This window comes from Manacus candei, unplaced genomic scaffold (assembly GCF_025592945.1).
Source record: "Manacus candei isolate 608988 ecotype Guabito, Panama unplaced genomic scaffold, ASM2559294v1 h1tg000143l, whole genome shotgun sequence".
NCBI classification, from domain to species: domain Eukaryota; kingdom Metazoa; phylum Chordata; class Aves; order Passeriformes; family Pipridae; genus Manacus; species Manacus candei.
The window spans coordinates 79,936-152,024 of NW_026138191.1; the positions used below are offsets into that span (position 1 = coordinate 79,936).

A 72,089-nucleotide genomic window follows, 5' to 3' on the forward strand; every position below is an offset into this window, starting at 1 on the left:
GTTTGATTCCTACTTTTCTAAAATTAGGAAATGAGAGGATTGGTATACCTCTATGTTTACTTTATCATAGTAACCCTTTTGGATTCAGGCACATTTCCTTGAGTGTCTTAGGTAGGGGGGTAGGCCTGCATAGGAGATAGGAAGGCTCGTATGCCATAGGCATAAGGCTAATGTTAGGGGTAAGAAGTTTTTTCAAAGCAAATGTATGAGTTGATCATATCGGAATCGAGGGTAAGAGGCGCGGATTCATAAGAATCCTGCGGAAAGGAGGAGGGTTTTTGTAGCTAAAGTAGGGGGAATGAGTTCTTGAGGGAGATTAAGTGAGCTGGGGTTTAGGAATAGAATGGTTGTGAGTGCATTTATTAGTATAATATTAGCATATTCGGCAAGAAAAAACAAGGCGAATGGTCCTGCAGCATATTCCACGTTGAACCCTGAGACTAGTTCAGATTCTCCGTCAGGTCAAATGGAGCGCGGTTTGTTTCGGCAAGAGTGGAGATATATCATATTATTGCTAAGGGCCAGGAGGAGAAAATGAGGTAGAGAGGTTCTTGAGTTGTAGCTAGGGTATTGAGGGTGTAGTTACCACTAAGGATAATTACGGATAGGAGAATAATGGCTAGGGTAACTTCGTAAGAGATAGTTTGTGCGACTGCTTGGAGGGCGCCGATTAAGGCATATTTTGAGTTAGAGGCTCACCCTGATCATAGAATTGAGTAGACTGCCAAGCTAGATAGAGCTAGAAGGAAGAGTATGCCAAGGTTTAGGTCAGTAAGGGGAAAGGGTAGGGGAAGTGGTGTTCAGATTGTAATTGCTAGGAGAAGGGCTAAGATAGGAGTAGATATAAATAAGTAAGGGGATGAAGTTGATGGACAAATTGGTTCTTTAATGAATAGCTTTACTCCATCTGCTATAGGTTGTAAGAGGCCAAATGGTCCTACAATATTAGACCCTTTTTGGGCTTGCATATAACTTAGAATCTTACGTTCAACTAGGGTAAGAAATGCTACGGCGATGAGGATGGAGAGAGCATAGGATATTGATATAATAAAGTAAGTGAGGGTTAAGTGAATTGTCATGTGGTTTGTGTTGGAGCTAGGGAGAGGATTTGAACCTCTGGGTAAAGGGCTTAAGCCTTCTGCATTTGCCAAGCTCTGCCACGCTAGCGGTCCTTTTCTAGGAGGGGGTTATGGTGGAGCTCTTAGTAATTTAGTTGGGTTCATTACTGGGTGCGAAGGCGTGCTTGTGGCATAGGCCTTACTTCTTCGATCCTTTCGTACTAGAAGGAGTTGTAACATAGATAGAAACCGACCTGGATTACTCCGGTCTGAACTAAGATCACGTAGGACGGTTAATCGTTGAACAAACGAACCCTTGGTAGCGGTTGCACCACTAGGATGTCCTGATCCAACATCGAGGTCGTAAACCTCCTTGTCGATGTGGGCTCTTGAAGGAGATTGCGCTGTTATCTCTGGGGTAGCTAGGTTCATTAATCAATGATATTGGGTCTGGTTACTATTAGCACGTTGATGGGTAGTTCTTGGTTAAGATGGATTGTCTGATATTTGGAGGTTAAGTTTGTCTCCAAGGTCGCCCCAACCAAAAAATGCACACTAGCAAAATCCCGGGGGAGTAGGCCCTGTGGGTGAGTATTGTTTATGGGAGTGGTAGCAGATTTCAAAGTTCCACAGGGTCTTCTTGTCTTATGGGGTTATTCCTGCTTTTGCATGGGAAGATCAATTTCACTGATTATCTGTAGGAGACAGCTAAGACCCCGTTAAGCCATTCATACAAGTGCCGATTTATGGGACAATTGATTGCGCTACCTTTGCACGGTTAGGATACCGCGACCGTTGAACGAATTGTCACTGGGCAGACTTCACCTTTAATACTTGGTTTGCTAAAGGCTATGTTTTTGGTAAACAGTCGGGCCTTGGATTTGCCTAGTTCCTTTTACAGATTTTAATCGTCTTTGGGGGCGCTCCATAGGTGGGTTAACAGAGTTTTGGGTATAAGGTCTTGTTAAGGTTAAAAAATATCCTGTGGATTGTTAATAATGTTGTAATGTAAGCTTACGCCATAGAGGGGATCCCTAGTTACTTATTTTAGCATAAATTCTCTTATTTAATATAAGTTGGCCTATTGGGGAAGAGAGAGTCATGAGGAAGTTTAGATTTTTTTAGGTGAGGAGCTTTGAGGCATTCTTTAATGGTGGCTGCTTGAAGGCCCACAATTAAGCTGTAATTAAATTTATCCGCTAGGGGAGAGTGTATTCTTTTTTAAAGGAGCTGTACCTCCTTTAAATAGCCCTTAATTCGCTTCATGTGGGTTGAGTGTAGTCCTGGGAGGTGAATTAAGAGGGAACTAAGATTCATTTCATAGGCAACCAGCTATCACCCAGCTCGATTGGCTTTTCGCCACTACTAACGAGTCTTCCCACTCTTTTGCAACAGAGACGGGTTTGCTCAGTAGATAGCTGCTCGTAAGTAGCTCGCTTGGGTTTCGGGGAAGCAAGTTTAAATTGGCGTTTTGCTTGGGTAGTTCTCGCTAAATCATGATGCAAAAGGTACAAGGGTTGGTCTTTGCTATTTATTGCTTGGTTTGTCATTACTATTTCATTCTTCCCTTACGGTACATGATCTCTATTGCGTCTTGAGTTTACCTTTCTATCGCCTAGACTAGGTTGAGTGAGAGAATGTTTTGATTTAATGGGTAGTATTAACTTAGTTTCTATGTAATCTGGTAGAAGAGCTAGAGTTAGGCTTCAAGGCGATCTGATATGGAACAGATATCTTTCAGGTGTAAGCTGAATGCTTTAGTTATAGCTACGTCTTGGTAGACTAAGTGCACCTTCTGGGACACTTACCTTGTTACGACCTGCCTCATCTCTAGCTTAGGGGTTTATTATAAATAAAATTAATCCTAGCTTGTGAGGAGGGTGACGGGCAGTATGTACGTGCTTCAGATCCAGCTTAAAGGAGGCATTATTATCCTGCTTTACTGCTAAATCCACCTTTTAGGAGTGATTTCACACTCCTTGTCGTGAGGTATTCTATGCTAGAAAATGTAGCCCATTTCTACCATCTCATGAGCTATACCTTGACCTGTCTTATTAGTGGGATGTTGCTGTTGTGCCCACTGTTAAACCCTCAGTTTAGGGGTGGGCTGACGACGGCAGTATATAGGCTGATTTGGCAAGGGATGGTTGGGTGTATCGTGGGTTCTCGGTTATAGAACAGGTTCCTCTAGGTGGGTTTGGAGCACCGCCAAGTCCTTAGACTTTTAAGCGTTTGTGGTCGTAGTTCTCAGGCGGATGCTTAAGTGGTGAAAGCATCGGGATTTAGGGCCAGGCATAGTGGGGTATCTAATCCCAGTTTGTGTCCTGGCTTTTGTTGATCATGAAGCTAAGATCATTTCTATGGGTGTATTGGATGCATCTTGTGCTTATAACAGCTTGGTTACATTTCAGTCTTAGTTGAAGTGATAATGAAAAACCACTCTTTACGCCGTATAAAGTTAATTTGGGTTTCTTGTGTGACCGCGGTGGCTGGCACAAGATTTACTAACCCTGGTAAGTTGCTTTAACTAAGTCAAGTTTACACTTATTGCTTAATATTAATTACTGCTGAAAACCTGTGGGGGTGTGGCTAGGCAAGGCGTTTTGGGCTACAATTGGAGTGGTGTGCCTGATGCCTGCTCCTGCTGTCTTTTTAAGGTGCTGAGGGCATTTTCACTGGGATGCGGATACTTGCATGTATATATTTGGCAAGAACTAACTGTAAGGTTAGGACTAAGTCTTTTTTGTCCTTGGGTATGTGTAATAGCCGTCTTAACATCTTCAGTGTTATGCTTTATTGTAAGCTACAAGGACTAAGGCTGTTATAGGCATAGTGATTATTATTGGGGCTTGTTTTAGTTGTAGTAATAGTTGCTATTGATTTAGGATTTGTTTAGTGGTTGGAGAAGTAGTTCTAGTGGATAACAAAAATGTGTTGTTGAGAAGTTAGAAGAGTAGAAAGGGGCAGGATTGTAGTGTTGTGGGCGGGTTTGTTAAGGTTTATGTTCTTGTAGTTGAAATTACAACGATGGTTTTTCAGGTCAAAGGTCTTGGATAGAGGCCAAGCAGGGATTGTTATGACCTACTTTATAATATTTTTAAGTGTTAGTTTTATTTTGGGAGGACTAGCAGTTGCTTCCAATCCTTCTCCATACTATGCAGTAGTGGGGTTAGTGTTGGCGTCTATTGTAGGGTGTGGATGGTTAATGAGTTTGGGGGTGTCTTTTGTATCACTAGTGTTATTTCTGGTATATTTAGGTGGGATGTTAGTGGGTTTTGTGTATTCGGTTTCATTGGCAGTAGATCCATTTCCTGAGACCTGAGGGGACTGGCAGGTTGTTGGGTATGGTGCTGGGTTAGTTTTAGTGTTGGGGGGTGGGGTGTTTATTATAGGGCTATCTGAGTTAGAGTGGTTAGGGATAAACACAGTGGATAGTGGGGGTGTTTTATCTATTCGGTTGGATTTTGAGGGAGCGGCTATGTTTTATTCTTGGGGGGTGGGACAATTTTTAATTGCGGGCTGGGGTCTGTTGCTGACGTTGTTTGTTGTGCTAGAACTTGTACGAGGGTTGTCTCGTGGGGCAATTCGGGCGGTTTAAGGAGGTGTGGTTCAGAGAATAGTTTAATGAAAATGCCAGCTTTGGGAGTTGGTGATAAAGGTTTGATTCCTTTTTTTCTGAAGGGTTGGAAAAAAGTTTGGGACCAACTGTTAAAGGTGTATGTGGGTGGAATATTAGTTAGAGTAGTGGGGGCGATTAATTGGGGAGGTAAGAGGGTGAAAGGAAATGATGGGGTAGATTAAAGTGTAAACAAACAAATGAACAAATGAATGATGAAAGGAAATGATGGGGTAGATTAAAGTGTAAACAAACAAATGAACAAATGAATGATGAAAGGAAATGATGGGGTAGATTAAAGTGTAAACAAACATGAACAAATGAATGATGAAAGGAAATGATGGGGTAGATTAAAGTGTAAACAAACAAATGAACAAATGAATGATGAAAGGAAATGATGGGGTAGATTAAAGTGTGTTAAAAAAATTTAACAAATTGATGATGCAAATGTCTGAATTGGAAAATTAGGGGAATGGAAAGTTTGTAAAATTTGAAATTTTTGTTAAAAAATTTAAAAACAAAAATTAATGATGAATAGAGGTAGAGTCCCTAGATCATTGCAAAAAATGACAAAATTTTTGTCATTTTTTGTGAAATTGACGACGAAAAATATGTCTGGCGTACATTAATTAAATTGCAACTTGATGAGAGACGTAATGGAAAAACCAAGCCAACAGCACGTGACAGTGCATCAGTGCAACAGTATGAGACCGAATAACACTTGAAACCATATCATTAATTTTCACGCGAAAGTGAGAAAACTGCTCGCCGACCATAAGGGGTCCATGTCAACCATATATGGGAGCCCCCTGGCGGAGCACTCTGAAGGGCTTATTGAGATCTACCCCAAAAAAAAAACCCCAAAAGTTTAGAAGAGAGAAAATGCCGCGATCACGAGGTCCAGGTTGGCTGAACATCCCCAACCATTAGTAACGGAGCGCAAGTTTAAGAAAATTAAGCAAGTTATGGCCCTGACCGAGGAACCAGAGGCGACAAAGAGCAAGTTATGAGAGTGGGTTATTGGTGGAAAGGGAAAGAATACACCTGAAGCTGGACATGATAAACATTACTAACGCCGGGTTGCTGGTTTCTCGTGAGAAGTACGACTAATAAATAACCCAGCACTTCTTGTTTGGTACATAGAGCAAGGTTAAGTGGTGAGTGGTCCATGGACCATGGAGTTTAGGTTCTGTGACGTTCCTCGTATTGAGAAGGATTTTATGTGAAAATTAGCAGCCTTAGGTTTTAGTTCGTTTGGCGGGATTATTCCTAGAACATGACATGTTATGTCCTTGTGTGGGAATGTGCCTAGATCTGTGAATGACAAGTTTTGGATTGTATGGGAGATAGTATGGAAATTTGGATGGTTTTTGCAATAATAGTATGTCAGATTTTCCTACATGCATGTTATGTCTAATGTGGTGGAGGATGCTATGCAAAGTAATACATACCGTAGGGTATGGGGGGAGGGGGGGGCCCCTCCCCTTGATGTACGTGTTGATTGGAAAGTTGGGGGGTGCTTGGATATTTTTTGGAAAACTCTAAGAAGGGGCAGCCTTCAGTCTTTGGTTTACAAGTCCAACGTTTTTTATAAACTATTAGAGTGGTTAGAGGTTGAGTATCTTATTTTCTAGGAGACTAGTAATGGGGAATAAGATGAGAATGATTGTGAAGTAGGTAGTTGAGGCGAGTTGTCCGATGATAATAAATGGATGTTCGACTGGTTGGCTACCGATTCATGTAAGGATTAAAAGATTTGTTACTAGGATTCAGAATAGAAGTTGGGAGAGAGGTCGGAAGGTTATAGTTCGTTGCTTTGATATGTGGAGGAATGGGGCTAGAAATAGAATTAAGACGGAGGCGGCTAGGGCTAGGACTCCTCCTAATTTGTTGGGGATTGATCGTAGGATGGCATATGCAAATAGGAAGTACTACTCAGGTTTAATGTGGGGAGGTGTTACTAATGGGTTTGCAGGTGTAAAATTTTCTGGATCTCCTAAGAGGTTGGGTGAGAATATGGCAAGTGTTATTAGAGGAATGAGGAGGAACAAAAGGCCTAGAATATCTTTTATTGAGAAATAGGGGTGAAATGGGATTTTGTCGCAGTCTGAATAAATACCTAGGGGGTTGTTTGAGCCTGTTTTGTGTAAGAAAGTTAAGTGGATGAGGGTGAGACCTGCAATTAAGAATGGGAGGAGGAAGTGGAGGGCAAAGAACCAGGTAAGTGTAGGGTTGTCAACTGAGAATCCTCCTCAAGCTCATTCTACAAGTGTTTGGCCAATGTAAGGAATTGCTGAGAATAGGTTAGTAATTACTGTAGCGCCTCAGAATGATATTTGGCCTCATGGGAGGACATATCCTACGAAGGCAGTTGCTATTAGAGTTAAGAGGAGAATAACTCCTGTGTTTCAGGTTTCTTTATATAGGTAGGAACCATAGTAGAATCCTTGTCCAATGTGTAGGTAAATGCATATGAAGAAGAAGGAGGCGCCGTTTGCATGGAGGTTTCGGATTAGTCAGCCGAATTGAACATTTCGACATGTATGGGCGACGGACGTGAATGCCAGGGTGATATCCGCTGTATAATGTATTGCTAGTAGGAGGCCAGTGGTGATTTGGATTGTTAGACAGATGCCAAGAAGAGTTCCAAAGTTTCATCAGGCGGAAATGTTTGGTGGTGTTGGGAGGTCAATTAAAGAATTGTTGATTATTTTTAGAAGGGGGTGATGTTTTCGTAAGTTAGGGGCCATTAATTCTTAGTTCTGTGTAAATAAGATTATAATTAAGATAGATAGAGCGAAGGATCCTAGATAGGTTTTGATTAGTCTGGAGTGTAGAGTAGTTGAGATTTTGGATACTTTGAGTTGAAGGGTCGCTAGTCCTTCTGGGCCTATTTTTTTATATCAGGATAGGTCGATTAAATGGGATGCAATGTTCTGGCCGTTGTTTAGGAGTTTAGTAGAGCTGAGGCGGTGTATAAGGGGGTTAAAATATCCTAGAGTGCTGGAGAAGTTTATAGTGATATTTTGTTTGGGGACAGAGAAGGTATGTGTGAGTTTTGATAGTTCTAATGCCAGAATGATGCCTAATGTTGTAATAATGATAGCAGTGGTTTTTGTGACCAGTGGTATGGTTATAGGAGGGGTTTTTGTAGGGGAGATATAAGAGGTAATTAATAGACCAGCTATAATACTTCCGAGAGCGAGACGAGTAATTGGGTTTGTGACTGCTGGGTTGTTTTCATTGATGGGAGTAATGGAGGGAATCCGGGTGTAGTCAGTTTGTACTAGTAGGGCTATAGGTAGGCTGTAAGTTGCAGTAAAAGCTGTAGCTACGAGGGTTAGGAGGAGTGCTCAGGTGTTTAGATAGGAGGTGTTAAGACTTTGGATAATGAGATCTTTTGAGTAAAACCCTGCTAAAAATGGTGTTCCTATGAGAGCTAAATTTCCGATTGTCAGGCATGAGGGAGTTGTAGGGAGTAGTTTCTGTAATCCTCCTATTTTTCGAATGTCTTGTTCACCGTTAAGGCTGTGAATGATAGACCCAGAGCAAAGGAAGAGTATGGCTTTAAAGAATGCATGCGTAGAGATGTGTAGGAAGGCTAGTTGAGGTAGATTTAGGCCAATAGTGACTATTATTAGTCCTAGTTGGCTGGATGTAGAGAAAGCAATAATTTTTTTGATGTCGTTTTGGGTAAGAGCGCATGTAGCGGCAAATAGGGTGGATAGGGCACCTATACAAAGGCACATAGTTAGGGCAATTTGGTTGTTACATAATATGTGGTGAGTGCAAATAAGTAGAAAGATTCCGGCAACTACTATTGTGCTGGAATGGAGTAGGGCAGATACAGGGGTTGGCCCTTCTATAGCTGCTGGGAGTCATGGATGCAGGCCAAATTGGGCAGATTTACCTGTGGCGGCTAGGATGAGCCCTAAGAGAGGGAGAAGGGATATTTGGGTTGGGGAGGATTGCTGTTGAATTTCTCAAGTGTTTATTGAGGATGCTAGTCATGCTATGCAGAGGATATCCCCAATATCCCCAATACGGTTGTAAAGTACGGCTTGAAGTGCAGCGGTGTTGGCTTCTGCTCGACCGTGTCACCATCCAATCAGGAGGAAGGATATAATTCCGACTCCCTCTCAGCCGATAAATAAGAGGAATATGTTATTAGCGATGATTAAGATGAGTATTGCAATGAGAAAGATTAGAAGGTAAAGAGAGAATTTTGTGGTGTGGGGTTCTGAGGCTATATATCATGTTGTAAATTGAAGAATAGATCATGTTACAAATAGTGCAATAGGAAAAAACGTTAAGGAGTATTGGTCTATTTTAAGGCTAAAAGGGATTTTGAAGTTCGCAATAAATTTTCATTCTCAATAGAAAGTGGTATTTTCCATATTTAAGTAGATGGAGAGGATTATGGGAATTAAACTAACTATGAAGGAAGTTTTAACAGTGTGTATGATGGTTGTTGGAGAGTTTAGGTAGTTTTTGGATAGGAGGGGGAGTAGGATGGGTATAGAGAGGGTAGCCAGGGTCAAGAATATAGAGGTGTTGAGGATTAATGGGAAGTCCATTACTTTTACTTGGACTTGCACCAAGATGAATGGCTCCTAAGACCAGTGGATTGCTATTATCCTTTAAAAGTAAGGGGGCTGAGGTCTTAGGCTCAGATGCAAGAGTTAGCAGTTCTTGTTGGTTAAACCTCCCCTCGGCAGGCAAGAAGAGTTTAACTTCTATTTTTAGGATCACAGTCTAATGTTTGGTTTAAAACTATGCTTGCATGTGGGAATTCCTGAGATTAGTTCTGGTTTTAGGATGAGGAGGAGGGAGGGTAGGATATGAAGTGTTATAAGGAGATGTTCTCGTGTATTTGAATTTTGGGTGGTTGTAATATAGGTTGGAGTTGGACCTTGTTGGGTTATAAGGAGTATGTAGAGGGTATAGGCTGCAGTTAGTAGAGTTGCGGCTCCGGTTAGGATAATGGTGAAGGTGGATCAGTTGAAGAGTGCAATTATGATAGTTAATTCAGCTATCAGGTTAGTGGTAGGAGGAAGGGCTATGTTTGTTAGGTTGGCTAGGAGCCATCAGATTCCTGTTAGAGGTAAAAGGGGTTGTAGGCCTCGTGTTAGAAGGAGAGTACGACTATGTATGCGTTCCTAGTTTGTATTAGCTAGGCAAAATAGTATGGAAGAGGTGAGTCCATGTGAAATCATTAGGATTGTGGCCCCTGAAAAGGATCAGTGGGTTTGGATTATTGTTGCGGCAATGACTAGACCTATGTGGCTTACTGAGGAGTAGGCGATTAATGACTTAAGGTCGATTTGGCGTAGGCAGATGGAGCTTGTCATTAGTGCCCCTCATAAGGCTAGGGTTAAAAATGGGTAGTAGAGGTAGTCTAATAGGGAGTTTGTAATTATTGAGGTACGCATAATGCCGTATCCCCCAAGTTTGAGGAGGAGCGCAGCTAGGAGTATGGATCCTGCGATTGGTGCCTCTACGTGGGCTTTTGGGAGTCATAGGTGTAGTCCGTAAAGGGGAGCTTTCACTATGAAAGCGAGCAATAGGGCTAGACTTGATATGAGGCCTGTTCAGGAGTTTGTAAGAGATGAGTGTGAAAGTTTTATTATAGTGATGTGTATAGTTCCTGTTTGGGTGTGAAGATAGAGGATCACTACTAATAGGGGAAGAGAACTAATTAGTGTATAAAATAAGAGGTAGATTCCAGCACTTAAACGTTCTGGTTGGCTACCCCATTGTGTGATTAGAATTAGGGTAGGGATTAGGGTAGCTTCAAATGCGATATAAAATAATATCAGTTCTAAGGCTGAGAAGGCCAAGATAATGAATGGTTGGGTGAGGATTATGGTTATGGTAAAAATATATTTTGGTGTGGGAGGTTCTTGTTGAAGGTGATTTTGACTTGCCAGGATTATAAGAGGTAGAAGTCAACAAGATAGAACTAATAAGGGGGATAAAATTTGATCAGTTCCAAGTCATGGTGATAGGTTTTTGCTAGGGTAATAGGTTGAAGGAAGTCATTGTAAGCTAGCGGTTGCAATTAAGAGGCTGTGCGAGGTGACATTGAGTCATAGGAATTTTGGAGGAGATAGGAGGGTTATGGGGTGTAATATGACTGTGGGGAGAATAATTTTTAACATTGTAGAAGGTTTAGATTGTGTAAATGATCCGATCCATGAGTTCGGGTGGAAGCTACTAGGACTGCTAGACCGGCACCTGCTTCACAGGCTGAGAATGCTAACATAAGAATGGGCATTAAGGTGGGGGATGTTGTTTGGGTTTGAATAGGTCATATGGAGAGGGCAATGTATATTGATAGTATTATACTTTCAAAGCATAACAGGGCAGAAATTAGGTGTATTCGGTGAAAGGCTAGTCCTAGACTACTTAGGGTGAAGGCAGAGTAGAAGCTTAAATGCAGAAAGGTCATTGAGAAAGTCACGGAGTAGGACTGTGGTTTGTTGAGCCGAAATCAACTGTCTTTGCTAGACTAACTTTCTGAAGTTATTCTGCTCATTCTAAGCCCCCTTGAATTCATTCATAAATTAGCCCTAGTGCGAGGAGGAGAATGACTGTGGAGGTTCATGTTAAGGTAGTGAGGGGGGAGAGGAGTTGAGTAGCCCATGGGAGGGGCAGTAGGAGGGCAATTTCTAGGTCGAACAAGAGGAATAAGATTGCGACAAGGAAGAATCGGATTGAAAATGGGAGGCGGGCAGAACCCAGTGGGTCAAAGCCACATTCGTATGGGGATAATTTTTCTGAATCTGGATTTATTTGAGCTAATCAAAGGTTTAGTGAAGTTAAGATAATACATAGTGATAGAGAAATTGTGAATATAAAGAGGATGATGTTAATTGCCTTTCTCTGGTTTTGATCCAGATTTTAGAGATTGGAAGTCAATTGTAATTAATATACTAGAAGGGCAAGATCCTCATCAATAGATTGTTATGTAGAGGAACAGTCAGATAATGTCAACAAAATGTCAGTATCAGGCCGTTGCTTCAAAGCCAAAGTGGTGGTTGGATGTGAAGTGAAATTTTACGAGGCGGAGGAGGCAAATCAAGAGGAAGGAGGATCCAATGATTACGTGAAGACCATGAAATCCTGTGGCGACGAAAAAGGTTGATCCATAGACTCCGTCGGCAATTGAGAATGGAGCTTCATAATATTCTATTGCTTGAAGTGCTGTAAAGTAGAATCCTAATAGGACGGTTATAAGTAGGGTTTGGGTAGCTTGGTTCCGATTGCCCTCTGTAATGCTGTGATGTGCTCATGTGACAGTGACTCCTGAGGCTAGGAGGATAGCAGTGTTTAGTAGGGGGACTTCTATTGGATTGAGAGGTTTGATTCCTATAGGAGGTCATTGTCCTCCGAGTTCTGGAGTGGGGACTAAGCTGGAGTGGAAGAATGCTCAGAAGAATCCTAGGAAGAAGAATGCTTCGGATGTAATAAATAAAATTATTCCGTAACGTAAACCCTTTTGGACTGTAGGGGTATGGTAGCCTTGGAATGTGCTTTCTCGTACGATGTCACGTCATCATTGGAGTATCACTAGGATTATAGAGAGTAGGCCTAGGAGTAAGAGTTGGATAGAGTTGTGGTGAAATCATATGGCTAACCCAGAGGTAGTGAGGAGGGCGGCTGCTGCTCCAAAAATGGGTCAAGGGCTTGGGTCTACTATGTGAAATGAGTGGGCTTGGTGTGTCATTAAGGGTTAAATGTTTTCTTGTAAGTAAAGGCTTAGAAGAACTACAAAGACATACGCTTGGATTATTGCCACGGCCACTTCTAGAATTGTTAAGAGGAGTAGAATTGTTCTAGTTAGAAGGGACACGGTAGGTATAATGGGAAGGAGGACGGTAGTGGCTGTTGAAATGAGTTGGATGAGCAGGTGTCCTGCTGTGAGGTTGGCTGTGAGGCGAACTCCTAAGGCTAAAGGGCGAATGAGAAGGCTTGTTGTTTCAATTATGATGAGGGCAGGAATTAGAGGTGTTGGGGTGCCTTCTGGTAGGAGGTGTCCAAGGGAAGCTGAAGGTTGGTTTTGTAGGCCTGTTAGCAGGGTGGCAAGTCATAGAGGGAAGGCGAGGGCTAGGTTTATTGATAGTTGGGTAGTAGGTGTCAATGTGTAAGGTAGGAGGCCTAATAGGTTAATTGTTAGAAGTATAATTATGAGTGATGATAGGATTAGGGCTCATTTATGGCCTTTTTTGTTTAATGGGGTTATTAGTTGTTTTGTGATTAAATGGAGAAATCAGAGTTGAAGAGTTGAAAGATGATTTGTAACTCATCGATTGCCAGGAGAAGGAAGTAATAGGGTTGGGAATAACAGTGAGATGAGGATAAGGGGGATTCCGAGGAGGGTTGGGCTTATGAATTGATCAAAGAAGCTTAGGTTCATGGTCAGTTTCAGGAATGGGTTTTTATAGTGGGTAGTGTTTTGTTGGAGGGTGAGTTAGTTGGGGTAAATAGTAAGAGTTTAGGTTGAAGGATAAGAGAAAAAGTGAATCATGAAGTTAGTATGATAAAAAGTCAAGGTGCAGGGTTTAGTTGGGGCATGTCATTAAGGAGGGTGAATAATCCTCTTTGTCTAGCTTAAAAGGCTAGTGCTGGTTCATAGCTTCTTAATGATTAGGATGTTAGAAGTGAAGATCAGTTTTCGAAGTGTGTTAGAGGGGCTGATTCTACTACGATAGGTATGAAGCTGTGGTTGGCTCCACAGATTTCTGAGCACTGACCGTAGAAGATTCCAGGACGGGTTGTGATAAAGGAAGTTTGGTTCAGTCGTCCTGGAATTGCATCGGTTTTTACACCAAGGCTAGGAACAGCTCAGGAGTGGAGAACGTCATCAGCTGTAACAATAATTCGAATCGGGGATTCTATTGGAATGACGATGCAGTTATCAACTTCTAGGAGGCAGAAATGACCGAGTGGTAGATCCATAGTTGGTAGTATGTAAGAGTCAAAAGATAAATCTTTAAAGTCTGTATATTCGTAGGATCAGTATCATTGGGGGCCAATAGCTTTGAGGGTGAGGTCAGGTTCATCGATTTCGTCTATCATGTAGAGGATTTGAAGGGATGGGAGGGTTAGTATAATTAGGACAATGGCAGGTAAGATTGTTCAGACAAGTTCTACTTCTTGTGCGTCGACGGTGTTGGAGGATAGTTTTTCTATAAGTATAAGAGCTTGTAAATACAGGACTAGGCTACAAATGGCTAGTGCGACTATTAGGGCGTGGTCGTGAAATTCAATAAGTTCTTCTATAATAGGGGATGAAGCGTCTTGAAAACCAAATTGAGAGTGGTTGGCCATGGAGTTGGGATGGGATGTACTGGGTTTTCACCTGTGATTTAGTCTTGACAAGACTATGTAATGATTTTACTAACAACCCATAAGAAAGAAGCATGAGTGGTTTGATGCGGTTGGCTTGAAACCAGCTTATGAGGGTTCGATTCCTTCCTTTCTTGTACTTGGACAAAAGCTGGTTCTTCAAAGGTATGGTAGGGAGGAGGGCAGCCGTGAATTCATTCAATGTTTGTGGAGGTAAGTTCTGGTTGCACTACTTTCCGTTTGCATGCGAAGGTTTCTCAGATAATGAACATTAGTATAATTACAGCTACTATGGAGATGAGGGAGCCGATGGAGGATAGGGTGTTTCATAGGGTATAAGCATCTGGGTAGTCTGAGTATCGTCGTGGTATACCAGTTAGGCCTAGGAAATGTTGTGGGAAGAATGTTAGGTTGACCCCAAAGAATATTACTCCAAAGTGGGCTTTAGCTCATGTAGAGTGAAGGGTGTAGCCAGTGAACAGTGGGAATCAATGTGTGAAGCCAGCTAAAATGGCGAATACTGCCCCCATAGATAATACATAGTGGAAATGTGCAACTACGTAGTAGGTGTCGTGCAGGGCGATGTCTAGGGAGGAGTTGGCAAGAACGATGCCTGTTAGTCCACCAATGGTGAAGAGGAAAATAAAGCCTAGGGCTCATAGTATGGGCGGGTCTCATTTGATTGTTCCACCGTGTAGGGTTGCTAGTCAGCTGAAGACTTTAATGCCAGTGGGGATTGCAATAATTATGGTGGCGGATGTGAAGTAAGCTCGGGTATCTACGTCCATACCAACTGTAAATATGTGGTGAGCTCATACGATAAAGCCCAAGAAACCAATGGATAATATGGCTCAGAGTATGCCTATGTAGCCAAAGGGCTCTTTTTTACCGGCGTAGTAGGCTACAACATGGGAAATAATTCCGAATCCTGGTAGGATAAGGATGTAGACTTCTGGATGGCCAAAAAACCAGAATAAGTGTTGATATAAAATTGGGTCTCCGCCTCCTGCGGGGTCAAAGAATGTAGTGTTTAGGTTTCAATCTGTTAGAAGCATTGTAATGCCAGCAGCGAGGACTGGTAGGGAGAGAAGTAGAACTGCAGTAATTAGGACAGATCAGACGAATAGGGGGGTTTGGTATTGTGAGAGAGCAGGTGGTTTTATATTGATTACTGTGGTGATAAAGTTGATTGCCCCAAGGATGGATGAGACACCTGCCAGGTGAAGGGAGAAGATGGCAAGGTCTACTGATGCACCGGCGTGGGCTAGATTTCCGGCTAGGGGTCGGTATACTGTTCATCCTGTTCTGGCCCCGGCTTCTACTGTAGAAGATGCTAGAAGAAGTAGGAAGGATGGAGGAAGTAGTCAGAAGCTCATGTTATTTATTCGTGGAAATGCTATGTTGGGGGCACCAATTATTAATGGTACTAATCAGTTACCAAACCCTCCGATTATAATAGGCATTACTATAAAGAAAATTATAACGAAGGCATGTGCGGTGACGATTACATTGTAAATTTGGTCATCGCCTAAAAGGGTGCCTGGCTGTCCTAGTTCTGTTCGAATGAGGAGACTAAGGGCTGTGCCGATTATACCAGCTCATGCGCCAAAAATAAGGTAAAGTGTGCCGATATCTTTGTGGTTAGTGGAAAATAGTCAACGGTTGATGAAAGTCATAGGTAAGATGGCTGAGTGTAGAAGCGTTAGGTTGTAGTCCTTTTTACAGAGGTTTGATTCCTCTTCTTATCGATTCTGTAGTGAAGTTCATGTTGAGTTGCAAGCTCATTGATGTGCATTAAACATGTGCCGGGATCTAGTAGACAGAAGCCTGTTGGTTGGGGCATTTAGCTGTTAACTAAAATTTTATGGGATCAAAGCCCATCTGTCTAGGGGGAGGTTCTAGCTTAATTAAAGCATCTGAGTTGCATTCAGGAGATGCAGGTTAGTATCCTGTGTACCTTAACAGAAACTAAGAGGGATTAGCCCTTGTTTAAGGCTTTGAAGGCCTTTGGTTTAAATAACCTAAGTTTCTAAGGGATTGCGAGTACTATGGGAGATAGTGGTAGGAGTATAATTGATAAGGAGGTAAAGGTTGTGGTTAGGGTGTTAGTTGGTTTGTTAGTTTGTCATTGTTTTATGTAGTTAGTGAAGTTTGGGGGTAGTGTGATGGTTGCACAGTAGGCCAGTCGTAGGTAGAAGAAAAGTCCAAGTAAAGAGAGTAGGGTAATAGCTGTGGCTACTACTGTTAGTTCTTGTTTTGTGAGCTCTTGAATAATTAACCATTTGGGTAGGAATCCCGTTAGGGGAGGAAGACCTGCAAGGGAGAGGAGAGTGAGCATAAGGATTGTGGTTAGTGATGGGATTTTGGTTCATGTGGATATAACAGTGGATAGTTTTAGGGTATTGGTTGTGTTAAGGATGAAGAAGATGGCGGAAGTTGTTACAGTATATAGATAGAACGTAATTAAAGTCAGATTGGGGTTATAGTTGAGAATAATAGTTATTCATCCTAGGTGTGCGATAGATGAGAAAGCTAAAATTTTGCGAGTTTGGGTTTGGTTAAGTCCTATTCAGCCACCTAGGACTGCGGAAGCAATAGCTATCGAAGATAGGAGAGTTGGGTTGAGTGAGGGGGATGTTAGGTAGAATAGTGTGGTTGGTGGAAATTTTGTGACTGTGGCTAGTAGGAGGCATGTTGTTATAGTTGAGCCTTGAAGAACTTCTGGAAATCAGAAATGAAATGGGACTAAGCCTAGTTTAATTGAAATTGCAATAGTTAGTAGTATACATGATATGGGGTGGGTTAGTTGGGTGATGTCCCATTGGCCAGAGAATCATGCATTGGTCATGCTGGAGAGTAAAAGTAGCGTAGATGCGACTGCTTGAGTTAGAAAGTATTTAGTAGAGGCTTCAATGGCTCGTGGATGGTGGTTTTTAGAGATTAATGGAAGAATAGCTAAAGTGTTAATTTCTAAGCCGACTCATGCTATTATTCAGTGGTTACTCGAAATTGTGATTGAGGTTCCTAGGAGTAAGCTTATTGTGGAGATTAGTTTAGCTTGGGGATTCATTAGTAAGGGAAGGAGTTAAAGATGAATCCAGACTATAAAATTCTGAAATGAGAAGTTCTGTTGTACTAGACTTTATATTTTGCAGAAATTCCTGAGATTCATTGCGTTGTCCGAGCCCATACGATTGGACACACCTGTTCACCTGTCCAAACTTGGAAACTAGGTCTGCCAACCGGGAAAAGATTATCTCAAGTACTGTTGACTCCAAGTAAATGACCACTGTAATCCACTTAGATCTCCTCACTGGGGATAGACATGATTATATTATTGTCTGTATTCCCACTGTTACTCAGTTGTTATGTTGTTTACATTTTTAGAAATGACACTTCATCAATACACTGTTCGAGTCATTCACCAGTGTCATGGTCCAACCATGGACCACGCGGTGGGATGGAATCCAACAGCCCCCAGGAGCTGGTTTCTCCCCTGAGGGTGCAGAGCAGCAGGGCCTTTTCCAGACCCAACTGTACCTTCCAGAAAGATATCAGCTATACTTTGCTTCTTTGCTGACTTCTGTTTTAGATATCAATGTGTGGACCACCCTGGCCAATGTGACGAAGATGGACGTGATATGTGTGTCCATGGTAACTCCCACGAGTCCTTTTCGCACCTGTCTGGTTGGAATACCCATTGATAACTACTGGTGGGGAACTCTATATAATGAGACCGTGTTAGCAAACTGCACATATCCAGGAGTTGACATTTCTTCTTAGAGATATATACCAGAACGCATCAGTTTGGTGCAATGAGACTCTGCAAAAACAATTTATTCCTGGATCCGATGTGATAGGTCTCCCAAATGATCTGTTTCTCATTTGTGGACAAAGAGCATGGAAAGGTATTCCGGGAAAGGCTGTAGGAGGCCCTTGTACCTTTGGACGATTAACCTTTTTTCATCCTCGCAGCGTAACCTTGCCTAAACTAAGAAGACGCAGACGTAGCACACAGCGATTTATTCCAGACTGTAACTCTGATGTAGAGTTTTGGAATAAGGCTGAAAGAATAACTGCTCGTGTAATATCTCAGATAGGGACTGCTCATGCTTTGGCTTCTCTAAATAAACTAGGATGCTGGTTGACTAAAGAAGCTAATGCTACTTCTGCTGCTTTGAGTGCATTGCTCACAGATGTAGACTCTGTTAGACATGCAAGTTTACAAAATAGAGCTGCTATTGATTTTTTGTTGTTAGCCCAGGGACATGGCTGTCAAGATTTTGAGGGCATGTACTGCATGAATTTAAATGATCATTCTGAATCTGTTCATGCTAGCATCCAGAAATTAAAAACCCTTACTCAACAATTACATGTTCATGATGAATGGAACCTCTTCGGTGATTGGAAATGGGGATGGCCCTGGTTACGAAAAGCGTTAATAGGCTTGTCAATAGTTGGATGTATAATAACATGCATATTGTGTATGATTCCCTGTATACTAACATGTGTACGTCGAATGATAAACACCAAGCTAAATGCATTACAATCACGAGTAGTTCGTTATCACCCTCTTGCTACCATTGATCACACGGTGGTATGTAAGGGGGGTACTTTTGAATTAGATGATCAATGGAGCATAGAGGCGTGAGAACGAAGTCATATTAGGATGTGAAACCAGCTAGAGTATGGTACAATGTAACTTCATGGCAGAATCTAATTGTAAGGTCCATTGTGCTTTTCAGCAAGTCAGCCTGATATCCCCTATTATCAGAGCTGAGTTCTTCCTTGGTTTTGCTACATATTGCAAGATAGAGACATCTACCCTTGAAACACAATGGTAGAGGTCACACATAGGGGTGAGAAAGATGATGATGGGAGGAAGATTATGTGGGCAGGGGTCGCTCGCCCCTTGCCCTACAAGTAGGGCATATGCAGACTGCTGCCATGAGGTAATGATCAGGCGGTGTTTGGCTGCCATTCAGGCATCACCTTATACTGCGTACTGGCCCTACATAGTGTAATGTGGAACTGATAAAAATGGGGTGTCGGAGCTGCTGAGTTGAGCGATACTCATCCTACCACCGAGACTGTGTTGCTCCACGGGGACGCCCGCTAAGCATGGGTACTGACCAGCTGCTGCAGATCCTGACAGCCCTGGCCTGTCTGTGTGGGTAAGCACAGTTTTTTGATAGGAAGCAACTGAGAGAACAAACTTTTTTAATATCCTTTTTGTGTGCCTTTAATTCTCCTTTTATGTTTATAGTATTTTTCCTTTAGTTTTCCCTTTTTACTAACCAATATCGTGTTATCCATAATATTGTGTTAAGATCCTTCTTTGGTATCCCTTTTTCACTAGTTAATACTGTATTAAATGCTGTTCGTAGTATTTGTTTTAATGCCACCCGATAAGATAGTTATTTTGTATCCCTTTTTCTTTTTAGTTTTTAATCCCTCTTGTTAAGTTTATTACTAGTATTATTATTCTCACTGTAATAAAAGATATTTTGTGTGCTTGAGTATTTTTGGCACTTGTCTTTATTTCGGACATGTATCCGAACGTACTGCTACATAAATTGGCTTAGTCGGCAGGATACATGGAGGAATAAGCAGTGCCCCAGGGAATTCGTTGGTGGAGTGCTCAGTTGACGTGTCCCTGTGTATTGGTGGGAGATCTTCAGGTGGAGTGCACAGCCTGGAGAGCCGCGTCCTCGTGTGTGTTGTGTAAAAGGGAGATTCTCAGGTGGAGAGCATAGCCTGGGAAGCCGCGTCCCTGTGTGTGTGGTGAACTCTGTGTGGGTGCCGTGAGTGCCAGTGTCTGGGTTCATATCTTATAATTGTTTTGTTTTAAAGTGGTTTTTGTTGTTCTTGTTGATTAAGTTACTATATGGGAGGCAATGCGTGTGTTTTATATGCTTTGTTTGTTTTTTGCATATGGGAGGTAGTTCTGAGCAATTAATTGTGAGTATACCACACTTCTTGAGACCTAGAATTAAGATTTGTCCTTTTTTGCAACTGTTGTTTATATGTGCGACTTTGTTGTATTAATTGTAATAAATATATCTTGGGACGTAGAGGCAGCCAGGAGATAAGGCTAGATCGGACTTTAAATTTTTATTGTATTCGGTGTGGAGCGAATCAAAGCCTAGAAGATACCCAGTGGATTAGGTTTTATTGTTGTTTCACTCATAGATATGTCTTTCTGAGGATTTATTCAGAGTTATTGTAGAGTATGTATTTTGTGTTTGGTATATAGAGATTTTAGATCTGATGTGTATGTGTAGTTTGGCTTGTTTGTGATGTAAGAGCCATAGTTTGTGGATTAGTGTGTCTCATTGTGTTTAGCTTAAAAATTGAGAATCTTTTGTCTGTTAGTGAGAACATTAGTAGATTAAGATGAAAAGGTGGTTAGGAGGGTCAGCCGCAGGCGGCAATGAACCTAAGAAAGCTCCTCCCCGTGAATTAATAGAATTGGGACAGGAGCCATAGATTACTTTGTAGAATAAGTGGGAAGCATGTACAAAGATTCCTCTTGAGTATTGGGGGCAGCAGACCCCAATGGAGGTATTGCAATACTGGGAGTAGTTTACCCCTACTACTAAATCAAGCAGTCATCTGGAACAGGCTGGACGAATGGGGGGGTGCACTGCTTACTGCATACAAGTTAACTGTGGAAAAATGCAAAAAACTGCAGGAGCAGCTGAATGCTCTAAGAGCCACTCAGCTGGTACAACGCCAGACTTTACTTGACCTTCAGGCCTAAAAGAACAGGGTAGAAGATAAATGTGTTACTTTAGCTGAGAAATATGCTGTGAGAACTGTTCGGCACAGGCAAAGGAAAATAGACCCAAGTGATCGGGGACCAGGGGTGCGAGCTATAATCACTTCCCCTGATTGAGATCCAGAGAAGTGGGATAGTAACATATAGAGTAGTAGTGATGATTCTGATGAGGACGATTTTATAGAAAATTCAGAGAAGTTATCAACATCAGATGAGTTGGCACACAGAGCAAGGGGCTGACTCTGTGATAATAGACGATGTTGATGCCACGAAGTTTTTAGGGTTAACTAATGATGTATATGTACAAAATGCCCTTCGGCGTTTAAGACGAACACCAGGAGTTGATAGAACTTTGGTTTCAGTTATTGCTGAAGGTCTCAGTGACCGTTTTACTAATGATGGATCATGGTAGGATGGAAGTTCATCCTGGGTAACTCTGCATCAAGCAATCAAAATATTAAAGGGGGAAGAAATGAAAATAGTTATTGAGCTGCAAAGCCCTGAACTTTACATGCAACAGCCTTTAATTCCAGTAATGCGAAACAAATTGTTAGAAGGCTGTCCTGTACCCTGGAAACCATACATTATTCCACTGTTAGTGTCTAACTCAGGGGCACCCACAGAAGAGATCATAGAGAGGTTGCAGCAACTTGGTGACCTTCCAGGCCTCCCACCCACAGAACAAAACCTTAACTTGATACTGTTGTAATGAGGAGGGGTAATATGATACCTCAAGTAAATATTAAGTTGTTAGTATTTGGAAGGGGGGAGTTGTTTGTGTTTTGTCTCCCACAGGACCCTGCTGGCTTCCAGCATGTTTGATGAAACCTTATCATGAGCGGCAAGAATTCTGGACAGAGATCAGTGAATGCTGAGCAGCACAAGACCAGCCCGAATATCACATGGAAGAAAAACATATCCTAAATATAATTAATTGTGTCTACTAACTTTTGCTAACTGGTGTAATGACTCAGTTATCGTGTACCTGTCTCTCGTGTGTCTTGTCCACACCTGATGTTGTGATTTATGTAATGAACAATGTCAATGTCCTGACCAGAGGCTGGGAGGCTATAGCTACCAAAGCCATGATTACTCCTGCATTAGCCTATTCAGTGCAGGTCATGTATCTTGAATAACAAGATGGATTGGTTATTCTTTCCTGCATAGCAAGTCTCGTGTCTCAATAGATCCCTGGATCTACTGCTCCAGAGATAAGAAGGTTTATATTTCTTAGATGAGTTGCACCAACAATCTGTATGCTTCGTTTTGTATTACTGGTAAGCAACAATCAGAATTGGAATATTATTCCTGAACAGTGTGCTGCCAAGTTGTTCTGGCAGCAGTGTTAAAGGTAAAGGCTAAAGCTAAGCCCTGGCTTCAAGAAGTGAAGGACATATGTGATGCCGTGTGCAGAGGGACTGCAATTGTACTTGGTTTTGTCTCCTGGGATGGGGCAGACGTGCCATTAAGGGGGGAAAGAAGACAATGGAAAACTATAAAACTTGTAACATCCTGAAGCCTAATGGTCATCACTGTATAGAATGATCTGTTTCTGTGCTATTCATGCCACACCAATGATGTTTGTGAAGATCAGGCAGAACGGTGTGGTTTGGGAATTCTAAATCAGACACTGATTGTTTTGCAGTGCTCATATTTGTATGTGTTTCATCCCGGTAGTGTTACAGCAAGTGGCAAGAATTATTTGGAATCAACAAATGACAGAAACCTTTTGGCTTACGAGTCTATACAAGAATATATGTGATTGTGAAATAACCATGTGTGAGGTGCTGGGCCTGGCAGAAGAAAAGCTTATGTTGAAAAGCTGGTTGGTAAGACTGCAAATGAAGGACTGATGTTTGTGGACCTCCCTATGGGCTCTGGCTCGCATCATGTTTACAATTTTCTTATGATGAACTGGTAATATTCTAGTTAAGTACAGAAATGATTTCACACTCAATGGTATAGTTAATATGAAGATGGATAAAATTCTTTTATAGCATGGAGGCAAGAGATAACCTGTACTATCACTCCATGAGGTGAAGGGGGATTGACTGCAGTCAGGGGTAAACTGGGGCAGGACGGTTTGCTCCCGATGAGGCCTGGAATCTGTACAGAGAGTGCAAGCTTTCTGTGGGAGCGGTTGGTGAGACCAGGATGTTGTCTGGTGTTGCATCAAACTCCAGATAAACATTGCCTGTGATAGCGCCTAACAGACCTATAAACGTGTGACTGGCAGTCAACCACTTCATACTATAAAAGATGAATCCAGACTATAAAATTCTGAAATGAGAAGTTCTGTTGTACTAGACTTTCTATTTTGCAGAAATTCCTGAGATTCATTGTGTTGTCCGGGCCCATACGATTGGACACACCTGTTCACCTGTCCAAACTTTTAGAAATGACAATTTCTAGAATTTTTAGAAATGACACTTCATCAATACACTGTTCGAGTCATTCACCAGTGTCATGGTCCAACCATGGACCACGCGGTGGGATGGAATCCAACAGCCCCCAGGAGCTGGTTTCTCCCCTGAGGGTGCAGAGCAGCAGGGCCTTTTCCAGACCCAACTGTACCTTCCAGAAAGATATCAGCTATACTTTGCTTCTTTGCTGACTTCTGTTTTAGATGTCAATGTGTGGACCACCCTGGCCAACGTGACGAAGATGGACGTGATATGTGTGTCCATGGTAACTCCCACGAGTCCTTTTCGCACCTGTCTGGTTGGAGTACCCATTGATAACTACTGGTGGGGAACTCTATATAATGAGACCGTGTTAGCAAACTGCACATATCCAGGAGTTGACAGTTTTTCTTAGAGATATTTACCAGAACGCATCAGTTTGGTGCAATGAGACTCTGCAAAAACAATTTATTCCTGGATCTGATGCAATAGGTCTCCCAAATGATCTGTTTCTCATTTGTGGACAAAGAGCATGGAAAGGTATTCCGGGAAAGGCTGTAGGAGGCCCTTGTGCCTTTGGACGATTAACCTTTTTTCATCCTCGCAGCGTAACCTTGCCTAAACTAAGAAGACGCAGACGTAGCACACGGCGATTTATTCCAGACTGTAACTCTGATAGTGCACGGAAGAAGAGAAGAAAGAGTTAAGGAAGAAACCGAGAGGTCAAAGCAGCCACTGGAGAGAGTGGAGAGGGTCAATGCAACATCGAACGCGGTGAGTGACTGGGACACACCCCGCACGTCTAAGACTGCTCCCTGGGCGAAAGCGTGCCTGCAGCTCGGAGAACGAGCCGCGGAGCACCTTAAGATCGTCAGGGAAAGGCCTGTTAGTCCCCTGAGTGTCGGTCATCTGGTAAAGCGACTCTTCGCTACCGACTGTGTGGACCATGTGCAAGAAGCGGCTTGCCGCTGCCGCGTCCTAGTAACCCCAGCCACCACTGACCCCCGCGGAGCCCCCCCTCCAGTTTTCTGTCCAGCAGAAACTGGCCGTGGCTCCCCGCCTGCTCACCGCTGCTGACTGACCCTGCGGCGTGCTTAAAAAGCACTGCCAGCAAAAAGCCCCTGCACCGTATTCAGACCGCGCGGGCTTCACCGAGGCGCCGCGCCGCGCCTTCCGACACAGCGCGCCCCCGACCCCCGCGCCGCCCAGTGAACCGCGGGAGCCCCGGAGCCGCCGCTGCCGCCGCTGCGAACGCCGCGCTCAGCGGAGACGGAACCGGGACCACGCCGAGCCGCCGCCACGTGACTGAGACGCCGCCGTCAGCGCCGCCGCTTCGTTCGCCACTTTGCAACCCGCACACGCCGATCCCTGCAGCCCCAAGCCGCCGCCTCTACAACCAGCCCCCGCGTCCGTCGCTACAGCTGCCCGTGCCTGCCGCCGCCGCTTGCCGCCTGCCGCCTGCACCGGGACATCAGCCGCCGCCGACGGGACGCCACAACCCAACCGACAGTGAACCAACACAAATCAACAAACCGACAGACCCTCTTCAGCAGCGCACCCCAGCAGCGCCGAGACACAAAGGTAACATGGGAAATTTTTTCCCTACCGAAGTATCACGGGACACAGAAGCACTGGCTGCTCTGCTGAATCCTTACTATGTTCAGGTTACAAGGGCTGAATTATCAGAGTTGGTGCGGCTCATTAAAGCAGCCGTACCAGAACTACCTCTGGTTGAAGCCCTCAACATTCACATATGGGACAAAATAGGCAATCTTATCAAACTCAAGGCTCAGAGAGGGGATTCCCAAGCAAACAATGCTTACCCAGCCTGGCAAGCTATAATGACTGCATTAAGCAGATCCCACCAAAGAACGACGAACACATACACCCCCACTCAGGTTGCAAGCAGCAGCCCCACTTTTACGCGCCGCAGTTTGAACTCACAAAGCTCCGCGGGGGGAGGGGGTGGAGCCGTTCACAATTCAACTCCCGGGAAGGGAACCGGGAGCCCAAGGGACATGGACCGGCGGGAGGGAGCGGGGTCCCAGATGCGAGGTTCCAGTCAGTGGGACAGCAGCAGGGGGTCCCGTGACGGGAGTGGGGGGGCTAGCCCAGCTTACTCGCCAACCCATCCCGCGCATGAACGCCGAGTACGCGCCCAGGAGCGGGCACCACCATCTCGCCTGCCACGCGGTTCGGACACCGACCCGTCCTTCCCCGCCCCCGCGCCGTACTCCCCAACCACCACCACCACCCACCCACAGACAGCCGCTTTCGCCGGAGCTGCAGGGGGGGGGAATGGGAGGAATGGGGGAGGAGGAGGGGGATTTCAGGATAGCTCCGCCGGCAAGGGATGAAGCAACATACCGAGAAGGTACAATTGATAGGTGGGCTTTATGCAGAGAAGAGGCATTGCGTACTGGGGACTTACAAGTTATACAAGCATGTCCAGTAATTATCGGTCCACGTCAAAGCCGCAGGTTCCAACCATTACCACATGAACTAACCAAAGAACTAAGACAGTTAATGAGAGAAACTGGTGTATCATCCCCTAACACGCTTGCATTTTTAGAGTCACTAAGTTCCACATACATCTTCATGCCTCATGACTGGAGAACCTTGTTACAAATAAGCCTTTCTAACACACAATACAATGTATTGCTGAACGATTTTAGAGAAATCTGTTCTGCTTAAGCTAATGATTCGCAAGCAGGGGTATCAGCACACCAACTCACAGGGGATGGGAACTATCGTTCCATAGATGCTCAAACCGGTTACAATAGAGAGGTATACGAGGTAATAGCAAAACATGCCATGCGGGCAATAAGAAAATTACCTACATCAGACAGAGATGCAAACTTGTCATTTACCAAAATAATACAGGGCCCAACAGAACCTTACACAAAATTCCTAGATCGGCTGCAATCTGCTCTGGATAGGCAGATTGAAAATGAGGAAGCCAGGGAAATCCTTAGTAGAAGACTGGCTTTCGAAAATGCTAATGTGGATTGTAAAAGAGTTCTGCAAACCCTTCCTAAGAGGGAAACTTGCAGTATCTCAGAATTAGTTCATGCCTGCCAAGAGGTGGGTTCTTTAACACATCAATCAGATTTGTTAGCAGTAACACTGAGTACTCAGTTAAGGACAGAGCAGGGGGCCAGACCCAAAGATGGTTGTTTCATTTGTGGGGCCCCTGACCATTTCCAAAGGGACTGCCCTCAGAAACCTCTAGCATTGGCACCTCGAAAGCAACCCAAAGCAAGGAGGATGCCAAAAAACTGGAGGCGAGGGGCGCTGTCGCATGCCCCGGTACAGCAATCACATGTGACACAGGGGAACAGGCTGGCGATTTGTGCCCCCCCAGCTCAACCAGCGCTCTGTGCCCCTGCACCCCAGCCAGCGATCTGTGCCCCGCCACATCAGTGGACTTATCCAACAGGGACACAGTCCTCATAACTTCCACTGAGGTGGTGCTAATCCCGACTGGACATCGGGGTCCCCTTAATCCAGGGGTACTGCTAGACCAGTGCCTGCTTCACAGGCTGAGAACGCTAACATAAGAATGGGTATTAAGGTGGGGGATGTTGTCTGAGTTTGAATAGGTCACATAGAGAGGGCAATATATATTGATAGTATTATACTTTCTAAGCATAGTAGGGCAGAAATTAGGTGTATTCGGTGAAAGGCTAGTCCTAAACTACTTAGGGTGAAGGCGGAGTAGAAGCTTAGATGCAGAAAGGTCATTGAGAAAGTCACGGAGTAGGACTGTGGTTTGTTGAGCCGAAATCAACTGTCTTTGCTAGACTAACTTTCTGAAGTTACTCTGCCCCCTTGAATTCATTCATAGATTAGCCCTAATGCGAGGAGGAGAATGACTGCGGAGGTTCATGTTAGGGTAGTGAGAGGGGAGAGGAGTTGAGTAGCTCATGGGAGGGGCAGTAGGAGGGCAATTTCTAGGTCAAATAAGAGGAATAAGATTGCGACAAGGAAGAATCGGATTGAAAATGGGAGGCGGGCGGAGCCCAGTGGGTCAAAGCCACACTCGTATGGGGATAATTTTTCTGAATCTGGATTTATCTGGGCTAATCAAAGGTTTAGTGAAGTTAGGATAATACACAGTGATAGGGAAATTGTGAATATAAAGAGGATGATGTTAATTGCCTTTCTCTGGGTTTGATCCAGATTTTAGAGATTGGAAGTCAATTGTAATTAATATACTAGAAGGGCAAGATCCTCATCAATAGATTGTTATGTAGAGGAACAGTCAGATAATGTCAACAAAATGTCAGTATCAGGCCGCTGCTTCAAAGCCAAAGTGGTGGTTGGATGTGAAATGGAATTTTACGAGGCGGAGGAGGCAAATCAAGAGGAAGGAGGATCCAATGATTACGTGGAGACCATGGAATCCTGTGGCAACGAAAAAGGTCGACCCATAGACTCCGTCGGCAATTGAGAATGGGGCTTCATAATATTCTATTGCTTGAAGTGCTGTAAAGTAGAGTCCTAATAGTACGGTTATAAGTAGAGCTTGGGTAGCTTGGTTTCGATTACCCTCTGTGATGCTGTGATGTGCTCATGTAACAGTGACTCCTGAGGCTAGGAGGATAGCAGTATTTAGTAGGGGGACTTCTATTGGGTTTAGAGGTTTGATTCCTATAGGGGGTCATTGTCCTCCGAGTTCTGGAGTAGGAACTAGGCTGGAGTGGAAGAATGCTCAGAAGAATCCTAGGAAGAAGAATGCTTCGGATGTAATAAATAGAATTATTCCGTAACGTAAGCCCTTTTGGACTGTAGGGGTATGGTGGCCTTGGAATGTGCTTTCTCGTACGATGTCACGTCATCATTGGAGTATCACTAGGACTATAGAGAGTAGGCCTAGGAGTAAGAGTTGGATAGAGCTGTGGTGAAATCATATGGCTAGTCCAGAGGTTGTTAGGAGGGCGGCTGCTGCTCCAAAAATGGGTCAAGGGCTTGGGTCTACTATGTGAAATGAGTGGGCTTGGTGTGTCATTAAGGGTTAAATGTTTTCTTGTAGGTAAAGGCTTAGAAGAAGTACAAAGACATATGCTTGGATTATTGTTACGGTCACTTCTAGAATTGTTAAGAGGAGTAGAATGGTTATAGTTAGAAGAGACACGGTAGGTATAATGGGAAGGAGGACGGTAGTGGCTGTTGAAATGAGTTGGATGAGTAGGTGTCCAGCTGTGAGGTTGGCTGTGAGGCGAACTCCTAAGGCTAGAGGACGAATGAGAAGGCTTGTTGTTTCAATTATGATGAGGGCAGGAATTAGAGGTGTTGGGATGCCTTCTGGTAGAAGGTGTCCAAGAGAAGCTGAGGGTTGGTTTTGTAGACCTGTTAGCAGAGTGGCAAGTCATAGAGGGAAGGCGAGGGCTAGGTTTATTGATAGTTGGGTGGTAGGTGTGAATGTGTAAGGTAGGAGGCCTAATAGGTTAATAGTTAGAAGCATAATTATGAGTGATGATAGGATTAGGGCTCATTTATGGCCTTTTTTGTTTAATGGGGTTATTAGTTGTTTTGTGATTAAGTGGAGAAATCAGAGTTGAAGAGTTGAGAGACGATTTGTAATTCATCGATTGCCAGGAGAAGGAAGTAATAGGGTTGGAAATAACAGTGAGACGAGGATGAGAGGGATTCCGAGGAGGGTTGGGCTTATGAATTGATCAAAGAAGCTTAGGTTCATGGTCAGTTTCAGGAGTGGGGTTTTGTAGTGATTAGTGTTTTGTTGGAGGGTTGGTTGGTTGGGATAAATAGTAGGAGTTTGGGCTGCAGGATAAGAGAAAAAGTGAGTCAGGAAGTAAGTATAATAAAAAGTCAAGGTGCGGGGTTTAGTTGGGGCATGTCATTAAGGAGGATGAGTAATCCTCTTTCTCTAGCTTAAAAGGCTAGTGCTGGTTCATAGTTTCTTAATGATTAGGATGTTAGAAGTGAAGATCAGTTTTCGAAGTGTGTTAGAGGGGCTGATTCTACTACAATAGGTATGAAGCTGTGGTTGGCTCCACAGATTTCTGAGCACTGACCGTAGAAGACTCCAGGGCGGGTTGTGATAAAGGAAGTTTGGTTCAGTCGCCCTGGAATTGCATCGGTTTTTACACCAAGGCTAGGAACAGCTCAGGAGTGGAGAACGTCATCAGCTGTGACAATAATTCGAATCGGGGATTCTATTGGAATGACGATGCGGTTATCAACTTCTAGGAGGCGGAAATGGCCGAGTGGTAGATCTATAGTTGGTAGTATGTAAGAGTCAAAAGATAAGTCTTTAAAGTCTGTGTATTCATAGGATCAGTATCATTGGTGGCCAATAGCTTTGAGGGTGAGGTCAGGCTCATCGATTTCGTCTATCATGTAGAGGATTTGAAGGGATGGGAGGGCTAGCATGATTAGGACAATGGCGGGTAGGATTGTTCAGACAAGTTCTACTTCTTGTGCGTCGACGGTATTAGAGGACAGTTTTTCTATAAGTATAAGAGCTTGTAAATACAGGACTAGTCTACAAATGGCTAGGGTGACTATTAGGGCGTGGTCGTGAAATTCAATAAGTTCTTCTATAATAGGGGATGAAGCGTCTTGAAAACCAAATTGAGAGTGGTTGGTCATGGGGTTGGAATGGGATGTACTGGGTTTTCACCTGTGATTTAGTCTTGACAAGACTATGTAATGATTTTACTAACAACCCATAAGAAAGAAGCATGAGTGGTTTGATGCGGTTGGCTTGAAACCAGCTTATGAGGGTTCGATTCCTTCCTTTCTTGTACTTGGACAAAGGCTGGTTCTTCAAAGGTATGATAGGGAGGAGGGCAGCCGTGAATTCATTCGATGTTTGTAGAGGTAAGTTCTGGTTGCACTACTTTCCGTTTGGATGCGAAGGTTTCTCAGATAATGAACATTAGTATAATTACAGCTACTATGGAGATGAGGGAGCCGATGGAGGATAGGGTATTTCATAGGGTATAAGCATCTGGGTAGTCTGAGTATCGTCGTGGTATACCAGCTAGGCCTAGGAAATGTTGTGGGAAAAATGTTAGGTTGACTCCAAAGAATATTACTCCAAAGTGGGCTTTAGCTCATGTGGAGTGAAGGGTGTAGCCAGTGAACAGTGGGAATCAATGTGTGAAGCCAGCTAGAATGGCGAATACTGCCCCCATAGACAGTACATAGTGGAAGTGTGCAACTACGTAGTAGGTGTCGTGCAGGGCGATGTCTAGGGAGGAGTTAGCAAGGACGATGCCTGTTAGTCCACCAATGGTGAAGAGGAAAATAAAGCCTAGGGCTCATAGTATGGGTGGGTCTCATTTGATTGTTCCACCATGTAGGGTTGCTAATCAGATGAAGACTTTGATGCCAGTGGGGATTGCAATGATTATAGTGGCGGATGTGAAGTAAGCTCGGGTGTCTACGTCCATTCCAACTGTAAATATGTGGTGAGCTCATACGATAAAGCCTAGGAAGCCAATGGATAGTATGGCTCAGACTATGCCTATGTAGCCAAAGGGCTCTTTTTTACCGGCGTAATAGGCTACAACATGGGAAATAATTCCGAATCCTGGCAGGATAAGGATGTAGACCTCTGGATGGCCAAAAAATCAGAATAAGTGTTGATATAAAATTGGGTCTCCACCTCCTGCGGGGTCAAAGAATGTGGTGTTTAGGTTTCGATCTGTTAGAAGCATTGTAATGCCAGCAACGAGGACTGGTAGGGAGAGGAGAAGTAGAACTGCAGTAATTAGGACAGATCAGACGAATAGGGGGGTCTGGTATTGTGAGAGAGCAGGTGGTTTTATATAGATTGCTGTGGTGATAAAGTTGATTGCTCCAAGGATGGATGAGACACCTGCCAGGTGAATGGAGAAGATAGCAAGGTCTACTGATGCACCGGCGTGGGCTAGATTTCCGGTTAGGGGTGGGTATACTGTTCATCCTGTTCCGGCCCCGGTTTCTACTGTAGAAGATGCTAGGAGAAGTAGGAAGGATGGGGGAAGTAATCAGAAGCTCATGTTATTTATTCGTGGAAATGCTATGTCGGGGGCACCAATTATTAGAGGTACTAATCAGTTGCCAAATCCTCCGATTATAATAGGCATTACTATAAAGAAAATCATAACGAAGGCATGTGCGGTGACGATTACATTGTAAATTTGGTCATCGCCTAAAAGGGTGCCTGGCTGTCCTAGTTCTGCTCGAATGAGGAGACTAAGGGCTGTGCCGATTATACCAGCTCATGCACCAAAAATAAGGTAAAGTGTGCCGATATCTTTGTGGTTAGTGGAAAATAGTCAACGGTTGATGAAAGTCATAGGTAAGATGGCTGAGTGTAGAAGCGTTAGGCTGTAGTCCTTTTTACAGAGGTTTAATTCCTCTTCTTATCGATTCTGTAGTGAAATTCATGTTGAGTTGCAAGCTCATTGATGTGCATTAAACATGCGCCGGGATCTAGTAGGCAGAAGCCTGTTGGTTAGGGCATTTAGCTGTTAACTAAAATTTTATGGGATCAAAGCCCATCTGTCTAGGGGGAGGTTCTAGCTTAATTAAAGCATCTGAGTTGCATTCAGGAGATGCAGGTTAGTGTCCTGTGTACCTTAACAGAAACTAAGAGGGATTAGCCCTTGTTTAAGGCTTTGAAGGCCTTCGGTTTAAATAACCTAAGTTTCTAGGGGATTGCGAGTACTATGGGAGATAGTGGTAGGAGCATGATTGATAAGGAGGTAAAGGTTGTGGTTATGGTGTTAGTTGGTTTGTTAGTTTGTCACTGTTTTATGTAGTTGGTGAAGTTTGGGGGTAGTGTGATGGTTGCACAGTAGGCCAGTCGTAGGTAGAAGAAAAGTCCAAGTAAAGAGAGTAGGGTAATAGCTGTGGCTAATACTGTTAGTTCTTGTTTTGTGAGCTCTTGAATAATTAACCCCTTGGGTAGGAATCCTGTTAAGGGAGGAAGACCTGCGAGGGAGAGGAGGGTGAGCATGAGGATTGTGGTGAGTGATGGGGTTTTGGTTCATGTGGATATAACAGTGGATAGTTTTAGGGTATTGGTTGTGTTAAGGATGAGGAAGATGGCAGAAGGTGTTACAGTATACAGATAGAAAGTAATTAAAGTCAGATTGGGGTTGTAGTTGAGAATAATGGTTATTCATCCTAGGTGTGCGATAGATGAGAAAGCTAAAATTTTGCGAGTTTGGGTTTGGTTAAGTCCTATTCAGCCACCTAGGGCAGCGGAAGCAATAGCTATTGAAGATAGGAGAGTTGGGTTGAGTGAGGGGGATGTTAGGTAGAATAGTGCGGTTGGTGGAAATTTTTTGACTGTGGCTAGTAGGAGGCATGTTGTTATAGTTGAGCCTTGAAGAACTTCTGGAAATCAGAAATGAAATGGGACTAAGCCTAGTTTAATTGAGATTGCAATAGTTAATAGCATGCATGATATGGGGTGGGTTAGTTGGGTGATGTCTCATTGGCCAGAGAATCATGCATTGGTCATGCTGGAGAATAGAAGTAGCGTAGATGCGGCTGCCTGGGTTAGAAAATATTTAGTAGAGGCTTCAATGGCTCGTGGATGGTGGCTTTTAGAGATTAATGGAAGAATAGCTAAAGTGTTAATTTCTAAGCCGACTCATGCTATTATTCAGTGGTTACTTGAAATTGTGATTGAGGTTCCTAAGAGCAGGCTTATTGTGGAGATTAGTTTAGCTTGGGGATTCATTAGTAAGGGAAGGAGTTAAACCATCATTTTCGGGGTATGGGCCCGATAGCTTAATTAGCTGACCTTACCAGAAAATAATATAGAGGGAGTATAGAGGATTTTGATTCCTTTAGCGTAGGTTCGATTCCTACTTTTCTAAAATTGGGAAATGAGAGGGCTGGTATACCTCTATATTTACTTTATCATAGTAACCCTTTTGGATTCAGGCACATTTCCTTGAGTGTCTTAGGTAGGGAGGTAGGCCTGCATAGGAGATAGGAAGGCTGGTATGCCATAGGCATAAGGCTAATGTTAGGGGTAAGAAGTTTTTTCAGAGCAAATGTATGAGTTGATCATATCGGAATCGAGGGTAAGAGGCGCGGATTCATAAAAATCCTGCGGAAAGGAGGAGGGTTTTTGTAGCTAGAGTAGGGGGAATGAGTTCCTGAGGGAGATTAAGTGAGCTGGGGTTTAGGAATAGAATGGTTGTGAGCGCATTTATTAGTATAATGTTAGCATATTCGGCGAGAAAAAATAAGGCGAATGGCCCTGCGGCATATTCTACGTTGAACCCTGAGACTAGTTCAGATTCTCCTTCTGTCAGGTCAAATGGAGCACGGTTTGTTTCGGCAAGAGTGGAGATATATCATATTATTTCTAGGGGTCAGGAGGAGAAAATGAGGTAGAGAGGTTCTTGAGTTGTAGCTAGGGTATTGAGGGTGTAGTTACCACTAAGGATAATTACGGATAGGAGAATAATGGCCAGGGTAACTTCGTAGGAGATAGTCTGTGCGACTGCTCGGAGGGCACCGATTAAGGCATATTTTGAGTTGGAGGCTCATCCTGATCATAGAATTGAATAGACTGCCAAGCTAGATAGCGCTAGAAGGAAGAGTATGCCAAGGTTTAGGTCGGTAAGAGGAAAGGGTAGGGGAAGTGGTGTTCAGATTGTAATTGCTAGGAGAAGGGCTAATATAGGGGTAGATATAAATAAATAGGGGGATGAAGTCGATGGACGAATAGGTTCTTTGATGAATAGCTTCACTCCATCTGCTATAGGTTGTAAGAGACCAAATGGTCCTACAATATTAGGGCCTTTCCGGGCTTGCATGTAACTTAGAATCTTACGTTCAACTAGGGTAAGAAATGCTACGGCGATGAGGATGGAGAGAGCATAGGATATTGATATAATAAGGTAAGTGAGGGTTAAGTGAATTGTCATGTGATTTGTGTCGGAGCTAGGGAGAGGATTTGAACCTCTGGGTAAAGGGCTTAAGCCTTCTGCATTTGCCAAGCTCTGCCACGCTAGCGGTCCTTTTCTAGGAGGGGGTTGTGGTGAAGCTTTTAGTAATTTAGTTGGGTTCATTACTGGGTGCGAAGGCGTGCTTGTGGTATAGGCCTTACTTCTTCGGTCCTTTCGTACTAGAAGGAGTTATAACATAGATAGAAACCGACCTGGATTACTCCGGTCTGAACTCAGATCACGTAGGACTGTTAATCGTTGAACAAACGAACCCTTGGTAGCGGTTGCACCACTAGGATGTCCTGATCCAACATCGAGGTCGTAAACCTCCTTGTCGATGTGGGCTCTTGAAGGAGATTACGCTGTTATCCCTGGAGTAGCTAGGTTCATTACTCAATTATATTGGGTCTGGTTGCTATTAGCACGTTGATGGGTAGTTCTTGGTTAAGATGGATTGTCTGGTATTTGGAGGTTGAGTTTATCTCCAAGGTCGCCCCAACCAAAAAATGCATACCAGCAAAATCCCGGGGAGTGGGCCCTGTGGGTGAGTATTGTTAATGGGAGTGGTAGCAGATTTTAAAGTTCCACAGGGTCTTCTTGTCTTATGGGGATATTCCTGCTTTTGCACAGGGAGATCAATTTCACTGATTATCTGTAGGAGACAGCTAAGACCTCGTTAAGCCATTCATACAAGTGCCGATTTATGGGACAATTGATTGCGCTACCTTTGCACGGTTAGGATACCGCGGCCGTTGAACGTATTGTCACTGGGCAGGCTTCACCTTTAATACTTGGTTTGCTAAAGGCTATGTTTTTGGTAAACAGTCGGGCCTTGGATTTGCCTAGTTCCTTTTACAGATTTTAATCGTCTTTGGGGGCGCTCCATAGGTGGGTTAACAGAGTTTTGGGTATAAGGTCTTGTTAAGGTTAAAAAATATCCTGTGGATTGTTAATAATGTTGTAATGTAAGCTTGCACCATAGAGGGGATCCCTAGTTACTTATTTTAGCATAAATTCTCTTATTTAATATAAGTTAGCCTATTGGGGAAGAGGGAGTCATAAGGGAGTTTGGATTTTTTTGGGAGAGGAGCTTTGACGCATTCTTTAATGGTGGCTGCTTGAAGGCCCACAGTTAAGTTGTAATTGAATTTATCCGCTAAGGGAGAGTGTACTCTTTTTTAAAGGAACTGTACCTCCTTTAAATAGCCCTTAATTCGCTTCATGTGGGTTGAGTGTAGTCCTGGGAGGTGAATTAAGAGGGAACTAAGATTCATTTCATAGGCAACCAGCTATCACCCAGCTCGATTGGCTTTTCACCTCTACTAACGAGTCTTCCCACTCTTTTGCAACAGAGACGGGTTTGCTCAGTAGATAGCTGCTCGTGAGTAGCTCGCTTGGGTTTCGGGGAGGCAAGCTTAAATTGGGGTTTTGCTTGGGTAGTTTCTCGCTAAATCATGATGCAAAAGGTACAAGGGTTGGTCTTTGCTATTTATTGCTTGGGTTGTCATTACTATTTCATCCTTCCCTTACGGTACATGATCTCTATTGCGTCTTGAGTTTACCTTTCTATCGCCTAGACTAGGTTGAGTAAGAGAATGTTTTGATTTAATAGGTGGTATTAACTTGGTTTCTATGTAATCTGGTAGAAGAGCTAGAGTTAGGCTTCAAGGCGATCTGATATGGGGCAGATATCTTTCAGGTGTAAGCTGAATGCTTTAGTTATAGCTACGCCTTGGTAGACTAAGTGCACCTTCCGGTACACTTACCTTGTTACGACTTGCCTCATCTCTAGCTTAAGGGTTTATTATAAATAGAATTAATTATAGCTTGTGAGGAGGGTGACGGGCGGTATGTACGTGCTCCAGAGCCAGCTTAAAGGAGGCATTATTATCCTGCTTTACTGCTAAATCCGCCTTTTAGGAGTGATTTCACACTCCTTGTCGTGAGGTATTCTATGTTAGAAAATGTAGCCCATTTCTACCATCTCATGAGCTATACCTTGACCTGTCTTATTAGTGGGATGTTGCTGTTGTGCCCACTGTTAAACCCTCAGTTTAGGGGTGGGCTGACGACGGCGGTATATAGGCTGATTTGGCAAGGGATGGTTGGGTGTATCGTGGGTTCTCGGTTATAGAACAGGTTCCTCTAGGTGGGTTTGGAGCACCGCCAAGTCCTTAGAGTTTTAAGCGTTTGTGCTCGTAGTTCTCAGGCGGATGCTTAAGTGGTGAAAGCATCAGGATTTAGGGCCAGGCATAGTGGGGTATCTAATCCCAGTTTGTGTCCTGGCTTTCGTGGAGTTTTGTTGATCATGAAGCTAAGATCATTTCTATGGGAGTATTAGATGCATCTTGTGCTTATAACAGCTTGGTTACATTTCAGTCTTAGTTGAAGTGATAGTGGAAAACCACTCTTTACGCCGTATAAAGTTAATTTGGGTTTCTTGTGTGACCGCGGTGGCTGGCACAAGATTTACCAACCCTGGTAGGTTGCTTTAACTAAGTCAAGTTTACACTTATTGCTTAATATTAATTACTGCTGAAAACCCGTGGGGGCGTGGCTAGGCAAGGCGTTTTGGGCTACAACTGGAGTGGTGTGCCTGATGCCTGCTCCTACTGTCTTTTTAAGGTGCTGAGGGCATTTTCACTGGGATGCGGATACTTGCATGTATATATTTGGCAAGAACTAACTGTAAGGTTAGGACTAAGTCTTTTTTGTCCTTGGGTATGTGCAATAGCCGTCTTAACATCTTCAGTGTTATGCTTTATTGTAAGCTACAAGGACTAAGGCTGTTTTAGGCATAGTGATTATTATTGGGGCTTGTTTTAGTTGTAGTGATAGTTGACATTGATTTAGGGTTTGTTTAGTGGTTGGAGAAGTAGTTCAATTGGATAACAAAAATGTGTTGTTGAGGGGCTTTGAGGGGTAGAAAGGGGTGGGTTTGTTAAGGTTTATGTTCTTGTAGTTGAAATTACAACGATGGTTTTTCAGGCCAAAGGTCTTGGATAGAAGCCAAGCAGGAATTGTTATGACGTACTTTATACTATTTTTAAGTGTTAGCTTTATTTTGGGAGGACTAGCAGTTGCTTCCAATCCTTCTCCATACTATGCAGTAGTGGGGTTAGTGTTGGCGTCTATTGTAGGGTGTGGATGGTTAATGAGTTTGGGGGTGTCTTTTGTATCATTAGTGCTATTTCTGGTGTATTTAGGTGGGATGTTGGTGGTTTTTGTGTATTCGGTCTCATTGGCAGCAGATCCATTTCCTGAAACTTGGGGGGACTGGCGGGTTGTTGGGTATGGTGCTGGGTTAGTTTTAGTGTTGGGAGGTGGGGTATTTATTGTAGCGCTATCTGAGTTAGAGTGGTTGGGGATGAACACGGTGGATAGTGGGGGTGTTTTATCTGTTCGGTTGGATTTTGAGGGAGCGGCCATGTTTTATTCTTGGGGGGTTGGTCAATTTTTAATTGCGGGCTGGGGTCTGTTGTTGACGTTGTTTGTTGTACTAGAACTTGTACGAGGGTTGTCTCGTGGGGCGATTCGGGCGGTTTAAGGTGGTGTGGTTCAGAGAATAGTTTAATGAAAATGCCAGCTTTGGGAGTTGGTGATAAAGGTTTGATTCCTTTTTTTCTGAAGGGTTGGAAAAAAGTTTGGGGTTAACTGTTAAAGGCCCATGTGGGCGGGATATTAATTAGAGTAGTAGGGGTGATTAATTGGGGAGGTGAGAGGGTGAGAGGAAATGATGGGGTAAATTAAAGTGTAAACAAACAAACAAACAAGCAAATAACAAATGAATGATAAAGGGAAATGATGGGGTAAATTAAAGTGTAAACAAACAAACAAACAAGCAAATAACAAATGAATGATAAAGGGAAATGATGGGGTAAATTAAAGTGTAAACAAACAAACAAACAAGCAAATAACAAATGAATGATAAAGGGAAATGATGGGGTAAATTAAAGTGTAAACAAACAAACAAACAAGCAAATAACAAATGAATGATAAAGGGAAATGATGGGGTAAATTAAAGTGTAAACAAACAAACAAACAAGCAAATAACAAATGAATGATAAAGGGAAATGATGGGGTAAATTAAAGTGTAAACAAACAAACAAACAAGCAAATAACAAATGAATGATAAAGGGAAATGATGGGGTAAATTAAAGTGTAAACAAACAAACAAACAAGCAAATAACAAATGAATGATAAAGGGAAATGATGGGGTAAATTAAAGTGTAAACAAACAAACAAACAAGCAAATAACAAATGAATGATGAAAGGAAATGATGGTGTAAATTAAAGTGTATTAAAAAATTTAACAAATTGATGATACAAATGTTTTAATTGGAAAATTAGGGGAATGGAAAGTTTATAAAATTTGAAATTTTTGTTAAAAGTTTAAAAAACAAAAATTATTGATGATTAGAGGGAAAGTCCCTAGATCATTGCAAAAAATGACAAAATTTTTGTCATTTTTTGTGAAATTGACGACAAAAAATATGTCTGGCGTGCATTAATTAAACTGCAACTTGATGAGAGACGTAATGGAAAAACCAAGCCAACAGCACGTGACGGTGCATCAGTACATCAATTATGAGACCGAATAGCACACTTGGAAACCATATCATTAATTTTCACGCGAAAGTGAGAAAACCGCTCGCCGACCATAAGGGGTCCATGTCAACCATATATGGGAGCCCCCTGGCGGAGCACTCTGAAGGGTTTATTGAGATCTACCCAAAAAAAAAAAACCAAAAGTTTAGAAAAGGGAAAATGCCGCGATCACGAGGTCCAAGTTGGCCGAGCATCCCCAACCATTAGTAACGGAGCGCAAGTTTAGGAAAATTAAGCAAGTTATGGCCCTGACCGAGGAACCAGAGGCGACAAAGAGCAAGTTATGAGAGTGGGTTATTGGTGGAGAGGGAAAGAATACACCTGAAGCTGGACATGATAAACATTACTAACGCCGGGTTGCTGGTTTCTCGTGAGGAGTACGACTAATGAATAACCCAGCACTTCTTGGTTGGTACATAGAGCAAGGTTAAGTGGTGAGTGGTCCATGGACCATGGATTCTAGGTCCTGTGGCGTTCCTCGTATTGAGGGGGATTTTATGCGAAAATTGGCAGTTTTAGGTTCTAGTTCGGTTAGCGGTATTATTCCTAGAACATGACAAGTTATGTCCTTGTGTGGGAATGTGCCTAGGTCTGTATATGACAAGTTTTGGGTTGTATGGGAGATAGTATGAAATATTTGGATGGATTTGCAATAACGTTATGTCAGATTTTCCTACATGCATGTTATGTCTAGTGTGGTGGAGGATGCTATGCAAAGTAATACATACCGTAGGGTATGGGGGGAGGGGGGGGCCCTCCCCTTGATGTACGTGTTGATTGGAAAGTTGGGGGGTGTTTGGGTATTTTTTGGAAAACTCTAAGAAGGGGGTAGCCTTCAGTCTTTGGTTTACAAGACCAACGTTTTTTATAAACTATTAGAGTAGTTAGAGGTTGAGTATCTTATTTTCTAGAAGGCTGGTGATGGGAAATAAGATGAGAATGATTGTGAAGTAGGTAGTTGAGGCAAGTTGACCGATGATAATAAATGGATGTTCGACTGGTTGGCTACCGATTCATGTAAGGATTAAAAGATTTGTTACTAGGATTCAGAATAAAAGCTGGGAGAGAGGTCGGAAGGTTATAGTTCGTTGTTTTGACATGTGGAGGAATGGGGCTAGAAATAGGATTAAGACGGAGGCGGCTAGGGCTAGGACTCCTCCTAATTTGTTGGGGATTGATCGTAGGATAGCATACGCAAATAGGAAGTACCACTCAGGTTTGATGTGGGGAGGTGTTACTAGTGGGTTTGCGGGTGTAAAATTCTCTGGATCTCCTAGGAGGTTAGGTGAGAATATGGCAAGTGTTATCAGGGGAATGAGGAGGAACAAAAGGCCTAGAATATCCTTTATCGAGAAATAGGGGTGAAATGGGATTTTGTCGCAGTCTGAATAAATACCTAGGGGGTTGTTTGAGCCTGTTTCATGTAAGAAAGTTAAGTGGATGAGGGTGAGACCTGCAATTAGGAATGGGAGGAGGAAGTGGAGGGCAAAGAACCGGGTAAGTGTGGGGTTGTCAACTGAGAATCCTCCTCAAGCTCATTCTACAAGTGTTTGGCCAATGTAAGGAATTGCTGAGAATAGGTTAGTAATTACTGTAGCGCCTCAGAATGATATTTGACCTCATGGGAGGACATACCCTACGAAGGCAGTTGCCATTAGAGTTAAGAGGAGAATAACTCCTGTGTTTCAGGTTTCTTTATATAGGTAGGAACCATAGTAGAAGCCTCGTCCGATGTGCAGGTAAATGCATATGAAGAAAAAGGAAGCACCGTTTGCATGAAGGTTTCAAATTAATCAGCCGAATTGAACATTTCGGCATGTGTGGGCGACGGACGTGAATGCCAGAGTGATATCTGCTGTATAATGTATTGCTAGTAGGAGGCCAGTGGTGATTTGGATTGTTAGGCAGATGCCAAGAAGTGATCCAAAGTTCCATCAGGCGGAAATGTTTGGTGGTGTTGGGAGGTCAATTAAAGAATTGTTAACTATTTTTAGAAGGGGGTGATGTTTTCGTAAGTTAGGGGCCATTAATTCTTAATTCTGTGTGAATAAAATTATAATAAAGATAGATAAAGCGAAGGATCCTAGATAGGTTTTGATTAGTCCGGAGTGTAGGGTAGTTGAGATTTTGGATATTTTGAGTTGAAGGGTTGCTAGCCCTTCTGGGCCTATTATTTTATATCAAGATAGGTCGATTAAATGGAATGCAATGTTCTGGCCGTTGTTTAGGAGCTTAGCAGGGCTGAGGCGGTGTATGAGGGGGTTAAAATATCCTAGAGTGCTGGAGAAGTTTGTAGCGGTGTTTTGTTTAGGGGTAGAGAAGGTATGTGTGAGTTTTGATAATTCTAATGCCAGAATAATGCCTAATGTTGTAACAATGATAGCAGTGGTTTTTGTGATTAGTGGTATGGTTATAGGAGGGGTTTTTGTAGGGGAGATATAGGAGGTAATTAGTAGGCCAGCTATAATACTTCCTAGGGCAAGACGTGTAATTGGGTTTGTGACTGCTGGGTCGTTTTCATTGATAGGAGTAATGGAGGGAATTCGGGTGTAGTCAGTTTGTACTAGTAGGGCTATACGTAGGCTGTAAGTTGCGGTGAAAGCTGTAGCCACAAGGGTTAGTAGAAGTGCTCAGGTGTTTAGGTAGGAGGTGTTAAGGCTTTCGATAATGAGATCTTTTGAGTAAAATCCTGCTAAAAATGGTGTTCCTATGAGAGCTAAATTTCCGATTGTTAGGCATGAGGTAGTTGTAGGGAGTAGTTTCTGTAATCCTCCTATTTTTCGAATGTCTTGTTCACCGTTAAGGCTGTGAATGACAGACCCAGAGCAAAGGAAGAGTATGGCTTTAAAGAATGCATGTGTGGAGATGTGTAGGAAGGCTAGTTGGGGTAGATTTAGGCCAATAGTGACTATTATTAGTCCTAGTTGGCTGGATGTGGAAAAGGCAATAATTTTTTTGATGTCGTTTTGGGTAAGAGCGCATGTAGCGGCAAATAGGGTGGATAGGGCACCTATACAAAGGCACATAGGGCAATTTGGTTGTTACATAATATGTGGTGAGTGCGAATAAGTAAGAAGATTCCGGCAACTACTATTGTGCTGGAATGGAGTAGGGCGGATACAGGGGTTGGTCCTTCTATAGCTGCAGGGAGTCATGGGTGTAGGCCAAATTGGGCGGATTTACCTGTGGCGGCTAGGATGAGCCCTAAGAGAGGGAGAAGGGGTATTTGGGTTGGGGAGGATTGCTGTTGGATCTCTCAGGTGTTTATTGAGGATGCTAGTCATGCTATGCAGAGGATATCCCCAATATCCCCAATACGGTTGTAAAGTACGGCTTGAAGTGCGGCGGTGTTGGCTTCTGCTCGGCCATGTCATCATCCAATCAGGAGGAAAGACATAATTCCAACTCCCTCTCAGCCGATAAATAGGAGGAATATGTTATTAGCGATGATTAAGGTGAGTATTGCAATGAGAAAGATTAGAAGGTAAAGAGAGAAAATTTTGTGGTGTGGGGCTCTGAGGCTATATATCATGTTGTAAATTGAAGAATAGATCATGTTACGAATAGTGCAATAGGAAAAAATGTTAGGGAGTATTGGTCTATTTTAAGGCTAAAGGGGATTTTGAAGTTCGCAATAAATTTTCATTCTCAATAGAAAGTGGTATTTTCTATATTTAGGTAGATGGAGAGGATTATGGGAACTAAACTAATTATGAAGGAAGTTTTAACAGTGTGCATGATGGTTGTTGGAGAGTTTAGATAGTTTTTGGATAGGAGGGGGAGTAAGATAGGCATAGAGAGGGTAGCCAGGGTCAAAAATATAGAAGTGTTGAGGATTAATGGGTAGTCCATTACTTTTACTTGGACTTGCACCAAGATGAATGGCTCCTAAGACCAGTGGATTGCTATTATCCTTTAAAAGTAAGGGGGCTGAGGTCTTAGGCTCAGATGCAAGAGTTAGCAGTTCTTGTTGGTTAAACCTCCCCTCGGCAGGCAAGAAGAGTTTAACTTCTATTTTTAGGATCACAGTCTAATGTTTGGTTTAAAACTATGCTTGCATGTGGGAATTCCTGAGATTAGCTCTGGTTTTAGGATGAGGAGGAGGGAGGGTAGGATATGAAGTGTTATAAGAAGATGTTCTCGTGTATTTGAATTTTGGACAGTTGTAATATAGGTTGGAGTTGGGCCTCGTTGGGTTATAAGGAGCATGTAGAGGGTATAGGCTGCAGTTAGTAGTACATTGGAAGGTCCTCTACCACCAGAATGGGTTTGTTTGTGCTGCCAGGTGTAATAGACTCGGATTCTCATAGCGAGATTCTGATAATGGCATGGACCCCTTCACCCCCCTGCTTCATCCCGAAAGGACAGAAGCTTGCTCAGTTAATCCCCTTATACAGTACATTGCCTGCAGGGGAGGGGGGGAGAGAGCGGGGTTCAGGGGCCTTTGGCAGCACGGGACAACCACAAGTTTACTGGGCAGCAGCCATCACAGCAGCACAACAGCTCATGATGTGCCAGGTTAATGGGCACCGATTTACAGGCCTTTTGGATTCGGGAGCCGATGTTTCCATCATAAAGGACTCCGAATGGCCACTTGACTGGCCTACTGTTTGCCCAGCTGCAACCATTCAAGGGGTGGGAGGCACACAAAGACCCAGACAGAGTGCTCAAGTACTCACTGTCTTGGGACCAGAGGGGCAAGTAGCAAAGGTAGCTCCATTCATAGCCCCGATCCCTTGCTCTCTGTGGGGACGTGATATACTTTCACAGTTTGGCACAGTAATGCAAATTCCTCCTGCAAGCAACCAGGTTTTTCAATAGGGGCCATTGGTCAGCCGTCCCAAGCACCGATTAAGCTGGTCTGGAAAAGTGACCAGCCGGTCTGGGTAGACCAATGGCCCATGAAAAAAGAAAGGCTTGAACATTTAAAGATGTTTGTAGAGGAACAATTGGAAGCAGGACACATTGTGCCAACAAATAGTCCCTGGAACACTCCTGTATTTTGCATTCCCAAAAAAACTGGCAAATGGTGGATGATTCAGGATCTCAGAGCAGTAAACGCAGTCATTGAGTCTATGGGGGCATTGCAACCAGGATTACCCTCACCTGCTATGCTCCCAGCGAACTGGCCTCTGACAATAATTGATTTAAAGGACTGCTTTTTCACCATATTCCTGCACCCCGAGGATGCCCCAAGGTTTGCATTTTCTATTCCAGCATTAAACAACTCACAGCCTATGCAAAGGTATCACTGGGTTGTTCTCCCTCAGGGGATGAAGAACAGTCCAACCATATGCCAAACAGTAGTTGCAAATGCTATTCAACCCGTCAGAAAACGTTTTCCCTCTGCAATAATCTACCAATACATGGATGATATTTTAATAAGCATGGCCACAGAAAATGAACTGCAAATTGTTGTTACTGCTTTAACTGATGCTGTCCAAGAAGCAGGCTTACAGGTTGCAGAAGAGAAAATCCAGCGATCGCAGCCCTGGAGCTATCTTGGATGGAGAATCACGCAACAACAGATTTCCCCACAGCCGCTGCAGCTCGAGGTAAAAGACACTTTAACCTTACATGAGTTGCAAAAACTCCTGGGAGCTATTAATTGGTTAAGGCCTGTTCTAGGCTTAACCACAGAGGAGCTACACCCTCTCTTTGTGTTACTAAAGGGGGACTCTGATCTGACGTCTAATAGGGCTCTGACAGCAGAGGCCAAACAGGCGTTAGACATCTGTGCCAAGGCGATCGAATCTAGGCAGAGCAGAAGGAGAGATCCTGAACTGCAAATCTGCCTGGCCTTAATTCCCAGCAGGTACCAGCCATTTGCAGTCTTATTCCAGTGGGACCAGACTGAAAAGGACCCGCTGCTGGTTCTAGAATGGCTATTTCTGCCCCACACCCCACCTAAAACTGTATGGACAATCAATGAAATGTTTGCTAAGCTTGTTATTAAAGGCAGAGTTCGATTACAGGAACTAGATGGAAGGGATCCAGCGGTCATTACATTCCAGCCACGAAGGACAATTTAGCTTGGATGCTAGCAGAGGACACCGAGTTCCAAGCTACCTTAGCAGGTTTTGATGGTAACATTTCAGTTAATCTCCCTAAGCACAGACTTTGGGCAGAAATCGGTAATTTGCCTTTAAGAACCACGACTAGATGCAGAAGTGAGCCAGTAAAAGGCCTCACAGTTTTTACAGATGCATCTGGGCGATCACAGAAAGCTGCAGTGACTTGGATAAATCCTGATACCGGACAATGGGAACAAAAAGTACAGACCATGAACCAATGCTCTGTGCAGGTTCTGGAACTGGCTGCCATTCGTATTGCCTTGGAAAAGTTTTCTGAACAGCCTGTTAATATTGTCACTGATTCTTGTTATGCTGCAGGGCTAGTTTCACGTCTAGAATGTTCATTTCTTCGGGATGTTTCTAACCCTCATTTGTTGTTTGAAATGCGTTGTATTTGGTTCCTTGTCAATCACAGAAGGTTTGATTTTTATATAATGCACATCAGGTCTCACACTGACATGCCAGGGCCAATAGCTGAAGGGAACCGAGAAGCTGACAAAGCAGCAATGTTCAACACAGTACCTAGGACCCTTGAGCAAGCAAAATTGTCCCATTCATTTTTCCACCAGAATGCACGCTCTCTAAAGAGACAATTCAAAATTACTATCAATCAGGTCCGAGATATCATATTGTCCAGACTGTCAAAAAATGACCCCCATGCCATCTCAGGAAGGTGTTAACCCCAGAGGGTTAATATCCAATCAGATATGGCAAACAGATGTTACACACATCCCAGAATTTGGCCCCTTGAAATATGTACATGTAACTGTAGACACACATTCACAGTACATCACTGCTACAGCACACACAGGTGAGAAAGCCAAGGATGTAATAAGACACTGGCTAAGCTGTTTTGCTACCCTTGGCACTCCACAACAGATTAAGACCGATAACGGACCAGCATACGTCTCTGAAAAGGTAAGGAATTTCCTATCAGAATGGGGAATTTCACATAGTACAGGAATTCCACACTCACCTACGGGACAAGCAATTGTAGAAAGGGCACACCGCACACTGAAAGAGATGCTAATAAAACAAAGAGGGGGGGAGAAGCTATACAGTCCGCAAGAACGTTTGTGGAAAGCCACATATGTTATCAATTTTTTAAATTGTGACAGTGCTGAAAGAAGCAGATATGAGAAGCAGCACAAATCTCAGGCGTTTGCCTCTCCCAGGCCATTAGTCATGGTAAAAGATTTGATCTCGGGACAATGGACAGGACCTTTAGATCTTCTGACTTGGGGGAGAGGTTACGCTTGTGTGGCAACAGGAAAAGAACTGAAGTGGATTCCCTCCAGGTGTGTAAAGCCCTATTTGGATACACAATCACAGCTGCAGGAACCAGATAACTCAGGAGTTTAAAAACAGTTATGTTATGTTTCAGTTTATATTAATGACCAATGTGGTGACAAGCAAACTGCAAATATTGGTGTGTGTATGTGTATGCGTGAATGATGACGGCCGTCGTGTGTGAGATGAGTGAATGAATAAGAGAGTTGTGTGACTGGAAAACATAAAAACACAGAATACCTCACAAGACCACATTACCTACACCACATTACCTACACCAAGGTCACCTTGAAAGAATTGAGTTTTGATATGCTTACCCTGTTTCTTGAATAAAGTTTGAAATCCCAAGTTATTAAAAAACCCTCAGATTAATAAAAGTTATAGTTTACACACAGTTGGGCTAAAGGCCCCAAGTTAATAAAATAATTATCCAAGTTGCACTACCCTAAAGGAATATAAGGTTTTAAAAGGTTTATATTAGAGTTAAGAAGCTAAGCGAAGCAATGCGCTGGGTCGCTGCGAAGCTTGGTAGTTTACAATGTTCTGGTTGTTTGCACTGTTTTTTGCACTGCTTTTTGTGACTTCTTTAAGATATTAGAGAGAGGGGATATGTGGGAGGCGTGTCTGGATGCACAGGGGATGTGCCAGGGCGATGGGCCCGAGGGGACATGCGCAGTCACATATAACTCTATTGGCTGAAGAAGTCACATGGTACGCAGGGATTTAAGAGTGGGAATTTTGAATAAACTTCTCTTTGTCTCACCACCGCACGAGGAGCATCATTCATTCCTTGTTATACAAGGGTCGCCTGCTGCTGTTGGACATGAGCTTCCTCCGGGCATCAGGAAATGTCCAAGGAGGAAAAGGCAGTGAAAACTTTGGGACAGGTTTCCTAGATCAAACCCATGAATTCCTCTGAGCATCTACCCTCATCCCAAGTATCTGCAGTCACACATATATAGATTCTGGACTGCAGAAGACAGGTTTAGCATGACTTTAAGATGATTTCTTCTCAATTTTTTGATTTATTTTTCTACTGCCAGGTCTGAGAGGGGCATCATGGAACCAAAGGAACCCTGAGACATTTCAGAATCCCACATGTGTTGGGTCTGTCTGAGCTGGAGTTCATTTTCTCACTGCAGGCGTCACAGTGCTGTGCTTTGCATTGGGAGCTACAAAGGGGTTAATCACACCAGTGCTTTGGCAACTGCTGAGCAGGGCTGGTGCAGCATCTGCATTGTCGGCTTCGTCCCCTGAATCGGGGGCAAGATCATGGGAGGCGATACAGACAGGTCAGTTGAGCCAAATGGACCAAAGGGACATTGCAGAATATATGGCGTCAGCTCAGCTACAAGAGCTCAGGAAAGGAACAGGAAAGGGGGAAAATCCATTTTTTTACAATACATGCCTTCTGAGCGGCTTCTCTGTGTGGTGAAGTCCTGCTTCCCATGAAGTGGCCAGGTATCACTGCTGACAGGAAGTAGAGAGAAAATCTTTTTATTTCTCATCTATCGCACATCTAGAACGAATAACTATTATTCTCAACTATAACCCCAATCTGACTTTAATTACGTTCTATCTATATACTGTAACAACTTCCGCCATCTTCTTCATCCTTAACACAACCAATACCCTAAAACTATCCACTGTTATATCCACATGAACCAAAATTCCATCACTAACCACAATCCTTATGCTCACTCTCCTCTCCCTTGCAGGTCTTCCTCCCCTAACGGGATTCCTACCCAAATGGTTAATTATTCAAGAGCTCACAAAACAAGAACTAACAGTAGTAGCCACAGCTATTACCCTACTCTCTTTACTTGGACTTTTCTTCTACCTACGACTGGCCTACTGTGCAACCATCACACTACCCCCAAACTTCACTAACTACATAAAACAATGACAAACTAACAAACCAACTAACACCCTAACCACAACCTTTACCTCCTTATCAATTATACTCCTACCACTATCTCCCATAGTACTCGCAATCCCTTAGAAACTTAGGTTATTTAAACCAAAGGCCTTCAAAGCCTTAAACAAGGGCTAATCCCTCTTAGTTTCTGTTAAGGTACACAGGATACTAACCTGCATCTCCTGAATGCAACTCAGATGCTTTAATTAAGCTAGAACCTCCCCCTAGACAGATGGGCTTTGATCCCATAAAATTTTAGTTAACAGCTAAATGCCCCAACCAACAGGCTTCTGCCTACTAGATCCCGGCGCATGTTTAATGCACATCAATGAGCTTGCAACTCAACATGAACTTCACTACAGAATCGATAAGAAGAGGAATCAAACCTTTGTAAAAAGGACTACAGCCTAACGCTTCTACACTCAGCCATCTTACCTATGACTTTCATCAACCGTTGACTATTTTCCACTAACCACAAAGATATCGGCACACTTTACCTTATTTTTGGCACATGAGCTGGTATAATCGGCACAGCCCTTAGTCTCCTCATTCGAGCAGAACTAGGACAACCAGGCACCCTTTTAGGCGATGACCAAATTTACAATGTAATCGTCACCGCACATGCCTTCGTTATAATTTTCTTTATAGTAATGCCTATTATAATTGGAGGGTTTGGTAACTGATTAGTACCATTAATAATTGGTGCCCCCGACATAGCATTTCCACGAATAAATAACATGAGCTTCTGACTACTTCCTCCATCCTTCCTACTTCTTCTAGCATCTTCTACAGTAGAAGCCGGGGCCGGAACAGGATGAACAGTATACCCACCCCTAACCGGAAATCTAGCCCATGCCGGTGCATCAATAGATCTTGCCATCTTCTCCCTTCACCTGGCAGGTGTCTCATCCATCCTTGGGGCAATCAACTTTATCACCACAGCAATCAATATAAAACCACCTGCTCTCTCACAATACCAAACCCCTCTATTCGTTTGATCCGTCCTAATTACTGCAGTTCTACTTCTCCTCTCCCTACCAGTCCTCGCTGCTGGCATTACAATGCTTCTAACAGATCGAAACCTAAACACTACATTCTTTGACCCCGCAGGAGGCGGAGACCCAATTTTATATCAACACTTATTCTGATTTTTTGGCCATCCAGAAGTCTACATCCTTATCCTACCGGATCCGGAATTATTTCCCATGTTGCAGCCTACTACGCCGGTAAAAAAGAACCCTTTGGCTACATAGGCATAGTCTGAGCCATATTATCCATTGGTTTCTTGGGCTTTATCGTATGAGCTCACCACATATTTACAGTTGGAATGGACGTAGATACCCGAGCTTACTTCACATCCGCCACCATAATTATTGCAATCCCCACTGGCATTAAAGTCTTCAGCTGACTAGCAACCCTACACGGTGGAACAATCAAATGAGACCCGCCCATACTATGAGCCCTAGGCTTTATTTTCCTCTTCACCATTGGTGGACTAACAGGCATCGTTCTTGCCAACTCCTCCCTAGACATCGCCCTGCACGACACCTACTACGTAGTTGCACATTTCCACTATGTATTATCTATGGGGGCAGTATTCGCCATTTTAGCTGGCTTCACACATTGATTCCCACTGTTCACTGGCTACACCCTTCACTCTACATGAGCTAAAGCCCACTTTGGAGTAATATTCTTTGGGGTCAACCTAACATTCTTCCCACAACATTTCCTAGGCCTAGCTGGTATACCACGACGATACTCAGACTACCCAGATGCTTATACCCTATGAAACACCCTATCCTCCATCGGTTCCCTCATCTCCATAGTGGCTGTAATTATACTAATGTTCATTATCTGAGAAACCTTCGCATGCAAACGGAAAGTAGTGCAACCAGAACTTACCTCCACAAACATTGAATGAATTCACAGCTGCCCTCCTCCCTACCATACCTTTGAAGAACCAGCTTTTGTCCAAGTACAAGAAAGGAAGGAATCGAACCCTCATAAGCTGGTTTCAAGCCAACCGCATCAAACCACTCATGCTTCTTTCTTATGGGTTGTTAGTAAAATCATTACATAGTCTTGTCAAGACTAAATCACAGGTGAAAACCCAGTACATCCCATCCCAACTCCATGGCCAACCACTCTCAATTTGGTTTTCAAGACGCTTCATCCCCTATTATAGAAGAACTTATTGAATTTCACGACCACGCCCTAATAGTCGCACTAGCCATTTGTAGCCTAGTCCTGTATTTACTCGCTCTTATACTTATAGAAAAACTATCCTCCAACACCGTCGACGCACAAGAAGTAGAACTTGTCTGAACAATCTTACCTGCCATTGTCCTAATTATACTAGCCCTCCCATCCCTTCAAATCCTCTACATGATAGACGAAATTGATGAACCTGACCTCACCCTCAAAGCTATTGGCCCCAATGATACTGATCCTACGAATATACAGACTTTAAAGATTTATCTTTTGACTCTTACATACTACCAACTATGGATCTACCACTCGGTCATTTCTGCCTCCTAGAAGTTGATAACTGCATCGTCATTCCAATAGAATCCCCGATTCGAATTATTGTCACAGCTGATGACGTTCTCCACTCCTGAGCTGTTCCTAGCCTTGGTGTAAAAACCGATGCAATTCCAGGACGACTGAACCAAACTTCCTTTATCACAACCCGTCCTGGAATCTTCTACGGTCAGTGCTCAGAAATCTGTGGAGCCAACCACAGCTTCATACCTATCGTAGTAGAATCAGCCCCTCTAACACACTTCGAAAACTGATCTTCACTTCTAACATCCTAATCATTAAGAAGCTATGAACCAGCACTAGCCTTTTAAGCTAGACAAAGAGGATTATTCACCCTCCTTAATGACATGCCCCAACTAAACCCTGCACCTTGACTTTTTATCATACTAACTTCATGATTCACTTTTTCTCTTATCCTTCAACCTAAACTCTTACTATTTACCCCAACTAACTCACCCTCCAACAAAACACTACCCACTATAAAAACCCATTCCTGAAACTGACCATGAACCTAAGCTTCTTTGATCAATTCATAAGCCCAACCCTCCTCAGAATCCCCCTTATCCTCATCTCACTGTTATTCCCAACCCTATTACTTCCTTCTCCTGGCAATCGATGAGTTACAAATCGTCTTCCAAGTCTTCAACTCTGATTTCTCCATTTAATCCCAAAACAACTAATAACCCCATTAAACAAAAAAGGCCATAAATGAGCCCTAATCCTATCATCACTCATAATTATACTTCTAACAATTAACCTATTAGGCCTCCTACCTTACACATTGACACCTACTACCCAACTATCAATAAACCTAGCCCTCGCCTTCCCTCTATGACTTGCCACCCTGCTAACAGGCCTACAAAACCAACCTTCAGCTTCCCTTGGACACCTCCTACCAGAAGGCACCCCAACACCTCTAATTCCTGCCCTCATCATAATTGAAACAACAAGCCTTCTCATTCGCCCTTTAGCCTTAGGAGTTCGCCTCACAGCCAACCTCACAGCAGGACACCTGCTCATCCAACTCATTTCAACAGCCACTACCGTCCTCCTTCCCATTATACCTACCGTGTCCCTTCTAACTAGAACAATTCTACTCCTCTTAACAATTCTAGAAGTGGTCGTGGCAATAATCCAAGCGTATGTCTTTGTAGTTCTTCTAAGCCTTTACTTACAAGAAAACATTTAACCCTTAATGACACACCAAGCCCACTCATTTCACATAGTAGACCCAAGCCCTTGACCCATTTTTGGAGCAGCAGCCGCCCTCCTCACTACCTCTGGGTTAGCCATATGATTTCACCACAACTCTATCCAACTCTTACTCCTAGGCCTACTCTCTATAATCCTAGTGATACTCCAATGATGACGTGACATCGTACGAGAAAGCACATTCCAAGGCTACCATACCCCTACAGTCCAAAAGGGCTTACGTTACGGAATAATTTTATTTATTACATCCGAAGCATTCTTCTTCCTAGGATTCTTCTGAGCATTCTTCCACTCCAGCTTAGTCCCCACTCCAGAACTCGGAGGACAATGACCTCCTATAGGAATCAAACCTCTCAATCCAATAGAAGTCCCCCTACTAAACACTGCTATCCTCCTAGCCTCAGGAGTCACTGTCACATGAGCACATCACAGCATTACAGAGGGCAATCGGAACCAAACTACCCAAGCCCTACTTATAACCGTCCTATTAGGATTCTACTTTACAGCACTTCAAGCAATAGAATATTGTGAAGCTCCATTCTCAATTGCCGATGGAGTCTATGGATCAACCTTTTTCGTCGCCACAGGATTTCATGGTCTCCACGTAATCATTGGATCCTCCTTCCTCTTGATTTGCCTCCTCCGCCTCGTAAAATTCCACTTCACATCCAACCACCACTTTGGCTTTGAAGCAGCGGCCTGATACTGACATTTTGTTGACATTATCTGACTGTTCCTCTACATAACAATCTATTGATGAGGATCTTGCCCTTCTAGTATATTAATTACAATTGACTTCCCATCTCTAAAATCTGGATCAAAACCAGAGAAAAGCAATTAACATCATCCTCTTTATATTCACAATTTCTCTATCACTATGTATTATCTTAACTTCACTAAACCTTTGATTAGCTCAAATAAATCCAGATTCAGAAAAATTATCCCCATACGAATGTGGTTTTGACCCACTGGGCTCTGACCGCCTCCCATTTTCAATCCGATTCTTCCTTGTCGCAATCTTATTCCTCTTGTTCGACCTAGAAATTGCCCTCCTACTGCCCCTCCCATGGGCTACTCAACTCCTCTCCCCCCTCACTACCTTAACATGAACCTCCACAGTCATTCTCCTCCTCGCACTAGGGCTAATTTATGAATGAATTCAAGGGAGCTTAGAATGAGCAGAATAACTTCAGAAAGTTAGTCTAGCAAAGACAGTTGATTTCGGCTCAACAAACCACAGTCCTACTCCGTGACTTTCTCAATGACCTTTCTGCATTTAAGCTTCTACTCTGCCTTCACCCTAAGTAGTCTAGGACTAGCCTTTCACCGAATACACCTAATTTCTGCCCTGCTATGCTTAGAAAGTATAATACTATCAATATACATTGCCCTCTCCATATGACCTATTCAAACCCAAACAACATCCCCCACCTTAATGCCCATTCTTATGTTAGCATTCTCAGCCTGTGAAGCAGGTGCCGGTCTAGCAGTCCTAGTAGCTTCCACCCGAACTCACGGATCGGATCATTTACACAATCTAAACCTTCTACAATGTTAAAAATTATTCTCCCCACAGTCATATTACTCCCCATGACCCTCTTATCTCCTCCAAAATTCCTATGACTCAATGTCACCTCGCACAGCCTCTTAATTGCAACCGCTAGCTTACAATGACTTCCTTCAACCTATTACCCTAGCAAAAACCTATCACCATGACTTGGAACTGATCCAATTTCATCCCCCTTATTAGTTCTATCTTGTTGACTTCTACCTCTTATAATCCTGGCAAGCCAAAATCACCTTCAACAAGAACCTCCCACACGAAAATATATTTTTACCATAACCATAATCCTCACCCAACCATTCATTATCTTGGCCTTCTCAGCCTTAGAACTGATATTATTTTATATCGCATTCGAAGCTACCCTAATCCCTACCCTAATTCTAATCACACGATTGGGTAGCCAACCAGAACGTTTAAGTGCTGGAATCTACCTCTTATTTTATACACTAATTAGTTCTCTTCCCCTATTAGTAGTGATCCTCTATCTTCACACCCAAACAGGAACTATACACATCACTATAATAAAACTTTCACACTCACCTCGTACAAACTCCTGAACAGGCCTCATATCAAGTCTAGCCCTATTGCTCGCTTTCATAGTGAAAGCTCCCCTTTACGGACTACACCTGTGACTCCCAAAAGCCCACGTAGAGGCACCAATCGCAGGATCCATACTCCTAGCTGCGCTCCTCCTCAAATTTGGGGGATACGGCATTATGCGTACCTCAATAATTATAAACTCCCTATTAGACTACCTCTACTACCCATTTTTAACCCTAGCCTTATGAGGGGCACTAATGACAAGCTCCATCTGCCTACGCCAAATCGACCTTAAGTCATTAATCGCCTACTCCTCAGTAAGCCACATAGGTCTAGTCATTGCCGCAACAATAATCCAAACCCACTGATCCTTTTCAGGGGCCATAATCCTAATGATTTCACATGGACTCACCTCTTCCATACTATTTTGCCTAGCTAATACAAACTAGGAACGCATACATAGTCATACTCTCCTTCTAACACGAGGCCTACAACCCCTTTTACCTCTAACAGGAATCTGATGGCTCCTAGCCAACCTAACAAACATAGCCCTTCCTCCTACCACTAACCTGATAGCTGAATTAACTATCATAATTGCACTCTTCAACTGATCCACCTTCACCATTATCCTAACCGGAGCCGCAACTCTACTAACTGCAGCCTATACCCTCTACATACTCCTTATAACCCAACAAGGTCCAACTCCAACCTATATTACAACCACTCAAAATTCAAATACACGAGAACATCTCCTTATAACACTTCATATCCTACCCTCCCTCCTCCTCATCCTAAAACCAGAGCTAATCTCAGGAATTCCCACATGCAAGCATAGTTTTAAACCAAACATTAGACTGTGATCCTAAAAATAGAAGTTAAACTCTTCTTGCCTGCCGAGGGGAGGTTTAACCAACAAGAACTGCTAACTCTTGCATCTGAGCCTAAGACCTCAGCCCCCTTACTTTTAAAGGATAATAGCAATCCACTGGTCTTAGGAGCCATTCATCTTGGTGCAAGTCCAAGTAAAAGCAATGGACTTCCCATTAATCCTCAACACCTCTATATTCTTGACCCTGGTTACCCTCTCTATACCCATCCTACTCCCCCTCCTATCCAAAAACTACCTAAACTCTCCAACAACCATCATACACACTGTTAAAACTTCCTTCATAGTTAGTTTAATTCCCATAATCCTCTCCATCTACTTAAATATGGAAAATACCACTTTCTATTGAGAATGAAAATTTATTGTGAACTTCAAAATCCCTTTTAGCCTTAAAATAGACCAATACTCCTTAACGTTTTTTCCTATTGCACTATTCGTAACATGATCTATTCTTCAATTTACAACATGATATATAGCCTCAGAACCCCACACCACAAAATTCTCTCTTTACCTTCTAATCTTTCTCATTGCGATACTCATCCTAATCATCGCTAATAACATATTCCTCTTATTTATCGGCTGAGAGGGAGTCGGAATTATATCCTTCCTCCTGATTGGATGGTGACACGGTCGAGCAGAAGCCAACACCGTTGCACTTCAAACCGTACTTTACAACCGTATTGGGGATATTGGACTAATCCTCTGCATAGCATGACTAGCATCCTCAATAAACACTTGAGAAATTCAACAGCAATCCTCCCCAAACCAAATATCCCTTCTCCCTCTCTTAGGGCTCATCCTAGCCGCCACAGGTAAATCTGCCCAATTTGGCCTGCATCCATGACTCCCAGCAGCTATACAAGGGCCAAACCCTGTACCTGCCCTACTCCATTCCAGCACAATAGTAGTTGCCGGAATCTTTCTACTTATTTGCACTCACCACATATTATGTAACAACCAAATTGCCCTAACTATGTGCCTTTGTATAGGTGCCCTATCCACCCTATTTGCCGCTACATGCGCTCTTACCCAAAACGACATCAAAAAAATTATTGCTTTCTCTACATCCAGCCAACTAGGACTAATAATAGTCACTATTGGCCTAAATCTACCTCAACTAGCCTTCCTACACATCTCTACGCATGCATTCTTTAAAGCCATACTCTTCCTTTGCTCTGGGTCTATCATTCACAGCCTTAACGGTGAACAAGACATTCGAAAAATAGGAGGATTACAGAAACTACTCCCTACAACTACCTCATGCCTGACAATCGGAAATTTAGCTCTCATAGGAACACCATTTTTAGCAGGGTTTTACTCAAAAGATCTCATTATCCAAAGTCTTAACACCTCCTATCTAAACACCTGAGCACTCCTCCTAACCCTCGTAGCTACAGCTTTTACTGCAACTTACAGCCTACCTATAGCCCTACTAGTACAAACTGACTACACCCGGATTCCCTCCATTACTCCCATCAATGAAAACAACCCAGCAGTCACAAACCCAATTACTCGTCTCGCTCTCGGAAGTATTATAGCTGGTCTATTAATTACCTCTTATATCTCCCCTACAAAAACCCCTCCTATAACCATACCACTGGTCACAAAAACCACTGCTATCATTATTACAACATTAGGCATCATTCTGGCATTAGAACTATCAAAACTCACACATACCTTCTCTGTCCCCAAACAAAATATCACTATAAACTTCTCCAGCACTCTAGGATATTTTAACCCCCTTATACGCTGCCTCAGCTCTACTAAACTCCTAAACAACGGCCAGAACATTGCATCCCATTTAATCGACCTATCCTGATATAAAAAAATAGGCCCAGAAGGACTAGCGACCCTTCAACTCAAAGTATCCAAAATCTCAACTACTCTACACTCCGGACTAATCAAAACCTATCTAGGATCCTTCGCTCTATCTATCTTAATTATAATCTTATTTACACAGAACTAAGAATTAATGGCCCCTAACTTACGAAAACATCACCCCCTTCTAAAAATAATCAACAATTCTTTAATTGACCTCCCAACACCACCAAACATTTCTGCCTGATGAAACTTTGGATCTCTTCTTGGCATCTGTCTAACAATCCAAATCACCACTGGCCTCCTACTAGCAATACATTATACAGCGGATATCACCCTGGCATTCACGTCCGTCGGCCATACATGCCGAAATGTTCAATTCGGCTGACTAATCCGAAACCTCCATGCAAACGGCGCCTCCTTCTTCTTCATATGCATTTACCTACACATTGGACGAGGATTCTACTATGGTTCCTACCTATATAAAGAAACCTGAAACACAGGAGTTATTCTCCTCTTAACTCTAACAGCAACTGCCTTCGTAGGATATGTCCTCCCATGAGGCCAAATATCATTCTGAGGCGCTACAGTAATTACTAACCTATTCTCAGCAATTCCTTACATTGGCCAAACACTTGTAGAATGAGCTTGAGGAGGATTCTCAGTTGACAACCCTACACTTACCTGGTTCTTTGCCCTCCACTTCCTCCTCCCATTCTTAATTGCAGGTCTCACCCTCATCCACTTAACTTTCTTACACAAAACAGGCTCAAACAACCCCCTAGGTATTTATTCAGACTGCGACAAAATCCCATTCCACCCCTATTTCTCAATAAAAGATATTCTAGGCCTTTTGTTCCTCCTCATTCCTCTAATAACACTTGCCATATTCTCACCCAACCTCTTAGGAGATCCAGAAAATTTTACACCTGCAAACCCATTAGTAACACCTCCCCACATTAAACCTGAGTAGTACTTCCTATTTGCATATGCCATCCTACGATCAATCCCCAACAAATTAGGAGGAGTCCTAGCCCTAGCCGCCTCCGTCTTAATTCTATTTCTAGCCCCATTCCTCCACATATCAAAGCAACGAACTATAACCTTCCGACCTCTCTCCCAACTTCTATTCTGAATCCTAGTAACAAATCTTTTAATCCTTACATGAATCGGTAGCCAACCAGTCGAACATCCATTTATTATCATCGGACAACTCGCCTCAACTACCTACTTCACAATCATTCTCATCTTATTCCCCATTACTAGTCTCCTAGAAAATAAGATACTCAACCTCTAACCACTCTAATAGTTTATAAAAAACGTTGGACTTGTAAACCAAAGACTGAAGGCTGCCCCTTCTTAGAGTTTTCCAAAAAATATCCAAGCACCCCCCAACTTTCCAATCAACACGTACATCAAGGGGAGGGGCCCCCCCCTCCCCCCATACCCTACGGTATGTATTACTTTGCATAGCATCCTCCACCACATTAGACATAACATGCATGTAGGAAAATCTGACATACTATTATTGCAAAAACCATCCAAATTTCCATACTATCTCCCATACAATCCAAAACTTGTCATTCACAGATCTAGGCACATTCCCACACAAGGACATAACATGTCATGTTCTAGGAATAATCCCGCCAAACGAACTAAAACCTAAGGCTGCTAATTTTCACATAAAATCCTTCTCAATACGAGGAACGTCACAGAACCTAAACTCCATGGTCCATGGACCACTCACCACTTAACCTTGCTCTATGTACCAAACAAGAAGTGCTGGGTTATTTATTAGTCGTACTTCTCACGAGAAACCAGCAACCCGGCGTTAGTAATGTTTATCATGTCCAGCTTCAGGTGTATTCTTTCCCTTTCCACCAATAACCCACTCTCATAACTTGCTCTTTGTCGCCTCTGGTTCCTCGGTCAGGGCCATAACTTGCTTAATTTTCTTAAACTTGCGCTCCGTTACTAATGGTTGGGGATGTTCAGCCAACCTGGACCTCGTGATCGCGGCATTTTCTCTCTTCTAAACTTTTGGGGTTTTTTTTTTGGGGTAGATCTCAATAAGCCCTTCAGAGTGCTCCGCCAGGGGGCTCCCATATATGGTTGACATGGACCCCTTATGGTCGGCGAGCAGTTTTCTCACTTTCGCGTGAAAATTAATGATATGGTTTCAAGTGTTATTCGGTCTCATACTGTTGCACTGATGCACTGTCACGTGCTGTTGGCTTGGTTTTTCCATTACGTCTCTCATCAAGTTGCAATTTAATTAATGTACGCCAGACATATTTTTCGTCGTCAATTTCACAAAAAATGACAAAAATTTTGTCATTTTTTGCAATGATCTAGGGACTCTACCTCTATTCATCATTAATTTTTGTTTTTAAATTTTTTAACAAAAATTTCAAATTTTACAAACTTTCCATTCCCCTAATTTTCCAATTCAGACATTTGCATCATCAATTTGTTAAATTTTTTTAACACACTTTAATCTACCCCATCATTTCCTTTCATCATTCATTTGTTCATTTGTTTGTTTACACTTTAATCTACCCCATCATTTCCTTTCATCATTCATTTGTTCATTTGTTTGTTTACACTTTAATCTACCCCATCATTTCCTTTCATCATTCATTTGTTCATTTGTTTGTTTACACTTTAATCTACCCCATCATTTCCTTTCATCATTCATTTGTTCATTTGTTTGTTTACACTTTAATCTACCCCATCATTTCCTTTCACCCTCTTACCTCCCCAATTAATCGCCCCCACTACTCTAACTAATATTCCACCCACATACACCTTTAACAGTTGGTCCCAAACTTTTTTCCAACCCTTCAGAAAAAAAGGAATCAAACCTTTATCACCAACTCCCAAAACTGGCATTTTCTTTAAACTATTCTCTGAACCACACCTCCTTAAACCGCCCGAATTGCCCCACGAGACAACCCTCGTACAAGTTCTAGCACAACAAACAACGTCAGCAACAGACCGAGCCCGCAATTAAAAATTGTCCCACCCCCCAAGAATAAAACATAGCCGCTCCCTCAAAATCCAACCGAATAGATAAAACACCCCCACTATCCACTGTGTTTATCCCTAACCACTCTAACTCAGATAGCCCTATAATAAACACCCCACCCTCCAACACTAAAACTAACCCAGCACCATACCCAACAACCTGCCAGTCCCCTCAGGTCTCAGGAAATGGATCTGCTGCCAATGAAACCGAATACACAAAAACCACTAACATCCCACCTAAATATACCAGAAATAACACTAGTGATACAAAAGACACCCCCAAACTCATTAACCATCCACACCCTACAATAGACGCCAACACTAACCCCACTACTGCATAGTATGGAGAAGGATTGGAAGCAACTGTTAGTCCTCCCAAAATAAAACTAACACTTAAAAATAGTATAAAGTACGTCATAACAATTCCTGCTTGGCCTCTATCCAAGACCTTTGGCCTGAAAAACCATCGTTGTAATTTCAACTACAAGAACATAAAACCTTAACAAACCCGCCTACAACACTACAATCCTACCCCTTTCTACTCTTCTAACTTCTCAACAACACATTTTTGTTATCCACTAGAACTACTTCACCAACCACTAAACAAATCCTAAATCAATATCAACTATTACTACAACTAAAACAAGTCCCAATAATAATCACTATGCCTATAACAGCCTTAGTCCTTGTAGCTTACAATAAAGCATAACACTGAAGATGTTAAGACAGCTATTACACATACCCAAGGACAAAAAAGACTTAGTCCTAACCTTACAGTTAGTTCTTGCCAAATATATACATGCAAGTATCCGCATCCCAGTGAAAATGCCCTCAGCACCTTAAAAAGACAGCAGGAGCAGGCATCAGGCACACCACTCCAATTGTAGCCCAAAACGCCTTGCCTAGCCACACCCCCACGGGTTTTCAGTAGTAATTAATATTAAGCAATAAGTGTAAACTTGACTTAGTTAAAGCAACTTACCAGGGTTGGTAAATCTTGTGCCAGCCACCGCGGTCACACAAGAAACCCAAATTAACTTTATACGGCGTAAAGAGTGGTTTTTCATTATCACTTCAACTAAGACTGAAATGTAACCAAGCTGTTATAAGCACAAGATGCATCCAATACTCCCATAGAAATGATCTTAGTTTCATGATCAACAAAACTCCATGAAAACCAGTACACAAACTGGGATTAGATACCCCACTATGCCTGGCCCTAAATCCCGATGCTTTCACCACTTAAGCATCCGCCTGAGAACTACGACCACAAACGCTTAAAAGTCTAAGGACTTGGCGGTGCTCCAAACCCACCTAGAGGAACCTGTTCTATAACCGAGAACCCACGATACACCCAACCATCCCTTGCCAAATCAGCCTATATACTGCCGTCGTCAGCCCACCCCTAAACTGAGGGTTTAACAGTGGGCACAACAGCAACATCCCACTAATAAGACAGGTCAAGGTATAGCTCATGAGATGGTAGAAATGGGCTACATTTTCTAGCATAGAATACCTCACGACAAGGAGTGTGAAATCACTCCTAAAAGGTGGATTTAGCAGTAAAGCAGGATAATAATGCCTCCTTTAAGCTGGATCTGAAGCACGTACATACTGCCCGTCACCCTCCTCACAAGCTAGGATTAATTTTATTTATAATAAACCCCTAAGCTAGAGATGAGGCAGGTCGTAACAAGGTAAGTGTCCCAGAAGGTGCACTTAGTCTACCAAGACGTAGCTATAACTAAAGCATTCAGCTTACACCTGAAAGATATCTGTTCCATATCAGATCGCCTTGAAGCCTAACTCTAGCTCTTCTACCAGATTACATAGAAACTAAGTTAATACTACCCATTAAATCAAAACATTCTCTCACTCAACCTAGTCTAGGCGATAGAAAGGTAAACTCAAGACGCAATAGAGATCATGTACCGTAAGGGAAGAATGAAATAGTAATGACAAACCAAGCAATAAATAGCAAAGACCAACCCTTGTACCTTTTGCATCATGATTTAGCGAGAACTACCCAAGCAAAACGCCAATTTAAACTTGCTTCCCCGAAACCCAAGCGAGCTACTTACGAGCAGCTATCTACTGAGCAAACCCGTCTCTGTTGCAAAAGAGTGGGAAGACTCGTTAGTAGTGGCGAAAAGCCAATCGAGCTGGGTGATAGCTGGTTGCCTATGAAATGAATCTTAGTTCCCTCTTAATTCACCTCCCAGGACTACACTCAACCCACATGAAGCGAATTAAGGGCTATTTAAAGGAGGTACAGCTCCTTTAAAAAAGAATACACTCTCCCCTAGCGGATAAATTTAATTACAGCTTAATTGTGGGCCTTCAAGCAGCCACCATTAAAGAATGCCTCAAAGCTCCTCACCTAAAAAAATCTAAACTTCCTCATGACTCTCTCTTCCCCAATAGGCCAACTTATATTAAATAAGAGAATTTATGCTAAAATAAGTAACTAGGGATCCCCTCTATGGTGTAAGCTTACATTACAACATTATTAACAATCCACAGGATATTTTTTAACCTTAACAAGACCTTATACCCAAAACTCTGTTAACCCACCTATGGAGCGCCCCCAAAGACGATTAAAATCTGTAAAAGGAACTAGGCAAATCCAAGGCCCGACTGTTTACCAAAAACATAGCCTTTAGCAAACCAAGTATTAAAGGTGAAGTCTGCCCAGTGACAATTCGTTCAACGGTCGCGGTATCCTAACGGTGCAAAGGTAGCGCAATCAATTGTCCCATAAATCGGCACTTGTATGAATGGCTTAACGGGGTCTTAGCTGTCTCCTACAGATAATCAGTGAAATTGATCTTCCCGTGCAAAAGCAGGAATAACCCCATAAGACAAGAAGACCCTGTGGAACTTTGAAATCTGCTACCACTCCCATAAACAATACTCACCCACAGGGCCTACTCCCCCGGGATTTTGCTGGTGTGCATTTTTTGGTTGGGGCGACCTTGGAGACAAACTTAACCTCCAAATATCAGACAATCCATCTTAACCAAGAACTACCCATCAACGTGCTAATAGTAACCAGACCCAATATCATTGATTAATGAACCTAGCTACCCCAGAGATAACAGCGCAATCTCCTTCAAGAGCCCACATCGACAAGGAGGTTTACGACCTCGATGTTGGATCAGGACATCCTAGTGGTGCAACCGCTACCAAGGGTTCGTTTGTTCAACGATTAACCGTCCTACGTGATCTTAGTTCAGACCGGAGTAATCCAGGTCGGTTTCTATCTATGTTACAACTCCTTCTAGTACGAAAGGATCGAAGAAGTAAGGCCTATGCCACAAGCACGCCTTCGCACCCAGTAATGAACCCAACTAAATTACTAAGAGCTCCACCATAACCCCCTCCTAGAAAAGGACCGCTAGCGTGGCAGAGCTTGGCAAATGCAGAAGGCTTAAGCCCTTTACCCAGAGGTTCAAATCCTCTCCCTAGCTCCAACACAAACCACATGACAATTCACTTAACCCTCACTTACTTTATTATATCAATATCCTATGCTCTCTCCATCCTCATCGCCGTAGCATTTCTTACCCTAGTTGAACGTAAGATTCTAAGTTATATGCAAGCCCAAAAAGGGTCTAATATTGTAGGACCATTTGGCCTCTTACAACCTATAGCAGATGGAGTAAAGCTATTCATTAAAGAACCAATTTGTCCATCAACTTCATCCCCTTACTTATTTATATCTACTCCTATCTTAGCCCTTCTCCTAGCAATTACAATCTGAACACCACTTCCCCTACCCTTTCCCCTTACTGACCTAAACCTTGGCATACTCTTCCTTCTAGCTCTATCTAGCTTGGCAGTCTACTCAATTCTATGATCAGGGTGAGCCTCTAACTCAAAATATGCCTTAATCGGCGCCCTCCAAGCAGTCGCACAAACTATCTCTTACGAAGTTACCCTAGCCATTATTCTCCTATCCGTAATTATCCTTAGTGGTAACTACACCCTCAATACCCTAGCTACAACTCAAGAACCTCTCTACCTCATTTTCTCCTCCTGGCCCTTAGCAATAATATGATATATCTCCACTCTTGCCGAAACAAACCGCGCTCCATTTGACCTGACGGAGAATCTGAACTAGTCTCAGGGTTCAACGTGGAATATGCTGCAGGACCATTCGCCTTGTTTTTTCTTGCCGAATATGCTAATATTATACTAATAAATGCACTCACAACCATTCTATTCCTAAACCCCAGCTCACTTAATCTCCCTCAAGAACTCATTCCCCCTACTTTAGCTACAAAAACCCTCCTCCTTTCCGCAGGATTCTTATGAATCCGCGCCTCTTACCCTCGATTCCGATATGATCAACTCATACATTTGCTTTGAAAAAACTTCTTACCCCTAACATTAGCCTTATGCCTATGGCATACGAGCCTTCCTATCTCCTATGCAGGCCTACCCCCCTACCTAAGACACTCAAGGAAATGTGCCTGAATCCAAAAGGGTTACTATGATAAAGTAAACATAGAGGTATACCAATCCTCTCATTTCCTAATTTTAGAAAAGTAGGAATCAAACCTACACTAAAGGAATCAAAATCCTCTATACTCCCTCTATATTATTTTCTAGTAAGGTCAGCTAATTAAGCTATCGGGCCTATACCCAGAAAATGATGGTTTAACGCTACCTTAAACCCCAAACCGTAAACCCTAAAACCTAAACCCTAACCCTTGCTAACCTTAACCCTAACCCTAACCCTAACATCTCATAGCAGAGGGAGGGAGGGGCCTGATTCCTCATCAGATATATCAACAGTCAAAAGCCTGTAAGCTCAGCTCTTGCCTTTTCAGGGCTTCACACCGTCAGCACTGGAGGGAGGGAGGGGCCCGACTGCTCATCAGAGGTATCATGCAAGTCAAAAGCCTGAAAAGTCTCCTAGAATGCATAAATCATTAACCATTTCAGTCTCTGACAATTGGTCCACACAGTAACTGCAAGCTATGCCCAAAGCCTGTTCCCTAACCTTAGAAGAGAGACTGCAACCCTCGAGATGTTGGAGGCTCGAGGCATGGTCCGTGACACTAATCATGGCTATAACTCATAACTTCTTGGAGTATGGGGACTTCCCTCCTTCACCCCCGGCAGATCAAGGCCACCACTTCAACTGACAGACATGGAAGCATCGCTGGACCCCGTGGGCGGTGACTATATACATCTGTCCACTCTCAGCTTTTCTTTCTCTTACTCTCCCTTGCTCTTATCCTGCCTTTCTCTCCCCTATGCATTTTCTTTCCCCCCCCCAAAGGTTATCTCTGTGTCACATTGTGGTATGACAGCACCCAAACTGCTAGCATGCCTGTTGATACAGAATTGTTAAAATAAACCTTGCCAGTATATGTTTTCAGACACCGATTATTTAGTGTCGTTTCACTTTAATCCACCCCAAGGGAATTATTAATAAAAACCTGAGTTACCCCCTCTCCCCTTTTCCTGGGGCGGGTTGCAACACCAATCAGCACTGACTCCACCCAGTAGGCGGAGCCAGTGACGCAGAACAATCAACACGGACTCCACCTCTTGACTCCACCCAGTGGGCGGGGCCAGTGCTCTATAGAAACAGAGTACATACCGGACGGCGGTGGGTATTCTGCCAGACACGCAACTGAACAGCAACAGCAAAAGCAGAGACCCAAGAGAAAAAGCAAAAGATTCTGACAGCGGTGGGCAGTGAATCAGGCTTATAGCCCGAGAGGGGTTTACTGGGCACCACTGCGTTCCTGGAATGGGGTAAACCCGCGATAGTTAGATCGCGCATTGAGACAGATTCTGACTAACCCTAACCCTAACCCCAACCCTAACCCCTAACCCCTACCCTAACCCTAACCTTAACCCTAACCCAAACCCTAAAGCATTCGCTTTTTTAGGATTAGGGTCAGGGAATCGGGTTTGCGCATAGCTTGCAGTCTCTTTTTTAAGGTTAGGTTCAGAGAAAAGGCTTTGCATATAGCTTGCAGTCTCTTTTTTAAGGTTAAGGTTAGGTAACAGGGTTTGCGCATAGCTTGCATTCTCACTTTTAAGGTTAGGGTTAGGGAAAAAGGTTTGCGCATAGCTTGCAGTCTCTTGGTTAGGGTTAGGGAACAGGGTTTGCGCATAGCTCCCAGTCTCTCTTTTAATGTTGGGGTTAGGGGACAGTGCTCTATAGAAGCAGAGTACATACTGGACGGCGGTGGGTATTCTGCCAGACACGCAACTGAACAGCAACAACAAAAGCAGAGACCCAAGAGAAAAAGCAAAAGATTCTGACAGCGGTGGGCACTGAATTGGGCTTATAGCCTGAGAGGGGCTTATTGGGCATCGCTGTGTGTCCAGAATGGGCTAAAACCGCGATTGTTAGATCGCGCACTGAGACAAATTCTTCCTAACCCTAACCCTTACCCATACCCCTAACCCTAACCCTAACCCTAACCCTAACAGTAACCCTGTCTTTTGCTAACCCTAAACCTAACCCTAACCCTAACTTTTGCTAACTCTAACTCTAACCCTAAATTTCCTAACCCTAACCATAACCCTTTCTAACCCTAACCCTAACCCTTTCTAACCCTAACCCTAACTCAAAACCTAACCCTAACCCTAACCCTAACCCTAACCCTAACCCTAACCCTAACCTTAAACCCTAACCCTAACCCTAACCCTAACCCTAACACTAAACCCTAAACCAAAAGGAAACTTCCTTTGCTATGCCTACTGGGCGGAGTCAGTGCTGATTGGTGTTACAACCCGCCCCAGGAAAAGGGGAGAGGGGGTAACTCAGGTTTTTATTAATAATTCCCTTGGGGTGGATTAAAGTGAAACGACACTAAATAATCGGTGTCTGAAAACATATACTGGCAAGGTTTATTTTAACAATTCTGTATCAACAGGCATGCTAGCAGTTTGGGAGTTGGGCTATCAGTTGGGAGGCATGGCTGAAAATAGGAAAGAACAGCCCTAATTCCCAGGAAAGAAAGCCTGGAAGCTTTGGCTTTGTGGTGCAGTTGGTGGGCCACACTGGGCACTCCATGGGCAGGCAGCAAGAGTTTTCTGGATCTGGGAGTCAATCTGGGGGCCTCGGAGTGTTTGAGGGGAAGTTGGGAGTGTCCTGTGGGACCAGGATGGGATTTGAGGGCTCCTGGAGGGGCTGGGACGGGTGTATACTGCGGGCATCGTCTAGTATTGATGGGGGTAATCAGTGAGCTGATTGTTTCATAATCATCCAAATTTTAACATACAATATGATTATTAGAATAAAAAGCAAAAAGGTAATATCAACAAAACAGTAACAGGGTGAAGCTCTTGGTTGAAGACTGGTTTCTTCTTTTTCTCCAGTGATTTTAATTCTTTTTTGTCTGGGTTTTAATCCCATCTTTGGCATTTTGCTGCAAACATTTTGTCCCCCTATCCATTGGAAATTGTATTAACTGTTGATGAGAACAAAGTGGAATCCCAAGGTATGTGATATATTGATAGGATTTCACTGGTTGGCTTTTAATTTGTCCAGGTTTATCGCCATAATGCTTCTGCTCTTTAACCACTTGAATCAGAATGAATTGAGTTGTTTTCTGGGTCAGGTTCTCTTTTTGAGTCCAAGGTTTTTTAGTGGATTCAGTATCAGGCACAAAGGAAATTGAGGGAGGTAAAGAATAATCTTCCCTTTGTTCATTATCACAGGGATCACTCAGTCTATTTTCATTAATGTGAGGAAAGCTGGGAGACTCTAGAAACATCAGTTGAACTTCAAATTCTCCTTGTTTCTTTCTCTCCTGAGACTTAGAATCAGGGTTCTCTGTGGTTTCCCAAGTCTCAATGCCAGGGTAAGACACTGGTTTATGAAGTTGCCTGACCAAACCAGGAGCCTGTTTTTTTAGCAACAGTTTTCTCTCTGCACTCTGGCACAACAAGACTTTGAAGGTGGTCAACCTCAGTTTGAAGCAGCTCATTTTTAGCAACAAGTTTATCCGATTTTTCTCCTGTTTCCCTCTCAAAGGCTAATGATGACTTCAGCACCACATTTTCTGATTTCAAAACAGTAGATTCAACATCAGAAATCCATTCATGACTTCCCTGTCAACACTCCATCCAAATGTCTGTGCTCTCACTTTGACCTGAGAGAAACCTCAGGCAGGTGGAAAAGGGCAGATAAAGAAAAAACAGATGGGTCCAGCAGAAGTGATGCTGCTTCTGTCAAAAGCAGAGCAGAGGCCGAAAGCACTTTAGGAAGTTGCTTACAGAAGCACTTGTGCATTCCAAGTTACAGCTCAGGAGTCTCAGTGACTTGTCCAACATGAGAGTTTCTTTTCCATTTCTCAACCCCCAGATTCCTCAGGAGTAGGAAACTGGAAACACTGACTGAGAAAAGCTCCATTCCTTCCTAATAATTGTGCTTTGCCCTTCCCATTTGACAGTGCTCTTGGAAATGTGCTGCTGTGATCTGGATCTGGGAGCAGCCCTGACCTCCCAGAGCACTCATCCAATGGCAGGAAGACCCCACCTGGCTCCTGCTGGGGTTCTTGCCACCACGACCCAGTATGGGTCAATGGAATGGGGAGCAGGGCGGTGGGACCAGTAAGGACCAGTTAAGGGGGTTGGGGCACTTCAGCATCTCCATCAAGGTCAGACCAGTACAGAGCAGCATAGACCAGTATAGATCGGTATAGACCAGTATAAACCAGTATGGACCAGTATAGACCAATATGGGTCACTGGAATGGGGAATGGGGCAGTGGGACTGATAAGGACCAGTTAAGGGGCTTGGGGGTACTTCAGTATCTCCATCAAGGTCAGACCATTATAGACCAGTATAGACCAGTGTAGACCAGTATAGACCAGTATAGACCAGTATAGACCAGTAAAAAGCAGTACGGACCAGTATGGACCAGTATGGACCAGTACAGGTCACTAGAACAGCGAGCAGGGTGGTGGGACCAGTAAGGACCAGTTAAGGGGGTTGGGGGCACTTCAGCATCTCCATCAAGGTCAGATGAGTACAGATTGGTACAAACCAGTATGGACCAGTATAGACCAGTATAAACCAGGGTAGAGCAGTATAAACCGATATAAACCAGTACGGGTCACTGAAACAGGGAATGGGGTGGTGGGATCAGTAAGGACCAGTTAAGGGGGTTGGGGGCGCTTCATCATCTCCGTCAAGGTCAGAGCAGTACAGACCAGTATAAACCAGTATAGACCAGTATGGACTGGTATAGACCGGTATAGACCAGTATAAACCAGTATGGACCAGTACGGGTCACTGGAACGCGGAATGGGGTGGTGGGACCAGTAAGGACCAGTTAAGGCAGAACTCAGCTGGGACTTAGTGGTTTGGGGATGGGCGTGTCCCTTCTTTAGGTGGGCGTGGTCTCTCCCTGGTGGGCGTGTCCCATCCCAAGGTGGCCATAGCCTCTGCAAGTGGGCGTGTCTTTTGCATCCTCTCCCCGTCCCTGGACTGGGAGCTCAACTGGGACTTACTGGGTTTTGGGTGGGCGTGTCCCCTCCCAATGATGGACCCACTTTCAGCCCCTCCCCCCACCTTTAAGGGCCCCCCCAAAGCCCCTCCCCCCCTTCCTGCACCTCCCCAACCCTCAGGGTCTCTCCTGTCCCTCCCCCACCCTCAGGGTCCCTTCCTTCCCCTCCCCCCAGTGAACCTGCTACCCCTCCCCCACTCTCAGGAGCCCTCCCTGCCCCTCCCCCACCTTCAGGGGCCCTCAGGACCCCTCCCCCAACCTCAGAGACTCTCCTGCACCTCCCCCACCCTCGGGGAACTTCCTACCCTTCCCCCATCCTCAGGGACCATCAGGGCCCCTCCTTCACTTTCGGGGTCCCTCCCTGCCCCTCCCCAACCCTCAGGACCCTCCTGCCCCTCCCCCCACCTCGGGGTCCCTCCTGCCCCTCCCCCACCCTCAGGGACCCGCCTACCCCTCCCCCACCCTCAGGGACGGTCCTGCCCTTCCCCCACCCTCAGGGAACCTCCTGCCCTTCCCCCACGCTCAAGGACCATCCTACTCCATCCCCACCCTCACTGTTCCCTCCTTCCCCTCCCCCCCCCACTGGGGCCGTTACTGGTCCCTTACTGGTCTGTACTGGGAAGGGAGAGGGGAGGGGCCGCCCCCTCGAGGCCCCTCCCCCCCAGTGACGTCACCGGGTCCCAAAAATAGCCCCGGGGACCCAAACTGGAGGGGGGACCTGGAGCCGCTCCCAGTGTGACCAGTTCAGGTACTGGGAGGGACTGGGAGGGAACTGGGAGGGACTGGGAGGGACTGGGAGGGGGCAGGGCTTCCCCCCCTTCCCCCCCTCCGTGTCCTTGGGGTGACCTTGGGGAGGGAGGGGGATAGGCCGCTCCCAGTGGCTCCCAGTAGCTCCCAGTAACCCCAGTAATGCCTCCGGTATCTCCAGTGACCCCCCCAGTAACCCCAGTGACCCCCCCAGTAGCTCCTAGTAGCTCCCAGTAACCCCAGTGTCTATCCCAGTAGCTCCCAGTAACTCCCAGTAATCCTAGTGTCCACTCCAGTAACTCCCAGTAACCCCAGTGTCCACCCCAGTAGCTCCCAGTAACTCCCAGTAAGCCCCCCAGTAGCTCCCAGTAACTTCCAGTAACCCCAGTGACCCCCCCAGTAGCTCCCAGTAACCCCAGTGTCCATCCCAGTAACCCCAGTGCCCCCCCCAGTAGCTTCCAGTAGCTCCCAGTAACTCCCTGTGTCCCCCCCAGTGCCTCCCAGTATGTCCCAGTTTAACCCAGTTCCCCCCCCGTGGGCCCTGGGCCGGGTGGGGGAGGGGCTGGCTCACATTTCCATGGCAACATCCCTTTCCCTCTGGCCCACTTTCTCCCAGTTCCTCCCAGTTTAACCCAGTTTTTCCACATTTTTCCACATTTTTCCCCATTTTTCCACATTTCCCCCCATTTTCCCCAGATTTTCCCCCAGTTTTCCACATTTTCATGAATTTTTCCCCATTTCCCCCCCATTTCCCAGATTTTTCCCAATTTTCCTACATTTTCCCAGATTTTTTCCCATTTTTACCCCATTTTCCCAGATTTTTCCCCATTTTCTCCAGATTTTCCCAGATTTTCCCCCCATTTTCCCAGATTTTTCCCCATTTTTTCCACATTTTTCCCACATTTTCCCAGATTTTCACACATTTTTCTCCAGATTTTCCCAGATTTTTTTTCCCATTGTTTCCACATTTTCCCCGATTTTTTATCACATTTTTCCCAGATTTGCCCAGATTTCTTCCCCCATTTTCCTGGATTTTTCCCAGAATTTCCCATATTTTCCCCATTTCTCCAAAATTTTTTTTATCTTTCCCCATTTTTCCCCATTTCCTGGATTTTCTCCCATTTTTTCCACATTTTCCCAGATTTTTCCTCATTTTTCCCAGATTTTCCCAGATTTTTCCCCATTTTTCCCAGATTTTCCCAAGATTTTTCCCATTTTTTTAAATCTTTCCCCATTTTTCCTCATTTTCTGGGATTTTTTCCCATTTTTCTCCATTTCCCCCCATTTTCCCCAGAATTTCCGGCATTTCCCCCCCAGTTTGTCCCCATTTTCCCAGATTTCTCCCAGATTTTCCCAGATTTTTCCCTATTTTTTCCCCATTTTCCCGGATTTTCCCCAGATTTTTCCTCCACTTTTCCCAGAATTTCCCACATTTTCCCAGATTTTTCCCACATTTTTTCCCATTTTTCCCACATTTTCTCAGATTTTTCTCCAGATTTTCTTCAGATTTTCCCACATTTTCCCACATTTTCCCCCATTTTTCTTGATTTTTCCCGATTTTCCCCATTTTCCAGATTTTTTTCCCATTTTTTTCCCATTTTCACACATTTTTCCTCATTTTCCTCCATTTTCACGGATTTCTCCTCATTTCTCCCATTTTCCCACAGTTTTTCCCAATTTTTTCACATTTTCCCAGATTTTTCCCCATTTTCCCCATTTTCCCCAGATTTTTCCCCATTTCACCCCCATTTTCCCCAGATTTTTCCCCATTTCACCCCCATTTTCTCGGATTTTTCCCCATTTTCCCACATTTTCCCAATTTTTTTCCCACATTTTCCCAGATTTTCTCCCTATTTCCCCAGATTTTTCCTCATTTTTCCCATTTTTCCCCAGATTTTTTCCCAATTATTTTCCCCATTTTCCCAGATTTCCCCCCTTTTTTCCCACATTTCCCCGGATTTTTTCCCAATTTCCCCCCATTTTCCATGATTTTTCCCACATTTTTTCCACATTTGCCCAGATTTTTCCTCATTTTCCCCCATTTTTCCCAGATTTTTCCCCATTTTTCTCAGATTTTTTTCCCCATATTTCCAGATTTTCCCAGAATACTCCCCATTTTCCCCCCATTTTTTCCCTATTTTCCCAGATTTTTCCCATTTTTTCCCCTTTCCCCCCCATTTTTTCCACATTTTTCCCAGATTTTCTCCCATTTTCCCCAGAATTTCCCAGGGTTTTTCCCAATTT

General features: G+C 43.6%; 3 long non-coding RNA genes across 6 annotated transcripts; 2 read left to right on the forward strand and 1 right to left on the reverse strand.

Moving 5' to 3' along the window:
* The first annotated feature begins 4,306 nt into the window (after positions 1 to 4,306).
* LOC127462900 (uncharacterized) lies at positions 4,307 to 37,702 on the forward strand. Of its 4 annotated transcripts, none has more exons than XR_007900589.1 (2): positions 4,307 to 4,326; positions 37,460 to 37,702. It is a non-coding gene; the product is annotated as an uncharacterized LOC127462900 (long non-coding RNA). The 4 variants fall into 4 exon arrangements; XR_007900588.1 differs by lacking the exon at positions 4,307 to 4,326 and adding an exon at positions 4,394 to 4,432; XR_007900587.1 differs by lacking the exon at positions 4,307 to 4,326 and adding an exon at positions 37,029 to 37,068.
* Positions 12,963 to 29,012, forward strand: LOC127462899 (uncharacterized). The gene is made up of 2 exons (XR_007900585.1): positions 12,963 to 13,087; positions 28,904 to 29,012. It is a non-coding gene; the product is annotated as an uncharacterized LOC127462899 (long non-coding RNA).
* LOC127462902 (uncharacterized) lies at positions 15,705 to 36,902 on the reverse strand. The gene is made up of 2 exons (XR_007900591.1): positions 31,802 to 36,902; positions 15,705 to 15,982 (listed from the first exon to the last, which is right to left on the reverse strand). It is a non-coding gene; the product is annotated as an uncharacterized LOC127462902 (long non-coding RNA).
* Positions 37,703 to 72,089: the final 34,387 nt, after the last annotated feature.